The following is a 72,089-nucleotide window of genomic DNA, read 5'->3' as shown; positions in this document are numbered from 1 at the left end:
ACCACTTCCTCAATTTTAGTTGTATTAGTTTTTTATGGTGTTGGAATATAAATATTTCTTTACTAAAATGTTAAAAAACACAATTTACAATAATGTAAAGTTAGATTAATTAAAACGAGCAAAAAATTTAGCATCTAATCAAATTATTACATAAAACTATATAAGCCGCAAATTTAAGTTTTTACGATGACTCTCTCATTTGAGACAATATTTCTATAAAGACTCAAATATTTCATTGAATTCTATAAAGACCCAAAAATTTCATGTATCCCCCCCTACGAGTCCTTGAAGATAATGGTCGAGAACTAAAATAATCTCCTCTTATAGATATGCTCTTCGAAGTCAATATTTTCATAAGGAAATTGTTGTAAACCAAATTATAAAGTAGGAGAGAGGGAGGGAGAGAGAGAGAGAGAGAGAGAGAGAGAGAGAGGTTCAGATGTATAAAAATTGTATGTTCATCTTCTAGTCTTATGTTCATCTAGTGGATGGTGAATTCGACACCAAATTACGCTGCCTATTGTGTGGCTTTGACGAACTCCGCCTCTCCTGTTGTAAAAATATCAATGTACAAAAAAAAAAGCCTTTGATAATTTGATCAACAAATTCTCTTAAGATCTTGCTTTAAGTTACAAAATTACATTCTTAATTAATTAAGAAGGAAATGGACGTTAGATGGCCTTTGTTTATAATAGCTTTATGCTTTTTTCATGATATTAGTTTTCCTTTATTTTAACTTAATTTTGATCTTATAAGTTTCCAACCGAAAAAAAAAAAAAGGAAATACTTGGGTCCAATTAAATTTATTTTATTTATTTCATTTATTTTATTTTAAATTTCATTGCACGCTATTGGAGTCTATAAAGATATATACCCTTGCTCTCCTCACACGTTGACTAATATGCACCGACGACAAAAGGTGATCCTATATTTCCGGTCAAACTTGTAAAACTATAAAATAACAAAACAAACGCTTTAATTTTTTAATTTGCTGTGTATTTTATTGCAAGATGGGAATTATACTGGCAAACAAGAAAGAGACTGCGTTGATTAATGTTAAGTATTAATTAGTTAATTAAATTATTAGTTGTTAAGGAAAATAGATCGAAAAAGATCAAACTGGTACTAGAATGCATATGCATTAAACTTTCTTTATTGACTTGTTTTTGAACCTTATACAAAAAAATACACATGGTATAAACTTGAAATGATTCATCGCTAACTAGTTTTATTTTATTTTCTATTTTTGTTAAAAAGCGGTAACTAGGTGAGGCCGACGAATTGAAAGATGAAATGTATTAGAGTGAAGGATTTGGTTCCTTTCCTTTTATTTCTTTGCTTAGCAACAATCTGCACGCCAATTCGAATTCCACCCAACCAAAACCAACCGAGCCAAAGGTCAGATTGCAAGAGGCACTTTGTGCTAGTTCACGGAGCTGGTGTTGGAGCATGGTGTTGGTATAAATTGGCAACACTACTGAACTCTACAGGGCACAATGTTACAACTCTAGACATGGCAGCATCTGGGATAAATCCTAAGCAGGTACAACAAGTCAATTCCTTCTCAGACTACGTTGAGCCCTTGATTGAATTCATGGAGTCTCTCCCACCGAAGGAGAGGGTTATTCTGGTCGGCCATAGCTTTGGCGGGGCTTCCATATCTATTGCCATGGAGAGGTTCCCTCAGAAAATTGATGTCGCTGTATTTGTCACCGCTTTGATGCCTGGTCCTGATCTCAATTATTCGACAGTACTTAATGAGGTATATAATTTGTTTTTTCAGAAGTCATGTTCGATAAGATTGAACGCTTGTTAATATTCACTAATCATATCTCTTATTTCTTTTGTCAGAATTCACTAATTATACCTTTGAAAATAATAACATATAGGTTGCGGGTAAATTGAACTTTTTGGATTCTATATTTAGACAAGACAATGAGACCGGACACCCTCAAACCTCGGTACTTTTTGGGCCTAAGTTTGTGTCATCGATGTTCTACCAACTCTCGCCACCAGAAGTAAGTCTTAGTTAGTGGAGGGTTTGGGCATCGGGATAAATTTTGTATTTTCTATTATGATACACAGGTGAGAAATTATTTCAAATATATATGTTCTATGGCCATGAGGATAATACTTGCCTCCCCATATGGGAATGCACGTATTTTCCCATTTTTGAATAACTCATCTTGATCAAACAAAATTAACAATTAGAATCATTTAATCTATTAGTCTTTATTTGAAGATCAATCTTATAAAAAAATCATTCGAATTAGAGATCATTTAATCATCCAAACGTACAAATAAATAGACGATTCATCATGAATATATTATTTGATACCTACACCATCAATTTATTTTATACATTTGAATGACTAAATGATCTCCGATTGAAATAATTATCTGCACGGGTGATCTTCAAATGAAGATTAATATTAAAAAATCAAATAATTCTAATTATGAGATTTGTACGGTCAAGATATGTTATTCATAAATGGGGAAATACCTCATCCTTCCCGCAAGTATTATTCCAGCCATAATCCCATGCATTCATTTTTAAACAATGCCTACCGCTTTCCGGTTCCCTTATCATGATTTTTTTTTTAAATACCAAAAAATAGGAATAAAAGATAATTGTGATACACAATTTCAAGTACACACATGGTTATATTTTTCAATTGATTAGCTAATACTTGAACTCTTTTATCTGTTATATTTCTTATTTGGTTGGGTGTATCCACAGGATGTAACACTAGCAATATCTTTGGTGAGATTTTTTCCGATCATCAATGAGGAAATAAAGCTCACAAAGGAGAAATATGGGTCGGTTCGTAGAGTATTTATCGTGTCCAGGCAAGACAATACAATAAAGGAGGATCAGCAGATGTGGATGATCACGAAAAATCCTCCAGATGAAGTGAAAGTGATAAATGGCTCTGATCATATGGTCATGTCTTCCAAACCACTGGAGTTGGCCTTCCACCTCCAAGAGATCGCTCAGAAATAATGCCCTAGCTACCTCTAGGAGCTTAAGTGTATGCTAATGCACAAATGAAACTAATAAATCTCAACTATGTATTTTTGTTTGATTGAAAAAATAATGTTGTATAAGCTTTCATGGAGTTTCTATCTATCTAAGTCATGAATGATTCACAATAGGGTAAATTATATTTTACCCATCAGTTTTGGGTGCAATTGTAACCTTATATAACATCTTTAAAGCATTTTACCCAAATCTGAGTGGGTAAAGGGTAATTTACCCTTCACAATAGCACTAACAAAAGCGCAAAAGTTGAAGGTAAAAACTTAGGATCTCTTTCCACACTATTGAAAATGAATATCATTAGGCGAATAACAAGTTGGTCAAAACTTGTAGTAGTTGATGATGATTGTTTTCATCTCTTCAAATACATATTTCTACAAGTAAATGACTTTTTTTATATACATAATTTATGTAACATATAACTATAAAAAACTCGTAACGAAAGTAAACCTATCCAATCCCTAAGAGGAAATAGAATTCAATTGGGAGAGGAGAATTTAATTTGAAACATCCTTCTAAGAGAAAATACAACTAGATGAATAGTTAGTTGGTTAAAACCTGTAGAATTTAGAGAATTTGGACAATTATGTTGATCTCAAAGTATATTTAAGAGAAAATTTTTGAAATGTCTTATAAACTTGTACACATTTTTTATTTTTATATAAATTATGGTAAAGTTAGATGAAATTATTTATTATGGCTTTGTCTGGGACAATAAGAGATTTTGATTCTTCTACTTGTAGTCCCGTTTTGTATGTTTATTTGCTTTCTTATTTGATGGAATGACTTTTACTAAGAGATTCGAATAGTTTTTTTTATTTTTTATTTTTATTTAATTTGGTTCTTTGTTTAGCTTGAATATCTGTGTTGATGTCGACTACTTGTTTCATTTTAATGTCTTCATGTGCTTTGTTTAATGCTTTTTATGTATCGAACGTCCACCACACCCCTACCTCCAACATATTCTGATCTGGAATGTCCACCTGGACTCCGAATCGAGCTCTATTGATTGATACCGGGAAGGTGACGAAGCCATAGAGTGAAGTGATGTGGAAAATGTGGGTAAATTTAAACCTAAAAGTGCCTAATTGCAAGAGTGCCATGTGAGCGGGATTGAGCCCAATTCACACGTGATGTCAGAGCATAAGTAAAGTACAGTAGAAGTAGATTGAGAATTATACCATCGAAGGTAGTCGCCTATACCAAGATTTGCCAAGAATCGTCGTCGACACAAAAGCTCAGCTACTAAAACTTGGAGAGGCGGAAAACAAGGGTGAGTGGGCCTAAAAATAAATCTTTTTTGAAAACATAATAACCCCTCGCTGTAAAACAAGTATAGTTTACAAAACATAGCATACTACGTATAGAATGATAATACTTACTGTAAACAATAACATCTTGAAAGTGCAAAACTTCACAATATTTATAAATAAACCATAGCGTACGGCAACCACAATAACTAACATAAATGAATATCAACACGGGTGCTCATCGACATATGCTAACACACGAGTTCATGCAGAGGTATTTTAACATGAATAGGACTAAGTGTAATAATGATTTATGCTCTAGCATTACAATCACGTGAAGACTGGTGCTATGCGCATCACATACGAGTCCTAATTGCCTATAGCAATCTAGGACAGGATTGGCACCTACAATGGATCCAAAGTGAGTGTACGGTGCGATGTGAACATAACGTGAAGATTGGCCCTAACTCGAGTAAGTACTAACACTAGTGTAGCACATGATGAGCAAATAACGTAAATATGATCATGCCACAATAATTCAACAATTCTAATCAATATAATACTATTCCTAGCCGTAAATATAATTAAGGCATCCCCCATAAGCCCTTTACCTGTGCATCCCGTAGGATTATTCATAATTTTTCAACAATACTACATTTCCTTATAACTGTTAATTTAATTATGGCAATCACGTATAAAATTGATTAATAAATATATATGTGGAATATAAAAGAAGAGACCCACTCATATATGCTTGCGAGGTCGCAGCCATTCCAACGAGTAAATACGGATCGCCGATGTTAATCGTACCTAAGCTTAATAAAGACCCATTAGTAAAATTTATTTAAAACATTTGAATTTGGAGAAACAGATGGCGGATTTAGAATCAGCGCGTCGAAATACCCTAAGAAGGGTCCCAGGTAATTTTCGTAAAAAGTTAACGGTCAACCCTAAAAAGTCAACCGAGACCCCGAGCCGACCAACTATGTTAAACTTTAGAATTTCACTAAATGGATGTCAAAAATAGACTCCGGATGTCGAAATTAGCCTAAAAGGGTTTCTGAGAAAATTTCAAAAAAGTCAAAGCAAGGAATATTCCAGAGAACATTCTAGGAATATTTCAGATCCATATTGGAATTGGGCTTGGCTGGATCCTGGGTTTGAAATTGGATTCGGGTTGTGGATCTGATGTTTTATTTATCTATTTTTTCTTGGATCGGGTTGACCCGTTGGGCTCGCAGGTCGGCTGGACCAAATGAAGGAGAAAGTCGGAAACTGGGAATTTTAGCCGGGAAACTTCCTTGACTCCGTTTAGCTTCAAAATTCAACTAAAACTAGCATAGAATATATGAAATTGAAGCTTAAGAGAGGAAGAGAAATATACTAGCATGAGGTCCTGCCGTAGCCGGAGTTGGTCGAAAAATGGCTCAAAAGTTGTCGGGTTTCTTGCTGGAAACTGGGGAAGTTCTTCCCCGACGTGGTTTTACGTTCAAACATCATAAAATCCTTAAAAGACACAAGAAACGTATAGTAAAACACGATCCACGAAGATTTAGTTGGTTTTCAAAACTTACCAACGTCGGAGACGCCGTGAACTCGTTGGATTCTCATTAGCATTCATGTGTAGCGAGCACAAGGAGAAAAATAACATCAAGAGTTTAGGATCAGGAGGAAAAAGGAAAGTGCAAGGTGCAGTGATGGTGAGGTTCGCAGAAGCTCCGACGGTGTGCGATGGTGTTGGTGCACACTGAGGATAGATAGGGGACGAAAGAGTAGAGAAAGGCTAAGCGGGTTTGAGTGGGAAAGTGCTGAGAGAGAGATGAGTGTGTGGGAGAAGAGACACTTGGCAAGAGATGAGTGGAGAGTTTGGTGTGGGTGTGGGCCCCACGGGCCAGAAAATATTAAAATAATTAAAATATCCCAACAAAAAAATATTAAAATAATAATATAGTAATATAATAATTAAAAGAAATATATAAAATATAAAAGAGTAATTTTACAAAAGTATTTTCGGATTCGTAGTTCCGTAGAATCTTCATCGTAGCTTTGAATTTGATTCCGCTTGGCCTTACGTGTTCATATCGTTGAGTACTTTGAGAATACGGTAAAATAGTAGCTCGTACACGTCACGATATGAAGGTCAACGAAAGTCAACAATCTCACCTCTGGGGGCATTTTCGTCAATTCACTCTTTTAAAATTAATAAAATTGTAAAATTAGGGACGGGTTGTCACAACAAGTAACACTTGAGCACTTTGCATCCCAAAATTTAAAGCACTGAAACCTATTTTCATGTCCATGCACTTTTTTATTGATGGTTACTTTGTATCTAAGTAGAGAATGTTTATTTGATTTGTCATTTTACCCATTGCTTAAACTTTGATCACTTATCTTGTACAGATAAATCTGAGTTATTTACAATGGAAATTCACCACAGTGGTCACTTTATAGGAGCCTGTAATGGGACAATGACTTGCGTTGGTGGTCATGTTGCTTGGTTTGACAATATGAACCATGATCTAATGTCCAGGTGGGATATTGAGGATTGTGCGAAGAAGCTAGGGTATACTAAGACTGCCAAGTATTATTACACATTGCCAAACTTGTTTGACAAATGAAATTGGCCATAACTCACCAACTACTGAAAGTGGGCAAACACAAGCAATGGTGTGCTCATTGAAAACTTTGGTATTTTAATTTTTAGTCTTGTATTCATAGGCAAATGTATGTGCAACTCTTTTATTGATCATTTTGTAGCATGCCACTGGAGGAAATATGGGCAGTGAAACTTCACCAAATCAGGGACAAGAACAATTTGCATCCAATGTAAGTTGTTTTGACCTATGTCATTGTCCCTTTCTTGTGTGTGCTTTTATCCATGCCATTTGTTAAATTTTCGGTTTTTTTTTTTTTTCTTTTCCCCTCTATTGTTTGTAGGTTTCTAAAAGGGTTAGAGTGAAACAAAATGCAAGAGGCAAATTAGTGCACAATTCAAGAAAGCGACCTGAAACCCGTATAATTTGAAGGAAATCATTTGAAAATTTAGACTTTTTGTTAATGTCAATTTTTTTTTTTTTTTTTTTGGATGAAGACAATGTTGTGAGCTTTAAGCAATATTTCCTCAGTATTTGGTGTTTTTTATTTGAACATAATCAAGCAACGGAACAATATTTTGGTTTGGTAGCAATGAAATTATCATGCATTGCATTCTCGTATGGTTGTTCAAAATATGCTAAGAGACACAAGGGGGTGTGTTTAGTTAGTACGTCATGAAATCGAATTTTATATGGGCTCTGTAATATGAGAAACGGCTTAAGGTTTGGTGCCATAAATGGAGTTGTAAATGCATATACCGTTGCTCGAGCACAACGATCCGCTTGAATATCATTGAACACAAAATTTGAAGGTTTTACTAAAGAAAAGTAAAGAACTTGTAAAAAGATCTTAAAATGACATAAATAACCCTAAACACAAGTCACATGACTTATTTTGGATGTAAAACTTAATGGAGTTAGGGTGAGATGACAAATTGATGATTTTGAAAAGTTGGTATGACAAATTGGTTAAAATTTTAGTTTATATGACAAATTGAAAAATGTGTACAAGTTCATGTGACATTTCAAAAAAAAAAAAATCCTATATTTAATGGGAGATAAAAAATGCCTTGAAATGTGTATTTTACATTTTTGTTTGGTTGGAAAACTTTTCAATGGAGAAATGTAAAATATCTTGACTAAAAAATGTAAATAAAAACCTAAATTTGCAAATTTTTTACATCTATCGACCGTGGATCCCTCTAATCAAAGATTAAAAATTAGGGGCTTTTAGATCCAGGTCCAAAAACATAGATGATTTTTAGGAGTGAGTCCAATTACCTAATTATATGTATTTATTTTTTTAATGCTCATTTTATATTTTCTAAAAATATTAAAAATCAATTAAAATCTTCGAATATTATGAATTTTCAACCCCAAAAAATATAATTAATATCTTATAACAAAAAAAAAAAAAAAAAATATATATATATATATAGACATAAATCTATTTGCAAATCATTCTACCCTAACTCAACTAACAAATATATGAATGTATATTATACCTATAAGTAAGATATGAAACTTAACTAAAAGGTAGAAAAAAAAACATAATATATCTACAAGCAAGACACATGAATCTTACTTGATTATAAAAAAGAATCTATCATATAGGTAGATAAATATAATTAACCTGTGATATAGATTGATTATAAAAATAAAAAATAAAATCTATAAATGGGGTTTAAAACGGGATAAAGAACAAGAAAGAACAAAATAAATAAATAATCAAAGAGATAATTAGGAAGAAATTTGATTTTTATAATAAATCTTATCATTTAAGAGATAATTATTGATAATAAAATAATAAGATTTAAGAAATTGGACTTATTTTAATAAATTAGACTATTCCTGCTATTGGCTCAAAAAATTGAACATATATCAAATTTACCCTAAAAATTAAAAAGGATCTCAAACTCACATCTCTCATGTTACATCTCTTGAAAATAAAATGAGAAATAAATATACTGGGGCACCCCCTTTGATATAACCATGGATTTATGGCAGTGTTACCGTTTAGCCCATAAGAGCCAAGCCCAAGGCCTAATATTAACTCAAATTGGATTCCTTCTTTTATTTGGATCACCAACAGGTCATCCATGACCCGACAATTTCAGAATAAACATCGTCCTCTTCCGTTCTTGGAATCCGATGTCGAACGGAGACGATTACGATTCGGACGCGCCGGAGGAGCTCACGGCCGAGCAGGTAATCCAAAGCTCTGAAGAGAATTCAAAGTTCAATATTTTTTTTTTTTCCTGCAGTGAAGTTCTGAACTTTGTTCGTACGTTGTTGATGGTTACAGGGAGTTCAACAAGACCAAGAACTTAGCAAGCTCCAGAAAGAGCATAAATCCAGGTGGGTTTTACTTGTTTACCTTGTTCTCTTTTGTTAAACAATGTTTTATTTTTTGAGGTTTCGGTTTGTTGCTTTGTAAATGTTGGAAATTGAATTCGTTGATTGAGATGGGCTGGGCTGAGTTCTTATGAAAATGCTGATTTGAGCTGATTTCCGGAAAATTCTGTTTGGGATTCTTTATATGCGAGGGGATAGGAGAATCGGTTCGTCTAATTTTGTTTGATTTTTTATTCGCTTTGGTTGATTGCGATGTGAAATTATGTTTCTTTTTCTTATTATGCCAGAAATCCTGTTCGTGAAGGGAATAGATAAATGAATTCATGAGATCGCATTGAAGTTGTGTGGTTGAATCCATATCTGATAGTTTTCTTCTATAAGAAGTTTGATGCTTTGCCTTATCTGGTCTATTACATGACTATGCACCCAAAACAAAAATGGTTGCTTCGTTGCATTATCACATGATTACTGTGTTTATATGTGATCAGCAGTGATTGACTGGAAGTAACATGCGGAATCTGTTTGCATTGTTCGGGAATTGGTGCCAGCCTGAAAATGTTCTAACATTTATGTCAGAGTAGACAAGTTTTATGCCCGTATATTGTTGATATGAGTTCCTAAAGTTTGTTTAAGAAGTATTACTGGATTATGGATTTCTTCCTTTCCTCTTTTTTTGGGGTGAAGCACCAATTTGTGAAAAAACTTGGTGGTGTAGATTATGATATCTACATTTTGCATTTACTTGCCTAAGAAATAAATTTTAAAAGGAAAAGATATTACTTTATATAGGGTGGTTCGTGAAGCAAAAGAACGTTGTAGACAATGGGCCCAAAAGAAAACACCCAAGAAAACACAAAAGCCATTTTCTGAAGTTGAAAGTGTTCAAGATACCTCTGAACCTACAGCAAACGAAGAATCTTTGGGTAATGGAGGGATGCTTCCAAGCAACATTGTTGAGCTGCTTGCATCTCGTGAGAAGTATGATCCCTCTCTCTCTTTCTTTCTCTCTTCTCTCTTCTCTCTTCTCTCTTCTCTCTTCTCTCTTCTCTTTGTGTGTGGATGCTGATCTTTAGTTTCAAGATTGTAATCAAATGGCCACATTCCATGTGCAGGCAAAAGTTCCTCTCTGACTCTGAGGATGAGAAGACCGATTCAAAGTCCACTAAGAAAAAGAAAAAACTAAAATGCTTAGGGTGAGTGACCTCTTCTATACAGCGAAAGATACATTCAATGCCAGTCCGTTATGAATGAATGTGATCTCTAACAAGCGAAAATTGTGAATTGCAGGGTGGATGCTATTATATTGAAGGAGACACCTGCCCCTCAATGCTTACAGAATTCCTTAGTGTTCTTGGAGAAAAGGAGAATGCAGGTACCTAGATCATCTGCAGTGTTGAACAACTCCAACCAAACATTACGCCTCCTCTCTTCATCAGGCCTGTTAAGTAGAAAGTGACGAACTAAAATGTCAGCAATTTTCACCCTTGATGTATCCTATTATGTTGTATGATGCTACGCTGCCATACATTGTACTTGGCTCCCCGAGGAGGACTTGCCTACGAATGATGAACAAATGGGGAGGGATCTGTCCCGTGGCTTTTGACCTTCGAACTTATGGATTCTGCAGTTGTATTGTAACACACATTGTTCTTCATCATATTTAACAGTATTTTTCTTACAATTTTGTTATATCGATAAGAGAACGAGTTTTTCGATCTCTTGTGCCCTGGTCCTTCTTTTATCTTTTGAAAAGTTAGTCCATTAATTTCATAATATCGATAGAAGTATGAAGTTCGAATCACATCACCATTCTTGCAAAAACGTAGTTTGAGCACTATTTTTTTGACATTATGATCCTACAAGCTTTTTCGTTTTTCCTTTTGGCACTGGGAGAAGTCATTAGCATTGTAAAAAGAGATACAAGTAACTTTCTCAAAAGTGAGATTATTTATGGACGGTTTGTCACTTCATTGTTTTTTGGCACAATATTTTACAATGTTGACATGAAGATTAATGTTAAACGTTGAGGTGCCAGAGAGTCTATGGTGAGTTCCACTTCAAGATAGTCCTATTAGCATTTCTCCTTTAAAAAAGTCATTGTGCATTCACACTCTATATAAGTGCACTTTTTATTTATTTTATTTTATTTTTTATTTTATTTTCGAACAAACGATATTATTTACACTACCGAAGAGGTAGGTGGGTTGGCCTTATAATGAGCTAGTAATAATGTGGTTCAAATTCGTCTTTGTCGATAATCAAATCTAAGACATCTCACTTACAAGTGAAAAAGAATACCACTAAACCGTAGTACTAAGTGATATGTATACTTTTTGTTTTAAATATAATCCAGCCACTAGTCCAGCCAACTTCGTTAAACACGTATCGTTTATCGTAGTATTGTTTCCATTAACTGGTTGCAAAGTGAAAACATAAAGCTGTTGCCCCATTTACCAAAAATAAAATAAAATGAAAAATCTTTTGTCCCCACTTTCCTTCATCAGATTAGATCGTTTTGTTTTATGCCCTGGATTTATGCACAAAGTAAAACCATCATTCAGGTCCCATGGAGTCACTCAGTGATCTGTTTGCTTCCTCAACATCATATCAAAATATGTGTAAAGCTTTGATCAGAGAATTGAAATATTGAGATGGGTTGAAAGCATGAAATGGTACAAGCACGAGATTATGAGAAAAGCTGCTTAATACAGAAGGCTTCTCATCTAAGGGGAGGAGAAAGAGTCCTCCTGGTGCAGCCATGTTTCATGATGGATGTTAGAAGTAGAAGTCCTAGGGCTAGTAGCTGGTTCTGGAGAGCTGCTGCTGCTGCTTCCCATGAAAGCTTGAAAAGCACTTTTGACCTTGCTCAAGTGCTTATGGTGGCGAATGCGTCTGAGAACAACATCTCTGTCCAGGGAAGCTGCAGCGGGTGATTTCAGGTACACGTGGCTTGTGATGGAGCTCTGTGACTCGGGAGAAACTTCATGGCCATCTTTGATCTTCCCAGAAGCAGCTTCTGAGAAAGATGACGGTTGATGCTGTTGAGCTTTGGAAATTTTGAAAGTCATTTTCTTTGGGGGAGAGTAAAAAGGGTTTGGTGAAAGATGTAAGAATCGAGAGCTTTTGGCTTTTGGCTTCTGGCTTATGGGGCTTGGTTTTATAGGAGAATGTTATCGGTGACTTTTGGAGTTATTTATTAATGCTGTTTTGTTGTTTTGTTCTAGCTAGTAAGTGGTGTTTTGGGTTTCAAGGTTCGCTATGGCCTGCGGTTTTTCTTAAAGCATGTACGTTTGATCCAACGGCCAGCAATTTCATTTGAATTATTTTTCTTCTTTTTTTTTCTTCATTTTTGTATTAGTTTTCAAAAGGTGGAGAATACAGCATTGATCTTCTACTCCCCACAATAGAAGAAGTATAATTTAAGGGAATTGTTATTAACACTTTAAAAATCTTATTCTACACTCCAAATTTTCTATAATATGAAAGAAAAATATATTTGTGAGGAGTGTAAAATGAAACTTTTTAAGTGCCAATAACACATTTCTCTAATTTATAGAATATTTAGTTTTGGGAAAATACTCTTTACTATTAGAAGTATAATTTAAAGAAGGTATAGTGTTTTTTTTTAATTTTATTTTTTATTTTTATGCAAGTAGTCATTTACCACAATGATGGAAAGGTGTTAAGCCCTTACATAAGAACGTGAGTTCAAATCCTGTCAGTAGATAATCTAACTTCTAATCTATCTATCATTTGACCAAAAAAAAGAAAAAAAAAGTTTTGGGAAAATACTCTTTACTATTATTGTTTAAAGCAATTTTTTTTTTCTTTTCAAAAGGGAATTAGCTGATGCTTGATGGCGTCGTTAGGGCAATCCATCTTTTTGGGGGTTGGGAAGAGTCATATAAGCATTTCAGCCTACTCCTGGCTACCCTCATGCGATTCACCAGTGTCAGGAATTGAACTTAGAAAGCGCTGTGTGAAATTCGGGCTTCGAATTCGTCTCCAACCATTGGGCCACCTTGTGATGGTTTATTGTTTAAAGTGAAATGAGTATCACTTTAGCAACAACCTTATTTATGTGGTATTTTAGTTTTTTTATTTTTTATTTTTTATTTTTTGAAAAACAAGAATCAAACCTAAGATCTCTCACTTACAAGTGAAGAGAAATATCACTAAACTATAATACTAAGTGACATTTATGTGGTCTTTTATTAACTTTAAAGTTTGATGTGTAATAGTAATAGATTAGAGCATTTTTTCCGTCATGTAGAAATACATGACATCTTAAAAAAAACTTCACTTTTACTCTGTTAACTTTAACTCTAGTTGTATTTGAAATTGGTACCAGGTGGATTACCTTACACTAAAAATTTTGAAACCAACTGTACTGACTAACTAGACATACTAGTAAAGTGAGTACAGACTATTAGGTGCTCACAAGTATATAAACCAAGCAAACTAATAATGCTAAAACAATGCAGTGTGATCTTCGGTTATGTTTTAAACTTAATTCTTGAGTTATGTTTACTTGGTTAACAAAGTGTCAATACTAGCAAACCCTACAATGTTTACCTCTAATGGTTATTTGGTCATAAAAGATGCTTTGTAAAGTATTGAACACAAGGAACTTTTTGGCCGAAAAAACCCACCACTTGGTTAAAAAACCAGGGACTCTCCACTGAGTCCAATTCACTAGTGTAAACAAAGTTCATGCAAATACCACACTAGCTCAATTCCTAGATCCCTATCTACGGAGTAGCTTTACCTTTGTATAACCTTGTCTTACACAAGATGAGCTCCTTCAATCCACGAGATGGCAGATCCTCTTGAGCTCTTCACCTTGTGGCACCGAGATCAACACGATCAAAGATATGATGTTATAATATGCTTATGAATTAAGGACTCAAATGACTAGTCAGGTTCTCTCTAGTCAAACAGTTGAAGAAGAACCTAACATGAATCCAAAAGATTGGTCTATGAAGGATATGAAACTTAAGTTTAGACCAATAACTTAATACAAAACCATGAATATAATGCAACCCTAATATGCAGTGATTGGGTGTTTGTGCATGAGATGGCTTTGTGGCTAGGTTTCGGTTTGGAAGCTTAAGAGGTAGCTCTAAGCTAAATGCACTCTTTTTCTTGAAATTTGAATAACCTAGCCAACTACAAATGAAACCTAGGAACCTCTTTTAATGGAAGAGTTGCATGTTTCAGACAAGAGGAACTAGGGGACACGTGTCACAAGCCAAAGAAACCTTTTCCGATCAAGGGTGAGAAATCCACACACGGAAAAGGGTGTCAGATGACCCATGTGGGTTGTCTTAATTTGCATGCCTAGACAGTTGGACAACAGAAGGAATTTCTAACTAGACAACTACACTAAACAAAAGGAATATGGAAAATAAAGCTTGATATGCATATGCAAATGTATGGTTCAAACCATTTGCAGTGAAGAGGGCTAGTGTTTTGACAAGTTCAATACCAGAATAGCATTGTACTCTAACTCTAAATTATGAACATGTGTGGTAACATTTACAAATTTTAGCAAAGAAAACCAAACAATAAACCTAATACTCAACAATATTTATTAACCTAGTCTATTAGGCTTTAGATTTTAAAACCAACACTCGAAGCTTGTACTTTAAATTTCGAGTCTCAATCCTGTCAATAGTTAAAGTCAGGGAAATGAGTAAAAATGAAATTTTATACATAAATTGATGGCATTACGTGAGTCACAAGTTGATAAATACGTAAACCCAATTGTGGTTTACCACCAAACTAAAATTCTCCTTGATCTTCATAAAAAACAAAAAAAAAAAAAAAAAAAAAAAAAGGGAGGAAAATTTTAAAACTCCCCTTTTTGTTTGGGATATTTGTTTCTTGTTGTAAAAATAACATGGAGTTGTTTCTGCAAAGGGAGTCATGGCGGTTGATTTTGTCAGCCACCTGAAGAACGACGGACTGATACACGATTTTGGATTCTCTCCCCTCATATTTTTTTACTCTTCTATTTGAACACTCAAGATTATGTCATTTCAACATGGTTGAATCCCTCTAGTGTTTAATTATGCCGGTTAAGGCTGCAAAAAGTTGTGAATTGCAGATTGGAAACGCTTTGAGCGGCTGTGAGAAAGAAGAGGATAGGAGAGCAGAGAAATAGAAGGCAGAGAATCTGAATCCTACCTGAGATCAGGTTAATGTTGATTCTAATCAGGTTGGCACCACATTATTATACTTATCCTTATTCACTTGTCTCTTAATTTTCCGTTTAACTTATTTCAATCAAATTTCATAAATAAACGTCACTTAGTACTATGGTATATTGATATTCCTCTTCACTTGTAAGTTTTAACTGAGAGATCTTAGATTCGATTCTCGTAAAAAACGAGTTTGAACCATATTATTACTAGCCCATTGCAAGACTAAGCTCACTTCCTCTTCCTTAGTGTAGATAATATTGTTTGTTCAAAAATATTAGAAATAAACAAAAATATACACCCGAATAGAATATAAAAATATGGGAAAATCATCTCCCTTCGTTTGTGGCCAACGATATAATAGATCATCAAACCTTGTAAGTAGGTTGAGTACCGAATCTTACAAGTTGTAATTGTGAAGATTGGGTCTTTTAAGTCGACTGTTGTATTATCCTTTAAAAATTATTTCTCATCCAAGTCCCAATACAAATACTTGCACGTTGATTTGGAGCTTCCTCAAACATATCCCTCTAAATTCAAATGGTGGGCAAATAAAACAATGGGCAACTTCGGTTGTTTTGGATTATAGTCCGAGGGCCCATTTTATTATGCATTTAAAAGGCTCACTCAGATCAACTTCAATAAGATATACACAAAAATCAAAGGAATTAAAAGAGTCTAATAAAGAAAAAAAAATTGGAGATTTCATTCAACAGAATGCCGGTGACGATGCGACGAGCCACTGGGTTAGGAATACAGTGACAAAACCGACCGTCTACATATGGTACAATCCCTGACAAAACAAACTTCCCCACTCCCCATTTGAGGCCGGCGACAAACTTGGGCGGTTGGCTTGCTAGGACAACTGCAGTAGCATTGGCCTCTTTGGATTTCCATTTGAAGTTGGAGATGAAATTGCTTGCTTGCTTCCTCAGCAACCGGATGGCGAAGCTCACAAGCACGTGCTCACACAATATCAGCACCGTTGGTCCGAGCCTCCATTCCTGTTGTAAAGTTTCTCGTTAGTTACTTGTAATGGTTGACGGGTGAAATGCAGAAGGTGAAGGTATTGCATGACAGTAATCACAATAATGCATGCATATTTTCTCTTACAAAAAAACTATTGGCATCAAAGGGAAAATTCATGCAGAACACAAATGAGCAAAATAGATTTTAGTTCATATCGGGTTATTAACGCTTCTTCCATGACTAAAAAAGTCAAGGCAGGAAGTGTTTTAAAAAACGCGCCTCGGGGCACGCCTAGGCAGCTTTGGCGGCGAAGCGGTGATGGAAACGCCTCTGCCTAGTGGGAGAAGGCTTAAACTCATCTAGACATGGTTGAGCCATGCCTGAGGTGTTTGACTGGGCGTTCCCAGGACCCTTTATCGATCCGAATCTTGCTTGAAATTTCCAAGAACCCTCGAAGTTAAAGGCTGGGTGGCTCTGTATTTGCTGCGGTAAGAATAAAGTTAGGGTTTTATTTTGTTTTAAAGATTTTGGCCCAAAATAATGTCGTTTTGGCCAAAACTAATTATTATTATTTAAAAAAAAAAACCTAGCAAGCCCCCTTCTTCCCCATCCAAATACCCGATTCTCCCATTCAAATTCTTCCCTTATTCCCCAGCAGGTCCTTCCCGTGAGGCTTAGCCTCACACCTCAAAACTTTCACCTAGAAGGGTTTATCCATAAAACACCTCACTTACGCCTTCGTCTTTTAAAACACTGGAATAAATAAAACTGCAATTTCGTCAACAGATTCGGAACATCTTCTGTTTTAGGCCGAGATACTATCGTTCCACATGGATTAACTTGAACTAAAGAAGTTACATATCTCAGTATCCCTGTGGAACGATAAAAAGTACAAAAAAAAAAAAAAAAAAAAAAAGAAAAAGAAAGAAGGATTATGAGCCATTTGTGTTATGGTACAAGAAAACATGGGTAAGGTGTGAGCACAAAGTTAGTCCGTTTAATATCAAAAGCACTAATTTTCTGACTAATTACAAAAATCATATCCAAAAAATAAATGTTGTGGAGGAAGGGGTCCACTTACATTTTCACCTCAAAAACGACTTAGAGTTAGTTTGGATATGCTTTTAAAATGACTGAAAGCGTTTTTAGTAAAAATATTTTCGGAAACAATCCTTAGTAAAAATGCAAGTAAATCTTAGAAAAGCACATAAAGTGCTTCCTGGAAGAAGCACATAACTGGTGCTTCTTGTAAAAAACACTTCAAGTGCTTCTGAAACTCAAAAACATTTTCTCCAAAAGCACTTTCAGTCATTTTAAAAGTACATCCAAACGAATCCTCAATGGTCAAGATGCAAGATGTTGCTAAAGGATCTACTTTTAGCAATGCCATGCTCACAAGAAACCCCTTTACCCATTCAATAATCTCCTTTATAAGGGAATTGTTAGGGGTAGGTTTTTGAGGTAAACCTAAACACACACATAAAACTGTTACAATCTCAATCATAAGATTTTCTAGCAATGAACATGGCCTAAATTTTAAAAAAATAAAATATGTCAGATTTTCCATTAGATGCTTTCGGTTGCTAGTTGATGTGTTCATCATAATAATGGGCTTGAATCATGCTAGTTTCGAACGATTGGTTATCGACCGAATGAACTACAACCAACTTGTCGTCCCAAAATATCAAAACTTGATAGAGGGATGATGGGATGCAAATAGTGTGATGAATAAAGTCATGGCCGAGCAAGGCAATATACTCAGTCTTTGAATCGACGATGAAGAATGCCGTCATGTGAGGTCGACTAGTAATCATGACTTCCAAAGGCAGATGCCTTTGGTTTGTGACTTATCTCCCATGAAATTGCTCATAATGATGCTGGATGGTATGAGTTCGCCTTTCAAGTGTGTAAGGGCCTTCATGACCGATACTGGCATAATATTCACTATGGCCCCATAATCCACAAACACCTTGGAAATTGGGAAACCTTTAATATGTGCGGTGACGTATAGGGGCTTTAAATGGTGCAAGTTGGTGGCCAAGCTTCGAGGCAAAATTTCAGATAGAGCATCTTTGAGTTTCTCTTCTGGATTAATTTTCTCAAGTTCTGCAACCGGACATAGACCATATTAATCTCCATATTGTCCAAGACTAAGGGCCTCGTCATGGTACTTTGTTCTTCGTCGATGAATCGTCTTCAGTACCGGATCCCTTATCTTCATCGGATTCACCATTGCCAATAGAGATGGTTGTAGTATCTGTGATTTTAGGTATGGCCGAACTCTCTGAGAATCATCTTTGAGTGTTGCATCAACCTTAGGCTCAACACCTGTATTGTTGGTGGGCAAATCAAGGATGACCTGTTTTCCTGTCAAATTATGGGCAGGTTTGACCGTTGCAGAATGAGCTTCCTTATAGGCTTGGCCCAGGAAAGCGATCTGATCATTTTGAATGCTTGTTGAGCTCAAGGTTCTAAAAAATGCTAAGCGCTAGTCAAGCGGTGGGTTGGAGTATAGCACCTAGGCAACTAGATGGGGCTAGGTGGGCGCTTAGGCGGTCTAGGCGAATTTAAGTTAATTTATTATATATTTTATAAATAAGTGTCTATTTGCACTTAAAAAAATATACTTGTATTGAGAAAAAAATAATAATAAATTACAAAATAAAAGTAAAAGAATACATATATTAGAATATATAAATTACAAGTATCCAACAAGTTTACAGTTTAAAAACACATTAACTATAATCATATATTATTTTAGGCCCAAAAAATCAACATATTATTATTATAATCACAAACGGCTGGAGCCCAATACGCTCCCTAGCCCCACCAAAACCTTATTTACTTTTGCATTCTCCATTTCTCCTTTTTCCTTCATCAGTCGCCGCTTCTGGAAAACTCGAAGAATCAGAAATGGTCAGATGCATCAAGAACCCAAAGAAAGCCAAAAGAAGGGCCAAGGTTAGCTCCAAATTCCACTACCTTCTCTGTTGATTGTTTAATTATTTTAATAAAGTTAGGGTTTTGTCTTAAATTTTTGTTTAGGGCTCAAAGAAAAGAGGTGGATCTCCTTCCTCTTCGGGACCATTGATGCCAGTGAAGGTATGGTAGCCACTTAGTGGGCCGCATAACACTACCTAGGCCCCTAGACTTCTGAACGGCCGCCTAGGCGCTCGCCTAAGCCATCACCGATTTTCCCTAACATTTCGTTCCAAATCGCCTTGGAAGCCCAACACCTAGTGCGTAGATGACCGCCTATGCCGTTTTTCAGAACACTGGTTACGCCAAACCTTGATTAATGGGTCCTATAGTGTAAGTGGAGGAAAAGCTTGTTCGGCCTCTTTAGCAAAATGCTCTATTCGAGGCTTCATTTCTCCAAGCCGAAGTAACAACTTGATCTTTTTTTCAAATTCTTCTATTTTAGTTTTGGATGTTGGCACTTCCGGCTTCTCCCCTTTGGTGATCTCAGCTAGGATTACAGTGACTTGTTCTACCAAGTTTTCTTATATCTACTCTTTAGGCTGCCAAGTTTAAACTTTCTAAAGAGCTTTAGCAGCTTGAGCGCGATGCAGAACGTTACATTCATTGCATTGTTGCCTATGCTTTTGAGATTTTAAGTCAACCATATAAGCATCAACATGCAAGTTATACCCATGTCATTGACTATTCTTTGGCTTTGGTGGCAAGTCCTTGTTGCTGATGATGCACTAAAACTACCAGAATTATGAGTAAAATACTCCTCATTGTAAAACGGCTCATCGAAATTAAGCCGCCCTCAAACTAGAAACTGTTGGTCTGCTGACTTGGAGCCCAATTTGTCGAATACTCATTCTAGCCTTGTTCTGGGGCTTAGCTAGCTGAATGTGGACCAGAGAACGAGCTTGTCCTTATTGCTTCTTGCGGTGCGGCCAAATGTCGGGTTTTTCGACCGAGTGATTCAGCTTCAGCTCTGTGATAGTGATCTTAGATTTGCATTGGCTACACAATATAATTGTTTCTCAGAGTCGCTAGAAATTGACTCTTGTTGGTGCAATGAGTTGGGTAGGGGAGAGACGAGGTTTTAAAGTGGTCATATTTTCATATATTATTATCATATATTTCCTTTGGATTTTGTATATATATATATATATGAATGGGTTAAATGCACTAAATTTTATTGTTTTATTTTATAGGCATCAATACCGGAGTTATGCAAAAAAATAGTGGAAAACAAGGTTTTTGGGTGTCTAAAGTAATTTTAATGGAGTAAGCGTCAACTTCTGTATCAAGACAAATGCATTACAACTAGAAGATAAGAGACATCCGTTTTAGAAATCAAACAAACACAGGGATGCTATTCACTGGCCTTAGGAGAGAACTTAATTACTAGTTTTATTATTTCCGTTATTTTTTCTTTTATTTAATAAGAACTTAAAGTCCATTAGTTAGAATGTTAGTGGGTTGTTAATTAGAATTTTGCAGGATTTATGATTATTGAGTGTTATATTAAGGAGATTCATTCTCCATTTGATTAGGAGCAAACCACCAAAAACCACAAAGCAAAATTCACATAGGCTACGGCAAGGAAGGACAAGAGGAAGATCTACTTTGGAGTTTTTCTTTGTTAGGGTTATGATGTAGCCTGATCATGAATATTTAATTGCCTTGTGGTATTGTTATTATCAAGTTTTTATTCCATATTGAGTATCTTTTGCTATTCGTAATGCACTTGATTTTTAATTTAGATGCTTGATCACCATCTAGGTTTTATTTGAGTTGATTTGATACAAGTTAGAGTAGATTCCATACCTAACTTGAGTTTAGCTTCTTGCATTTGATACCATAAACACCTATTTGTAGATGCCATGCAATTAGGGTTTATGTGATTTTCCAACGGTTTCCATAGAGCTTAATGGGTGCTTAATTGTTTAAATTCATCTAAATGTGAGGGTTAACATGTAAGGATACTTTTGATGCAACTAGATGCCATGGCCGTTGAATAATTTAGGGAAAATCGATCATCAATATTAGAGAACTACTTGAGCATAACATATTAAGGAAATTAAGTAGAATTGGTTAGGGTGAATTCAGAGGCCCTAGGTCTTATTTTCTTATGTTTCAATTTATAATTTACATGCATTTTATTTTCAAGCTTTATTTTATTTCAGTTTAATTCAAAATTCATGTATTTTCCATAAAGCTACACATTACAATTTGTTTCAATTTAGTTTTTAAGAATTTTTAGAATTAATTCGACCTCTGTGGGATGATATCCGTGCTTCAATGTTATACTATCATTCGATTTGTATACTTGTGAGCACTATAATTATGGATATGGTTCGCCCGTCAGAATGCAAACTCTGAAATGCACTTGAGAATATCCAATCATAAAATGGATTCGGTTTTTAATGTATCAAACACTGTAATCTAGTGACATCCCAACTCACTGAGAGCCTAATGAGATGATCTTTTCCAATGACTGAAATACACCTTATTGATAGAGACTTGGATAAATAACCAACCGAATTTGAAGCAGTGCTATTACTCCAAACTGAAGTGCTCCTTAGGGGTGGGTAAACGGGTCTTGGTCCCATGGGTCGGGACGGGTACGGCTGGTTCGGGACGGGTAAAGGGCAGGTCCAAAAATTTTAAAGCCAAAACAGGGCGGGTTCACAAAATTAACGGGGCAGGGCGAGTCCAAAAGTTTGAGGAAACAGGCCCCCGCCCGAACCGTGGTTTGGAACAAGTCTGCAAATCTCTCGGATCATACTTGACCCAACCAAATCTATCTCTCTCTTGTCAGTTATAAACATAAACCCACCATTTCTCTCCCAAAGCCCAAACCCCTAAAATCCACTTTCAAAATTTAATAAAGGTTGAAGCTTTCACTCTCACAGACACTAAGAAGGAAATGCATTGAAAACCCACATGGATTTAGATCTGGAAAGCTTTTTATTGGTAGAATTTAATGGAAGACCTCGGAGAAAAAGCTTATGAGTACTTCAACAACTATGACGACATTTTACAGACGGTGGTCATGAGGGATAAGGTCTCAGGCTGCCCCAGAGGTTTAGAGTTTGTGGTTTTGGTAAATCTTGTTGATCTTGATATGGTTCTTCAGTGTAAGAACCCTATTGATGGTAGAACGGTGAGATTCAAATTCTTAGTTTTTTTTTTATTTTTTCTATGGTAGAACGGTTTGTGGTTTCGGAACAAGGAGAAGATGGTTGGAGACTTGAAATAGCAACTCGAGACTTTGCAGAAGTTGGGCACAGTAGAAGAAGAGTTTGCTGCACATAAGGAGGATTTCTCTGTAACAGAACTTGTGGACCCGTAGGAATAGACCTGTTTCATACTAGTTGGGTTAGGTCTAGTTCCACCTTTAAAATTTTATTACCTGATTCGGCCCGCTTTGTGTTATTTTCAAGCGGGTTGAGTCCGGTTCTTGCAATTTTGGGCCCGGCCCGTGCCCACCTCTCGTGCTCATCGGTTGCCTAATTTTACAAATCTAGTGTTGTTAATCTAAACTGAAGACCTTGCCGGTTGTCAACACAGTGTTGTTGATCCAACTTGAAGATGCATTGACAAAGTTAACAAGGTTAGTTTTTTCTCAAAAGGTTTGAAAGGGTTTCGCATAGAGTGAGAATTTGCGCAAGGTAATTTTCTTTGTTGGGTTGAAAGTCCTTGGAATGTTGCAAAATCTCTTCTATATATAAGAGTGATTTTCGTATTGATCAGTTTATACTGAAGTAGAGTCCCTTTTGGATTATACTTTTCTTGGCATTCCCTGATCCAAACTCTTATCAAGCCATCCTAATATGCGCATAGAGCCAGGCCACTACTACTGGATCTAGGACTCTGAACTCAATTCCTTTTATGTATTCAATTCACTCTTGGTCTTGATCAATTATGAACCTTGATACTGGAATATTACGAATCATATCAATGTTTACTCTGATCCTTTAACAATTTTACTCATATTATGACTCAGTCAAATCATTTCAACTTGACTCCTCGAGAGTTCTTCACCCATTAGGATTTAGCCATCCTATATTGGGTTGGACTTCAAGTTTCAGAAACATAAGACATGGGCTGAAAATCTTCACTCTTTGTCAAGCCTATAGTTACATTCGACTCAAAGCAAGTATTTTTGGTCCAAACAAAAGCATCTACCACGTAACAACATAAGATAATATTGGTTAGAGAATTGTTATTGGGACTCCAAAAATCTTATTTCGCATTCCAAACTTTTTATAATTAGAAAGAAAAATATACTTATGAGAAGTGTAGAATTAGATTTTTAGAGTGCTAAATCAGTTCCTATTGGTTATTCAATTGTTTCAGTGAATAATGTAAATGTTTCTATTCATCTGTACTACACATCTTGAAGCTAGTGTAATACAATTTTTTTTTTTTTAAACAATATATAAAAATTAACTCTTTGAGTTAGATCTGTTAATTTCTTATGTGAGTTTGATTTGGGTACGTCAGACTAATCAATTTCTTTTTATTTTTTTAATCTCTTCAAATTCTTTTAAACTTAATATTATCTTGTTATTGAACGTTAAAGCATAATAAAAATTTATAATCAAATTTATTGCACATGTGACATAGTCTTATTGGGTGTTGGATCCCACATATGTTTCTAAAGGCCACCTATAAGTTTTAGGGAGAAGAAAGAGTCCACTAGTCAAAGTGAAATAAATTTTGAGTTTCAGAAGTGAAATGTTGATTTTGAGTTACAGTGAGCAAAATGAGATCAAAATAAAGTTTCAAGGGAAAACCTAAAAATAAGTTTTTACTATATATAGGGGCAGATGCATGACATCATTTTTTAACACAACTTTTAATGCACATTTTTGTGGAATTCACTCTGTAATGTATTTTAATGATTTAAATCGTCTATCATTTAAAACATCATTTATATATTATCATTGCAAAAAAAATTAGACAAACTTTAAACCCTTATCCAATGATCATATGGTTTCTAATTTGAATTTTGGTGGACATGATCTTCTAGGAAAGACTTAAAAGATTGATTGTTCGAATCGTTAAAATACATTATGAAGTGAGCCGCACAAAAACGTGTGCTAAAATTGTGTAAAAAAAATGATGCCACGAATCCAATCCATAAAGTTACAGTGATGGCACGAATCCGATCCATAGGTTCACTACTTGATCTATTGAAATACAACCTACTTTTTATGAGTTCAAACTTTTAGTTAAAATTTAACGTCTGAATCAACTTATTTACCTCTGAAACAAATCGTTTTACTTCCTACTTGCAACATATGCTCTCCTATTTGTATCCACACATCCTTACCACGATCATCATCCAACCACCAAGGACCAATTTTGGTCCAATTGACTAAGTCATAATCCAACTTATAGCTTTCACCTTTTTCATCGTAACCGCACTCTTTTCCGTAATAAATCCATTTATATTGGCGGGTAAATCTACCGTGACGTCACATGATTGGCCAGCCCATCATCCACAATGGCTGCCAAAGAAAATCTAATTTTATTGTATTTTTTACTAAAAAGTTAAAAAAGGTAAAATCCCAGCCTGTTACTGCTTTTCAAAGCTTTCGGCTTCCTTCACACCTGGTTTTTCCTCTTTTATTCCATTTATTTGTTCACCATTATATGTAAACCATGAAAGGCTCGACAAGAGGCAACCGCATATTCTCCGAAGAGAACAGCACTCGTGGCCAAAAGTTTGACAGGTTAAAGAACTCCCCGGAACACGAAGAATCGGGTTTTACGACCCCCCAGAGCTACGAGCCAGACCCGATGGTGGCGGAGGACGCCGCTTTGTCTCCTTTCAATAAGTCTCCATGGTCTGCCCATATGAACAACAACGACAATAATAATAATGCTTCAGAAACAGCCAACGACAACTTCTCCCCCAACGTTCTCATGGGTGCGTTGGTTCGTGAAGAAGGACACATATACTCGTTGGCCGCCTCTGGAGACTTGTTGTACACGGGTTCGGATAGCAAGAACATTCGGATTTGGAAGAAGCACAACGAGTATTCAGGGTTCAAATCGAATAGCGGATTGGTTAAAGCGATAATCATAGCGAAGGAGAAGATCTTCACCGGTCATCAAGACGGGAAAATTAGGGTGTGGAAGGTGTCCACCAAGAACGCAACTCACAAGCGAATAGGAACTTTACCTACGTTGAAGAATTACATAAAGTGTTCCATGAAGCCGAGTAATTACGTTGAAGTGAGAGGCAAGAGCAAAGTCCTATGGATCAAACACTTTGATTCCATCTCATGCTTGAGCTTGAGCGAAGATCATACGTTACTATACTCCGCGTCGTGGGACAAAACGTTTAAGGTTTGGAGGGTTTCCGATTTCAAGTGCTTGGAGTCGATTAACGCTCACGATGACGCCGTCAATGCGTTGGTTGTTGGATTTGATGGGTTGGTCTTCACCGGTTCTGCCGACGGAACTGTTAAAATTTGGCGGAAAGAGTTACAAGGAAAAGGTACTAAGCACTTCTTCTCACAAACGCTTTTAAAGCAGGAATGCGCGGTCACAGCCTTAGCTGTGAACCCGGATGCCACAATCATATATTGTGGCTCGTCCGATGGACTAGTCAACTTTTGGGAACGGGAGAAGAACCTCCAACACGGCGGTGTTTTGAGAGGCCACAAGCTGGCGGTTCTGTGCTTGGCCACGGCTGGGTGCTTAGTATTCAGTGGCTCCGCCGACATGGGGATTTGCGTGTGGAGATTAGGCCCTGACGGGGAGCACATTTGCTTGTCGGTGCTGACAGGGCACACGGGGCCGGTGAAGTGCTTGGCTGTGGAGAGAGATCACGATCAGTCGACGTCTGGAGAGACGAGGTGGATCGTGTATAGTGGGAGTTTGGATAAGTCGGTGAAGATGTGGAGGATTTCGGAGCAAGCGCAGCCTATGGTGCCGAACCAGAAGCACCAGCACTACACCTCCGATGGGTATTGTGTGCCAATGTTGAGCTCGGCGCCTAGCTTTGCTTCTCGTGGAGGGAAAATGGGTTCAAGAAGATTCTAGGTTTTGATATGATTATAATCAATGTGTGATTAATAGTTGTGAATTTATGCATGCATGCATGCATGTTTATATCAGTTTTTCTTGATCCAAATATTGTTCATGCATAAGATTGAACCCAGTGGATTTTGAATCATGTCATTGGTAAAGCTAAAGTTTTCGACATGTGGATTGTGGAATACCAAATATTCACCACAAATTACATACATATGCTTGGGAAATGTTTATTTGCATAGTTCAGTATTTGTTCTTCAACTTTTATCATCTTTTAATTTTTACGAACGACATTAAGAGAAAATCAATCAAACTTATTAGGACCTGCATCTGCATGAATACTTTTAGATAACTAACTGAATTACAAACAGTTTTTTAATCTCTATCATATTTATTGTCATAAGAGGATAAACGTACTTATGAAAAGTAGCAAGAAATATTAAGCTCTATCAAGTATAAATCTCAAATTTTCCTGCATCCAAATCAACAAATTATTACACCAGGAAGAGTTTAAAGCTCGAATTTTACTTGTCCCACACATATAAGCCTCGTCAAGTTTTTGCCAACAAGGTTGAGCATAACTAATATAGCTCAAGCTTAGTAAATTCAAGTCAAGCTTGAACATTCTTTTACTCTACTTGACTCAATTGACAGGCGGAGTTATTTTACATTAATCCTTATTGAAAATTTTTGTGCTTTCACATATATGATTCAACTTTCGTGTTTTACACGCTAATACATCTTGTAAAATAGAATCGCGACAAAATTATTAAAGTCAACGAATTAGGAAGTGAAATCTTACCAAATTATGAAGATACCTTTGTTGTGTTAAATATTATATAAATGGAAAACATGGAAGAACCAAGAAAGAGAGTTTCGATGGCTCGAAGAAACTTAACCAACCTAATTATTTTCTGCCTACTTTATAATGATGATTGAGACTTCACACCTTCTTTGATATGGGAATGCTAACTGAGTTCACATTTTTTTGCACCTAAAAATAGTTGTGGCCTCTCTAAAAACACGACATATGTCCACTCACTTACACATTTTAACTGCATTAACTCCTCTATTAACTCATAAATTTGGAAAAAGAAAACCCAAGAAACCAAGCATTGTGGTCTCTCTTCTGATAAATCAACTTCTTTATCTTGGACTTTCTACCCAGCCTCCATGTCCAAGCATTGAACCATGGAATCAAACTGAGGCTTAAAAGATGACCCCTTTTTCAGCACCACTTTCTTCTTTCGAACAAGTTGCCATTTGTGATTGGAGCGGGTTGAGGCTTGTTCAGAAAGGGAGGCGGCGGAGGAGTAAATCAGGTTAAGTTTCGGAGATAAAATTGTCTTTGGAAAATGGAAGGTGTGAGTTGGGAGTAAGCCAGAGCAAGAAGGGGAGTCAGTGAGACGAGTAGGGTTTAGTAGAGAAGAATGCCAGAGACGCTTTCTTGGTTTTTCAAACTTGGGAAATAACAAAGGAGTTAACACAGTTAAGGTGTGTAAGTTAGTGGACGTGCGTTACATTTTACGGAAGCCACAAAGAAGTCACAACCATTTTTAAATGCAGAAGATTTGAACTCATGCTAACTACATTATCCTATGCACCAGCACTTGAAACTAAGAATTTAACATTTCTAAAATTGACTATATTCCCATACATACCCCTTTCTTTTTACTTCCTAATCCAAGATGAAAATACCAACCCTTCCCCTTCCAATTGATCACTCTGAGGCCTTACACTCCAAATACCACAACACCCCCCTTCCTCTCTCCTCCGGGTCATAAAGAAAGTCCCAATATGCTCCTCCCTACTCGGCTCTCTAAACACTTTTTGGCGCGGACAAGTGAGTAGAATAAAATGATTGAACCATGGAAATTAAGAATAAAAAGATTAAGGATAAAAAAGAGTTAAAAATCTAATTATGAGAGGTATGTATGAAAAAAGAGTAGTCAATTTTTAGACACTTCAAATTCTTAACTTCAGGTGACGTTGGATGCTATGTCACACAATGAATAAAGAAGTATGAAAAGACAAATGACAATGAATAGAGAACTAAGAAAAGATAAATGAAAAAGGCAGCTAGTATTCGTCTTTGATATATGCTTCTCTTTGTATGAAAAACGGATCAAATGTGTTAAACTGTGCATCATCACCAAAAGACTTCTCATTAAGAGTGAAAATATATAATTAGCAAATCTTTGAATATCTTACTTAAAATATTTAGTAATATTCAATAAGGTCTTCCATAGTAAGTCAGAAAAAATGAATGTATACTAATATATTAGACTCACGTATGAATCATATTTTTATATTGAACCGCAAAATTTAAGTTTGATATAAATTTATTGAAATCATGAATTTAATATATTAGACTCACGAGTTGAACATATCAAACTCATGATTCCGGTATCAATATGTTGACTCTTGCATGCAATTAATTTTAGGTGTGAGGAAGCTCCCTTTCTCTCTGTCTATTGGCTCTTGCATGCAATTTATTTTAGGTCGTTTTGGGGACTATCAGATCTAGAGAGTCAAAGATGAAAACAAGTGGATGGATATATACTAATTACTGTATATTCGACTTTTGTGAATATATGAATTAAACTCAAAGTGCCCTATTTATATAGACAGGAACCAAATTCACGTGAATTGTTTTGATTACAGTCATCTTACCCACATTCTTCTTAATTTTTTGTCGTTGAATCGAATAAATTAAAAAATATCAATGACCGAAAATTAAAAAGAATGTATCAGAAGTAAAAATTGATGTGTGAATACCACTTTCCAAAAATAATAACTCAACATGAGTCAAACTTTGTGATAATCTCGTGTTTGATTTCCTAATTTGGTTACAATCTAATATATATAGTATAAAGATTTGATGATCAAAAATAGGGAATTCTTATTGACATCTGGTAAAGTTATTTAGGACTCTCTAGTAGTATTATTTCTTTCTTAATTTCTAGAGGTATTTCTTTCTTAATTTTATTTATGCAAAGAGTGTAAGTTGATTATTTTGGAGTGTCAATAATACCATATAAAACAAGGGTTGAACTTAAGTTTACCATGCTTGACTCCCGCAGACATTTTTATTTTGCAAGCAGAAGTTAGAGAACAAAAGCATTTGGTATTATTCCATTACACTGTACGGTCCATATATATAGAGTTAGAAATTGGGTATTAGTTGCGCTCATGCGCACGATGATGTTATTATAAGTTTTTTCAATTCAAACACTTACGAAGAAAGAATGACATTCATTAAAAAATTAATTTGAATACCACAATAACGACATATACGGAATACAAATTTCAACATTACTGCAAAAATAACAAACTCAAAGAATTAAACTAAAGTGGACAAGCTTTTCAAAAGCGACTAGAAAAACCTACAACACCACGTAGCGTAAACAACCAAAACTTGAAATAAATTCATAAGCAGCACCACGAATTGAAGCCAGACCAGAATTGATCTAATCCCATTTAACCAAGAATCTGTAAAACAATAGGTGGATCATGAAATAGAAAACCGGTATACATTTCCTAAGAAACCAGTAACATACGTCTAATCATACATAATTAATCAAACTTTTTTATTGGTGTAATAGAAGATTATGCATATGTTTTGGTGAAAAGGTAGGGTGGTTGGTTGAACTACAAAGGTTGAAGTTGAACATGATAGGAAGGTTATTAATTATATATATAAGATAACTTAAGGTTACCCAATTTCGTACTTTTTTAATTATTTGTTTCAAAATTTCAACAATATATTGTTATAATTTGACTAATTAGATACTTTGAGTATTGGTTATTGGAGATGCAGTCCCTATCATATTCAAAGAAGAACAATCAAATTAAACAACGGCTGCATGACTTATTGAGGACATAATTGATCTCTATCTATGACCTCTAAAGAAAAGAAGCAACCACAACGACATCACTTACTCGAGACACAATCTCAAATTCTCAATAATCTCTAACAAGGAATCAACTATTAATTCCCTCGTCAAGGGAAAGAACATAACACTTTCCCTGCGACAAGAAGTAACTGAAGAGTTGAGCTATAAGAGAGATCAATTATATTGTTAATAAGAGTAACACTAACCGAATATATAAAACTAACAAATTTGTTGACATACAATAAATATTTGTGCAACTAAAACATTTGTGTGAAATTGTGACACCACGTGATGCTGTTCAAGATACACCGTAAATTTACTCGTGTTTAGGATACACCATAAAATTGCTCGCTAACACGAGGCAAATTATTAGTGTTAAAGAGTGGTATGCCATTGGATAAGATGTCGGATAATTATTAGTAAGCACTATATTCAATTGGTGATTTTTATGAGATGAAATAAGAATTTCAACTATCAACCAATCGACGGGAGAGACAAGGACGAATCTTTCTCTCTCTCTCTCTCTCTCTCTCGTTGCTCTCTCACCTAGGCCCTTTCCCTCCCCTAACAAACCTTAACTCGTAGTCGTCATAGCCGCTGGCCCTTTACTATGGCTTGGGGCCAGTGGTAGCCCATCCATATCTCCTCCTAACTTTCATTTCATTCCTTTTTTCCCTTATCCTTCTCCTCACATCCTCTCTGCCGCCCTTTTTTTTCCTCACCTCTCAGCTTTTTCTACACTTTTTCTCTTCTCTTGCCCCATTTTCCCTTTTTGTCTTGGCTATCTCATGGTTTCGTGTCTCTTACCCAGATTCAGGTTATGCCTTTCTTAAGGTCCCTTCCTTGATTTGGGGATTGATTTGTGTTTTGGTTTTGGATTGGGGCTGTTGGTGGGTCAGAGCCACTTCTGTCAAACTGATTCGGTTTAATGATACTCTCTTCGACTTCTTTTGCTGTAGCGGTGCCTTTTGTGCTCGAATCTATTGCAACGACGCCTTCTATGCTCATATCTATTGTAGCACTGATTTGGAATCTTGTTGTTGCAAAGCCTTAGGCGAGCACATCTGGGGGTTACATGGCCTAGGCCGCTTTATTTTGGTGGTCACGACGCTTGCGTTCTTCAGATCTGGAAACTTCAATGCCTGTGTTTCCAACGTTTGTAGCCCTCAGTTTGACCTGTGCGTGTTGCATACCCAATTTGTGCAGAGTCACGGCTGGTAGTCTTTGCCTGAGTATCTTATCCTTCCATTGTTTTGTGTCGTGTTGTGGTCTTCTTTCTCAGAGTTGTTAATTAAATTTAGTTTAGTTTAGTTCAGTTTAGTTTAGTCTTGTCTAATTAAGTCTATTATCTCGTCTATCGAGTGTTGTGGCCACGATGTAACGTTGGCTGTATTAATTTTTTCTTTGAGTAATGAGTTATGTGATCTCGTCTACTAACGATGACTTTATGTGGTCTCGCTTCTGTGAAGACTTTATGTGGCCTCACTATTCGGCGATGACCGTTTGTAATCACCAATACAAATCTGTTATATCTATCGTTTTGTGACAGGTTTGTATGGGTGGTGTGTGAAGTTCTCGTACATATGGTAGCCGTTTAGGGATTTACTATTGTTGTTTTGTTAGTGCAAATTCACCTCCATATCATTTTCTTGGTCACTAGAATATTGTACCCAATTGGCACCTTTGTATTGTTTGGGATGATCACTGTTCTAAAAATCCCCGTCTAGCGCCACCTAGGCGCTAGGCAGCAGGCCACTGCCCTGATTAAGGCCTAGGATTTTGAAAACTAAGAAATGACGCCTAGACCTGCTGAATCGTCCGCAGAGACTGCCTAGGCACCCGCCCAGACCTACCTAGGCACCCGCTTAGGTTGCAACTCATGTAGACAAAAAATAGATAACTTTCATTTTGCATTTTATTTTTTTCATAAATTGTAAGAGACTTCTTGCATACTTAAATGAACACACATCATGTCCTTATTCCCCATGTTTTCATTATGTTCCAATACTTCATAATACATATGTCATTCTATTTTGTAGTTTATGATGAAATTATATATATTTAAAGTATAAACAGACACTTATTTACACGAAATATAATAGATTTACTTAAATCCGCTTAGTCCGCCTAAGCACTAGGCCACAGCCCGCCGCCCGACTAGCGCCTAGTGTCTTTTAGAACCTTGGGGATGATTAATGAAATATCAAATATCGTTGCTTGTCAAAAAAACTATCAACCACCTGACAATCAAAAGTGAAACAAACATGCTACACCTTATCACATGTTGTATATCACATCTGTACCATTTTTTAAATAGAGATCGGACCTACTTGGATTGATGGATATCAGTTCTATTAAAAATAGGTGATTCAAATATAGTATACAAAATGTGATATGTGTAGAATTACTAAAAAAAAAAAAAAAAAAAAAAAAAAAAATGAAAACACCACAATGCAAATTGTGATACATCTCCAATGAAATGTCAAAATATTTTGTAATCCGGAACACACTGGTTGAAGGAAAAAAAAAGTCCTAAGAAGAAATGAGAATCCCCACCTCCTATCTTGCAATTTTGTTCCTATATATCTAATAGGTTTTCAACTTTTTATTAAACTTTCATAAAATCCTTACTTATAACTTTAAAAACTCAAATATTTACAAAAACCAATAGTGAAATAAAATTCCCGAGCACCACACAAACCCATCACCGCCGGTCGCTCCTCCTTACTTCCGGCGAAGCTTCCTTTCGCTCTTTCTCTTCAAGTTCCGCACTAGATCGTGATCAGTTCAACACGTCAAGGAACATATATTTTATCAAAATTTGGTATTTGGGATGCAAAATAGGATATCTAATCAATGCTTCGTCGGAGGATATCCGTAGAGAAGAAGATAGAGATAAAAGGAGAAAAAAATGAGCTTCGCCGGCGGTGAGCAATTGCAGCCGACTTGAATGGTGGAAAAAATTGGTTTTGGTTGCTGCGGGGCTAGGGTTGTTGCGGAGGTTGCTGTTGTTTTTTGTTGTTTGTTAAAATTTCTGTTTTATTGCATTATTTAATTATATAAAAACTTAATAGTGTTAGATTCAAAGTTAAGTCGAATAATATGTGTCAAAAAACTAAAAAAGAGTCACGAAGGAGCCATGAAATTAGGGACAACATAACTGCCGCCAATGTCCTAGTGGGTTGGTACATCCTCAGATTAGGATCACAAGACATACCAAATGTATGGCACGTAATAAGTAAAATATCTTACTTATTTTAAAAGTAATGGTCTTCAAATAGCAATTTTTAAAAGCAGTGTGTAAGTTGCTTTTAAAAGTTGTTTTAATGAAAAACTGAGTTGAGCCTTTAATAAATATTTTCAATGTTGTAATACCTTCATTAATTGTTTCAAATGACATATTTATACCCTTCTACACACATTTTATCTCTTAGATAATAAAGTGACCACTACCACCTCCAACCACCACTGTTGCCACCGCCGTCACCATAACCACAGCCTCCACTACTGTGACCACAACAACCGTCACTACCACCATTGTCACCACTACGCCGCCACCACCATCATAACCATAACTGCCACCACTGTCACCACAACCACATCCCGCCACTACCACCATTGTCACCACCATCATGACCGCCACCTCCACCACTAATACCATCACCACAACCGCAACTGTAACTGCCACCATTGCCACCACAACCGCAACCACCACCATTACCACTGTCCCCACCCTTGTTGTCGTAACCTGCACTCATACTACTATGTCCATTTTGTCATTGTATATAATTATGTCACTTGTACCACCTAGTACTACGGTCTAGTGGTATTCCTCTTCACTTGTAAGTGAGAGGTCTTTGATTCGATTCTCACCAAATGCGAATTTCAACCACATTATTGCTAGCCAATTGTGAGGCTAAGCCCACCCCTCCCCCTTAGTGTAGATAATACTATTTGTTCAAAAACAAAATTATATCACTTGTACATTAAAATTTACCAAACGCTTTTACACTGCTTTTCAAACGCACAATACTTTTATAGTATAGTTAATCAAACACTCATCTGCTTTACTTTACAGTTGATTATTCTTAAAGCACAACAGAACTAATTTTTTTTTCTTTTCAAAAGCGAAGCAATCCCAAACTGGCCCTAAATGGTGTAACATCCACATTATTGCTAGCTTGTTGTAAAACTTAGCTCATTCCCCCATCATTATTGTAAATAATATCATTTGTTAAAAAAAATTGATGTAACATTTATCTGCTAGATTTTAAAAATTATGAAATATTAATATAAGAACTAATCCATTAAATATAATGATAATTTGTGTAATTTTATATGAGAAATACTAAGGGAACTATTCTTAAAATTAGGACTCATCATGGACACTACTCTATCCCTAACATTGTTCTAAAAATTCCCGTCTAGGCGGCTGGCCACTACCCTGATAGTCTTTATGCGTTTGAAAATTAAGAAAGTGCGCCTAGACCTGCTTAGGCGTCCACCTAGCCCGCCTAGGTTGCGACTCTCACTTATACTAAAAATCGATAACTTTCATTTTGGGTTTTAATTTTTCAATAAAATGTAAGACTTAATAAATACTTAGATGAATACTCATTATTTGCTTGTTCCTTATGTTTTTAATATGTTCTAATACTTTATAAGTAATATGTCGTTTTATTTTGTAATTTAGATATCTCAATAAAATTGTGTGTGTGTTTTTTCTAAGTATAACTAGATTTATTTCTACAATATATAATAAATTTACTTAAATTTGTCTAACCGTTAGACTCGGACTCACTGCATAACTATCACCTAATATCTTTTATAACCTTGATCCATAATCGTAAAAATGGTTGCACCCAGAAAAAAAGGAACTATGATTCTCTTCCCTCCTCTTTTCATCCTCTTCCATTCTCTCCTCTCACATTATCTCATTTTGTTTTTTTCTTGTTATAAAAAATTAATATAAAATATTAATGTCACTTAAACATGACTTAAACGTGATCGTTCAAATAGACAAAGAAGGAAGAGAAGGAGGAAAAAGAGAGAAGATAATCTAACTCCGAAAAAAAGCCAGCCCATTATTGCGAGTACGAGATTTCGTTCCAGGCGAGTTCATTAATTTCAACTGGAACTCCCAGAATCCAAAATCCAGTTCCACGCCCCCAAATCTGACTGGCTGCAACTCCGCCAAAGCAGTAAAAACTAAAAAGTCCATAATACCCTCCGTGGTCCTCTCCGATGCCAACACCACGTCACAAAAAGACAAAAGCACCCCAAAACTGGACCCCACAACGCCTCCCCGCCAACCCAAAAAAGCACCAAAAAGAAGAAAAGGGTCACAAAAAAGATTCCAATCCGAAAAACCCAGCTCGCTGTAATTTTTTTCACTTCTCCGCCCAGTCACTTTCCCTCACTTTCCCATCACATTTTCCTTCTCCCCAAACGCTACCCACATCCCCTCCAATTTCCACTCTTTCCACTCCACCTCCATTTTTCTCCGATCCATTTCCGAGCTCGATTCTGCCGTCAAAATGCCTTCCGGCGCCGACGACGGCGCCCAGTACTCGTTTGCGATAGAGTACAAGGGTCCTGCGGTCAGTTACGATCTTCCTCGGGCGGTTCCGATCAACGTCGACAGAATTCCAGTGGCGGCGGTGGTCGGAGGGGTTGCGCTGCCCGAGAAGCTCACCTTGCCGGTGGTCCAGCCGGTGCTTGCGCCCGCAACGTTCTCTAAAGAGCTCAAGACGTCGAACTCGACGGTGTCTCCGACTTCCGTTTTTGATCGGGGCAGCGAGGATTACACGAAGGAGCTGGAAGGTTCTGAATCGACTGTTTCACCGACGTCGATGATTGGATTTGAGGAGACTAGTGTGGAGAGTGTTGCTGGGTGTGCGTTGTCCCGTGAATTGAGCAGCTCCCGCCCGTCGGAGTTTTCAAACGGGTTGAATAACAGGTCGGGTGAGTTTTCCGATGTGATTGGTGACGGGAAGGAGAGTGTGGGCTTCAACAGTGATTCGAATCGGCCAGAACCTGAGCTGGACTGGGTCTCCACGGAGTCGGTTTTGAGCTTGGACTATCCGTCGTCTCGTGTTTCATCCAGTAAGGCTTTGGATTATGATGCACGGCGGCCGCCGGTGGTGACTTTTCGGGACATTGAGTCGGATGATGGGGCTGATGAAGACGAGGCTGAGGTTGTGCAGGCGAAGCGGGAGCCTCAGAGCAAAGGGAAGAAGAAGGCGTGCTACCGATGTTTGAAGGGGACGAGGTTTACTGAGAAGGAGGTTTGCATTGTTTGTGATGCTAAGTATTGTAGTAGTTGTGTGCTTAGAGCAATGGGATCAATGCCCGAAGGTCGAAAATGTGTGACTTGTATTGGGTTTCCAATTGATGAGTCGAAAAGAGGGAGCTTGGGGAAGTGCTCTAGAATGCTCAAGCGGCTGTTGAATGATTTGGAGGTTCGACAGGTGATGAAATCCGAAAAGTTTTGTGAGGCAAATCAGCTACCCCCGGATTATATTTGTGTTAATGGACAGCCTCTTTGTCATGAGGAGCTGGTTCTATTACAAACCTGTCCTAATCCGCCGAAGAAATTAAAACCAGGAAACTATTGGTATGATAAAGTTTCTGGTCTTTGGGGAAAGGTGAATATGGTTTACTTAGATTTATTTTGTTGTTTCTTGTTGTTTCCTCAGTGTGCTAACACGCTTGTGAAATTTCGCGGTGTTGTCGAATTTTAACAGGAAGGGCAGAAGCCTTCCAAGATCATTAGTCCCCATCTCAGTGTTGGGGGTCCCATCAAGGCAAATGCTAGCAATGGGAACACACAGGTTTACATAAATGGCCGGGAAATTACCAAAGTCGAGCTTCGGATGTTGCAGGTTGGATGGAATTGCTAGGCATATGAAATTGTTGCTGCAGGTTGCAGCTGGTTAATATGCAGGGTTCATTAACACCTTTTGTTGAACATTGCAGTTGGCTGGGGTTCAATGTGCTGGTAACCCACATTTTTGGGTGAACGAGGATGGGTCATACCAAGAGGAGGGCCAGAAAAATACTAAAGGATACATATGGGGCAAGGTATGGATTACGAGAATACTTGCATTCTTATGTTTCGTTTACTTGTTTAAGTTTTCATGTATATTAAACTACTATTAATCACTTTTTCAGGCTGGAACAAAGCTTGTCTGTGCTGCCTTGTCACTACCAGTCCCTTCTAAATCTTCAACTCCTTGTGGAAAATCCTTCAACTATGTGGGTAGTAGAGTTGTCCCTGATTACATTGAGCGGAGAATTCTTCAGAAGATTCTTTTAGTTGGATGTAATGGTTCCGGAACAAGTACTATATTTAAACAGGTGATTGATTTTATCTGAAATTATTTTTCCTTCGTATCATTTCTATTCTGTTTATGCAAAGATGACTGATCTATTGTAAATTCCGAAGCTGAATGAACAATTGATGTTTCAAGTTTCGAGTTTCATGAGATAGATCATATCTCCGCATCAACCTATGTGTATCACATGTATGTAGGAACTAGAGGTCTGGTTCCTAATCATAATGATTTGTGGATGCTGTAATAGCAAAAACCTTCTTGGTGTATAATTAATTACATTTCTTGCTTGATTCTTAAAGATCTAGTTTTTGTATTGACCTCAAATGAGAAAACAAGTTCTAGTTCAAGCTTTCTGCCTTACAAGTTATATGCAGTTGATATTGTTGAAGTGTACTTGCTAAAAATTGTATTGTTAATCTAAATGGGATTTTGAATTGATTTATTGCATGCATTAAGCACACTTACTAGAAAAGAATAGTCAATGAGTCTTTGAATTAAGATGGCTTGACTGGGATGGACTTCTTAGCCAACAAGTTTGTACCGAGTTTTCAGTTCTAAGTTGTATCTGGTATTTCAGAACATAATTCTTATTCTCTGCCAAATATAAACCCTAACCATTCACATATGAATGTTTGTTCCAGGCCAAGATTCTATATAAAGCTGTCCCTTTCTTGGAGGATGAGCGTGAAAACATCAAATGTAAAATACAGAGTAATGTGTATGGTTATCTTGGTATACTTCTTGAGGGCCGTGAGCGTTTTGAAGAGGAATGTTTGGATGGGATGAGGAAGAAATGTTCTTCCAGTCAAACAGATGCCAATGGTATGAGTCTATAAATGTATAACTTTTTCCATATCTTCTTTGACTTGATACATGTGTGCTTGTGCATAACCTCTGTTTATGTTGTTCAGAATGGGAAATTGAATTATATACAGGAATGGCAATAGATATCAATTTGTACAAGATATTTATATCAAACAAGTTACAAAAGTTATGTAGGACTTGGTATTTGACAGAAGATTATTAATTAATGTAACTTCTTACGCTTCAGCTCTCCTTTTGCATTGATTGATTAGCTATGCATATTATAATTACACTAGTCAGGTTGGTTAGTCTGCATCGCACTTGGAGAGGGTTTCATTGAGAAGAACCATGTTGAAATTGATATGTTGCTTAGAGAAATTGTGTGCTGGTTAACAACAGGGAACAATGACAAAACTCTGTACTCCGTTGGTCCGAGGCTGAAAGCGTTCTCTGATTGGCTTCTCAAGACTATGGTGTCAGGCAATCTGGAAGCCATTTTTCCAGCTGCTACTCGTGAATATGCACCATTAGTCGAGGAATTGTGGAATGATTCAGCCATTCAGGCCACATACACGCGGAGAAGGGAATTGGAAATGCTACCTAGTGTTGCTACTTATTTCCTAGAGAGGGTAAGTTCTGTGTCCTCTGTTTAACTCTTGTAAATTGTTTGCATGGTACTCAATACTGGTCGATAGTAATCATAGTACCATCTTTTGCTTAATCTAATGGACCCGGTCTTCATTCACTTTTCAGGCTGTTGACATATTAAGAATAGACTACGAGCCCACAGATCTAGACATCCTATATGCTGAAGGTGTCACTTCATCTAATGGGCTTGCTTGTGTGGACTTCTCATTTCCCAACTCAGAATCTGAAGATACCATCAATACTAGTGATCAGCATGACTCTTTGCTTAGGTACGTTCTCCTGTATATTGCACAGTCAAGTGGATCTGAGCTGCTTAGTAATATTAATCATAATCGCTAAAGCTCACGTGCGGATAAGTGTGGTAAAAGTTATGCAAGCAAATAGATTAGATGCTTGGAAAACTGAAGTTATGAAAGCTAACAGTGTAACATAGATATATGCTGTTTGTTTCCCTGGTACTGTCGAACTTGAGTTGACGGCTAATTCTCAGTTTTACGGGTCACTGAGACATACTCCTTTCTTGCTTTCAGGGGTTTGACTGGTGATTAACCTTTCTTTTATTTCGTTGCTTTATAGGTACGAACTTATTAGAGTAAATGCAAGAGGACTTGGAGAAAACTGTAAATGGTTAGAGATGTTTGAAGATGTTGGAATGGTCATATTCTGCATGTCCTTGAGCGACTACGATCAGTTCTCTGCTGATGGGAATGGGTATTTCAATAACAAGATGTTGCTGGCCAGGACTTTCTTTGAAAGCATCGTTGCTCATCCAACCTTTGAACAGATGGACTTCCTCTTGATTCTAAACAAGTTTGATTTATTTGAGGATAAGGTAGAACGGGTACCGTTAAATCAGTGTGAGTGGTTTGAAGATTTTCGTCCAGTGATGAGTCGTCATCGCTCGAGTAGCAACACGAACAGCAACAACATTAACAGCAGTCCCTCATTGGGTCATTTAGGAGCTCACTACATTGCAGCAAAGTTCAAGAGGCTCTATTCTTCTCTAACCGGGAAGAAATTGTACGTTTCCGTGGTGAAAGGATTGCAGCCGGATAGTGTCGATGCAGCTCTTAAATATTCGAGGGAGATTTTAAAATGGGACGAAGAGAGGGCCAATTTTGGCTTTGATTATTCGGTCTATAGCACCGAAGCAAGCTCCTTTTCAAATTGATGTCAAAACCGAAAAGGCTTGTAAATCCAGTTATACATTTGTGTGACACTGATCAATTCCACTGTAAATATAATGGTTTGTATATGAGCAATAGAAAGATCGTTGCCTTTCACCTGCCTTGCAGCTTCAAGATTTTCAAGTGAGAAGAAAAAGAACTGATAAATAACCAATACAGATGCGAGTTTGTTCTACTTTTCGTTCATCCCCCGCCCTACATCTAATGCACAAATCGAAGTAAAACAATCCGTTACAAAATAGTTACAATTGAGTTTCCGTGTAATCCCCAAAATTCTCCATACACGAAGGAGAAACCACCGAAGGCCAAGATACGGAAAAAACAAGGATCTATGATATACGGAATCTTCGGTCATCTACACAACTGTACCGAACTTGTTCTTGCGTGCTCAATAATATATTTTTAGCAGCCCAAAGCTGGAAAAGGCAGCTTCAAAAAATCAGCTTATTTCCACAAAACACGAGTGAACAGTAACAAGTTAATGAACTTTTCAATTTTCCAATCCTACCCTCCCCTTTCTCACCCTGTCTTCCCCATTTTTCCCAGAACCCACCTTCGGCTTCCTTCTGAGATTTCTCTCTCACTCTCACTTCCCTTTTCTGTTTCAGAAAAATCCTTCAGGTGTGAAGCCATCTCTTCAAAAATAAAATAAAATAAAAAAACATTCCTTTATATTTTAAGCAAGTCTTTCCTTTTTCCTTGTTCTATGAATTGTTTTCTACTATTATACAGATCCTAAAACTTGACGGACAGATTGGAGCTTTCAGCTTGCTACACCAGATCTGAAAGAAGCCGTCCTTTCTCCCAGAGATCTCTCTCGTTCTCCAGGTCACGTTCTCTGGCTCGGCGTCCTTCCTATGGTAAGCTTCTCTTGTCTAAAATTTCGTTGTTTATTTGTTTGGATTTTTAAATTTGGGGATGGGAGAGTGAGTGAAAGAGGGGTGGGAAGAGCAAAGGTTTGTGGAAAAAATTAATTGGGGAACAAATTAGGGTTTGTGGAGGAAACAAGAAAAATTGATGGATTCTATCTTGTTCATTATCTCAATTGCTCTGAATTGGGTGTGATGTATATCTTGTGCAACCCACATGTCCTCCTGCAAATGCAAATTTTATGGAGCTTCTTGTCATGAGTGGTGCTTGTCGGCTGATTGTGGGTCGGAGGATCCATGAGTATATGTTGAAGGTGGGATTAACGGGGAATTCGCAGGTTACGAATGCACAACTGAGCTTGAAGCATGGTGGTGTTGCTAGTGCCATAGCAAGTAAAGCATTGGTGCTTGAGAGTTTGCGAAGCGGGGTGAATCAGCAACAAAACAGTAGGGTGAATTACAGGCAATCAAGGCTTTGTTCTTTTATGGAGTTCTCTGCAAAAGAAATTGCTTTTGATCAGCATTTTCAACATGCACTAGAAGGTGGAATTGACAAGCTTGCGGGTGTTATTGGCCTTACTTTTGGTCCTAGGGGAAGGAATGTTGTGAATGAGGGAGTCAAATTTGGCATAGCTATTGAGTTACTGCACGACGTTGGAACTACCATTGAATGTTTTTGATGTTGAACAGAGGGCAATGGTTGCAGTTGAATTGAAAACATGCCTGCCTTTTCACAAGGTTTAAAGTCTATAAAAGGAGCTGAACTCCCTGAATTGTAGCAGATGAGAATTTACAAACAGAAATACAAAACCCACCTGCTCCTTTCTAGCCTTCTCCATTTGCCATTTCTATTGCTGCTTGCAGGTTGAATAGGGTCCTGAGATTTGTGATCCTATCATGTGAACTCTGCTTCTGATTTATCTTAGGGTTTAGGTATATATTCTGTAGTGAAAAGGCGTGACCTTGAACCTCCCCTTGCATCCAAGAGTTTGACCTTTTTAGGTTATTACAAATATTGCTCCAACTCTGTTATAACCTTTTTTGTGTTGTCACAAAACAATTTGATTATTTCAGCAACAAAATTGGGATTGCTTGAATCTTACAACTCTTGTAGTTGAGTAAACTGGTAGTCCAACGTACCCTGTACAAAAAAAATATTGAAAACCCAGTACATATCACGTATAGCTTTATAGCAAGGGTTTGTACATGGTTAATAACATTCACTCATACACCAAGGTCCTGTATTTGAATATCCCTCTTCTTGACGTCCCCGTATCGAAAATAGAGAAACAAAAGGCTTAATACCAGTGTGCGTAATTACCCTAACCAAAAGAACGAGAATAAAGAGTTAATTACCTCATGAAACATGGATTGGATTAAAATATTTCAATTGAAGTAGTTTGTCATACAAATTAATATTTAAGATAAAGTTTATAAATAATTTTCTTTGAAAAAAAAAGAAAGTATATTTAGTAATTCACTAAGAAAATTAAATTAATGGCACATATAATATTATATATTTTTTGGTTATTTTACATAGTTACAACTGTTTTACATAAAAGTTTACCAAATACTATAATATTGCTTTCTTTTTTATTATTATTATTATTATTATTTTTATCCAAAAACACTTTTGCAAAAAAATTTGCCATTACTGCTTTATTTCACAACTGCTTAATGCATCTCTAGCATCAACCACGGTCTCCCAATTATACTTATTTATAAGAAGGGCTTTGCGGATATAGCATGCCTACACAGCAAATGATCATACAAATGACAAAACATGAGGACCCAGAAGATATTTAATGGTGCTAGCAACACACCAAGTTAATAATGATTCATAATCCAAGAAAATTCATTTTACCTGCAACAAACCCATGATAACGTCAGCAGTTCCAACTCCTTCCTCTGTACTTACTTGTGCAGGTGCGGGAACATAACCTAACTCGATCCAATTATTTAGTAGAATTTCGAGTCTATCCTGATTCCTCAACACAAGAAGCGCGCAAAAATGAGACAGTGATAGTACACTATCTTTCAGGACATTTCACTTCCTTAGACCTAGTTTGGTACTGAGGTGATTCTGAAAAAAACTGCTATAAAAAAAAGTTGGGAGCTGTTTTTGTGTTTGGTAAACACTCAGCTTCAGCTTTTTTTCACAGTTTTGGATGAAAAAAAGCCAAAAACAAGAAGCTGCAAAACCCAGCTTTGAAAAATCGACTTTTTTTCACATCTGTTTTACATAAAAGTTTACCAAACACTCTAATACTGTTTTTTTTTTTCAAAAGCACTTTTACAAAAAAGTTTACCAAACACTCTAATACTGCTTTTTTTTTTCAAAAGCACTTTTACAAAAAAGTTTACCAAACATTCTGCTGCTTTATTTCACAGCTGCTTATTCTCACAGCACAGCAGAAGCAGTTTTTTTTCAAAGTATAGCAATACCAAACCAGCCCTTAATCCTCTGAAAAAGCAGATGCTAGACTAGCAGTGTAGATACACCTACTCAACCGTCCAAGTCCATCCTTCAAGACCCAATTAAGGGCAGCAGCTGCTGGAAGCGAACGAGAGGACCCAATCCCAATAGCCCGAAACATTGCCTAACATCAGTTCATCCCCACATATAACTAACCACATAAACGAAAATTCATTCATAAAATCCTTGATTCTATCTTCTGAGAATTACAATGCTCAAGTATTTCACTCATCCTTTTGGAGCTTAACAGAACCGGTTAAATGCTGACGAATGAGAGAACGGTGAGGAGTTGTACCTCCAAACAAATTAAAAAAAATAAAAAAAAAATACAAAAGCAACTCAGATAATCTAAAGAAAAAAGATACAAACCTGCGACTTCACAGGAGTTGAAGTCCAACGTGGTGTTGGAAGATGAACGTGGTGTTGTTTGAAACTGCGATTTCAGTTTTTTCCTTGGAAGATGAACCTGTTGTTGTTTGAAACTGCTATGAGCAATTGCCTTTGGTTTATCTCTTTCTTCCGTCAGGCAAAAATTGAATCGTTCAGTTTCTCAGGTATTTTTCTTCACTTTCTTTCTCCTCTCTTTGGTATTTTTGGTGTTTAATTCTTTTTCCTATCATGCGCTTTAATTTCAGCTCCCAAGGAACTCGGTGGCCGAGAAAGCCAATGGAGTGGTGGAGCAGAAACCGAACCAGCAACCGGTGATGAAGCCCTATTCTTTCCACGAAATCAACCTCAGATGGCAGCGTCACTGGGAGGAAATCGGATTTTTTCGAACCCCCGATGAAATTGACACCTCCAAGCCCAAATACTATCTTCTTGATATGTTCTCATATCCCAGTTCTCTCGAATTTTCACAAACTCTATCCTTTTTTGTTTATTTATTTTAAATTGCAAATGCAAGTGATTGTTTATGTAGAAAATATGAAGACACAGTTTAATTAAAGGAAAATGAGAATCCCCTACCCTTTTTATATATCATTTAGATTAAACATTTGTGTTTTTCTAAAATTTGATTAAAGTGCTTTGATCAATAGTCATCTCTAGTTTTTAATATTAAAATAAATTTTGAATTTATCCTTTTATTTGGATGATGCACTTTTCCTTATTTAATGGAGATATTAGTAATTAAATTATATTTTCTCTTCTTCCAAATATGTTTTTTTGATCACAATATATATATATTTTTTTTGTGGGTATGCAAACATTTAATATTTTTTTTTTCAAATGGTTTTTTTTTTTTTTTTTTTTTTTCAAATAGTTAATGATCAACATAAAAGCTCCGAGTAATTTTTTCATTTTTTTTTGTGAAATTCTTTATTTATTTTTTTTGCTGTTTTTTTTAAGTATAGTTGTTGACGAATTATTATTAGGTACAATACATTACGTATATATTATCTGTGGGTACGTTTGAATTTACAAAAATCATTAATTGGTATGTTTATTTACAATTTTGGTACATTTGATTTGATACATATTGTTAATATTGGTACATTATTTTTATTTTGGTATGTTTTATTTTGTACACATTGTGTATTGGCGTTTATATTATTCTCAATCCTATTTTCTCTTAACATACTAAAAGAAAAACTCATTTCGATACGTTTGATTTTGGGGAATTTAAAAATATTTTAAACTATTTTGGAAAGAAAATATCTTAAATCGTAGATTGGAGCTAACTTTTCCAAAGCTTAACTAATTAATTAACTCGGGCCTGGTAAGCTGAAGCTATCGTAGCTTTTTGAAGAGCTCAACTAAAAAAGGTAAATTTGAGGCAGATCCACACCTTATTGGGCTCCGGAATGGTAGGGTTTAGGGTAATGTTTTTTGCTTTAGTAGTTTTAGTAATCCTTTTAATACTTTTTGTTTAAATTTAAAGCTGTAATACTCTGTTTGATTTCTTCTTCGCATAGGGAAGAAGGATCAATGAAATTGCAGATGCAGTGTTCCAATTAATCCAACCAGTTCTCTTAAGTTTTGCTTTTTTCATTGTTTATACAAATAGATGGTTATGAATTTTAGGTTGTAAATCTCTTTCAGAACAAATTCTTTTTCAAAAATCGAAATTTTTATTTGGGTAGTAATTCATGTCTTCAATTTTCATTCTCTCTCAATTTTAATTTTGATCACATATTTGCATTCAATTATTTTTTTTTTAATAATTTTGATGGACTTCTTGCACAGCAAATTAACTTCCTCTGGAATTTTTTTGAACATTTCGTTGAATTGTCGGTCATGTTTCAAATGTGAGCGTGTTGCCTCATTTCATTTTATGGTTTTAGTTCATAATCAACTAATTCACTAATTTAATTTCCTCTTCAATAAAGGAAGCATTTCCAAGCTTCCACCAACGAAACTCCAGAAAAAAGCAACTACATATTAAATGACCTTGAAGACAATTCGAGTGGAGGACCAGACAGTAACAATGGACATTGTAATTTTTGTCTCAACTTTTAAATGACCTTAAAGACAATTTGTGATGTAAAAAAAGCTTTTTGCATGCGCATAACTCTACGTACTTTAATTGTTTCCTTTGGGTTGTGCTTTAATTTTGTTTGGCTTGGCTTCAGATTGTTGTATTGCATAATTTCAGTTTACTATCTATAATTAGAGTTAGTGAGATTACTCTCTGCGGTTCATCTTCTATTGATATTTATGCCAGTAAACACCATGCCTTCAAACTTTCGGACTTTTGATACAACAACTTATTTTCAAAGATGAATATGATAATGATCCCAAGTAGTGGAGAGTTGATTGGGATTTCCCTCTTTTCAATATCTAATTGGGTTTTTTTCAGTAACCAATTTTTCAGGGCTTCATTCTTTCCTCTATCTAATTGGGTTTCTTTACTTTTTCTTTTAATGACTTTTCTGATCTTAATTCTTTACAGGTATGTTTTTTCTTTCAACAACTCCTCTGCAAATTGTTGAGTTCTTGAATGACTTCCATTATTGCTTTACAGGTACTCATTGTGTCTTTGCAGATATATGATCATTTCAAGCTTTGCAAATTTTGTGGTGATACTATTCGGTAGGTTGTTAAAATTTTTCTTTTTGTTCTTCATTTTTCTTTCCCCGAAAGGTGATTCAATTACAGAAGCTGTGCATATAACTGTCAAAGTGGCTTTCGAAGAGAAAAAGACTATTCGGCAGCATATATAGAACAAAGGGTTAGTTCTGTCTGTTTATCACATATTGAAATGCAACTGGGAAGTTATGACAAAAGGTTATGGGCGTTTGAAACTGAACGGAACTGCTATGCAGTTTGAAAATTGAACGGGGTTATTCTTTCTCCACGTAATTTTTCTTGTCTCACCTTTTCTTTCCAATTCCTCTTTTTCTGAAAGTGGTGTTTTTAATTATTTGTAATGTTTTTTTTTAATAGATTTTTTATTATTAAGAGAGAAATGCATCCGGAATTATAGGCCTAACAAGTGCAACGTGGGAATGGAGTGGAGTTTAACTGTTTGTATTTATCATTTGTTTTTTCTTCTTTGTTTTCTCACCAACTCTAATTGTAGATAGTAATTTGAAATTATGCAATATAAATATAATAATAACATGTAATTTAGCTTGAGGTGGTTATTGGTCAAAGCACTTTAATCAAATTTTAAAAAGGCACAGATGTTTAATCTAAATGATATAGAAAAACGGTAGGAAATTCTAAGTTTCCTAAAAATAAATTGAGAAATAATATTCCAATTTCACAAAAGGTAGCCCGACTCACTTTTTATTTTAATTTTTAATTAAAAACAGAAAACCAGAAAAACCAAAAAAAGTATTTTGAAATGCTATGAAAACTTGCTAGGAGATGGGTCCAATGAGAAAATAATTGAAATAATTGATATTTAATATCTCTTTCAACTTTATTACCCAAACTATCCTCACAAATCTAATTCAATATGTAAATTTATCTTTACACCTAGAGGTGGGCAGCCTTCAGGTTAGGGTCAAGTTTTTGGTTTACTTAGTATTTGTTGGTCTTTTGTTGTCTAGCATGTTTTGTAATTTTATTTGCTGCAGATTAGCTGCAGGTATTTACTACCCTTGAGTAATATTATCAGAATGAGAAGGCATTTGCTGTCTTACTGGGGTGTGATGTCCTTTTCAAGCTTGAATATGCACATTGACCTTGCATCCAGGAAATTTTTGAAATGGTTTGAAATTGAACTGAAACCGTTCAAAATCGCACTGAACCGAACCGTAAAAAATTTCGGTTTCAATTTTGGTTTCACTCAAAACCGCACCGAACCAAACCCCCACCCCTAGTTGAATTTGGCTTCTTTCTTGTTGGATTCGTGGCAACTTTTTCTCTTGCAGAGTAACCAAATCAATATTTCAAGCAATTTGAATTATCTTCAATTTTCTCCTTCTTTTTTCTTTTTCGATATGCCTTTATCAAACTGACTCGAAATACTGAAATTATTTCAGTTTACCAAATTTTGGGAAATGAAAAATTACAATTCGATTTCGATAGAAATTTTCAATTTCCAAACTTGTTGGTTCAATTTTCGATTTGGGATTTTCAGTTCGGTTACCGAATCGTAACCAACCCTACAAAAAAACCTGACCGGTGTTATTTATTTTGCAGGTTTTCTAGTCAATTCCTCTTTGGTGAAAAATTTTCATTCACATGTTTTGTTTCAAAATTTACCAATTCATTATGAATCATTACAAAGGACGCATGAATGTTATCTTAGTGCAGATGATATATTAATGACAACCCATAATAATGTTGACGACTCACAAAGAAGTTGCTCGGGGCAATCCAGACGAGCCCAGCTCTTCTCGAAACCGCCATCTCTGTCATCCAAGGCTTCGTCCCCGTGAACAGGAAAACCTATGCGTCGTACACTTCTGCTTGATACGGACCTGCACTTTGCTCTACTCAAATGTATGGCTGAAGATGTAGTTCTTATTACAATTCTCAACAATTACAACAACCCTTCCTTCTTACAAATCTTCCCTTTTATAGTAGTTACAAGGCTTCTCCTCTAAGTCACTCTTCTAACCACTTTAACAGCTAACTATTTGTAACTAATTCTTGTTTGTCCTAGTCAGCAATTGCCAACTCATCACTATAATTCCCGTCCAATTGTCACAATACACAATCACCTATCAATACCCCCCTCAAAACAGGGCTTGTCCACAAGACTGAAACGCACAACAGTACACAACTCAATATGAATGCTAGACATCATAACTGGGATACCATAGGAAATCGGGACTTCAAGTCGGCATAATCCTCCCTAGTTGCATCGGCTGGAGCATGATTCTTTCACTAAACTAATACCTCGGTTGATGCAATAGTCCCCATCTTGACTATCCTCCGCTCTAATATTGCTACTGGAACTTCTTGCAATATGCCGACATCGGTGATAAATGGTAACTGGAGAGTAAGTTGAATGTGAGGACCCAGGTGCTTCTTAAGGCAGGAAACATGAAAGACGGGGTGTAATTTCGAATTCTCTGGTAATCGGAATTTATAAGCAACTGGTCCAACCTTTGCCAACACTTCATATGGTCCATAGAATCGAGGCTGAAGCTTGTGAAATGGATGTGAAGCCAAGGATGAATGTTGATATGGAACCAGTCTCAAATACACCAAATCACCCACTTGGAAGACCCGCTCGGTTCTATGTTTGTTAGCTTGAACAGTCATTCTATCCTGCAAACACCTATTAACTAGATCCAGTTTTGTAGTACCAGCCTCATAAACTGGTATTGCAGGAGGTGGTTGCCCATAAACCACCTCGTAAGGACATAGGTTGGTGGTAGAGTGGAAGGCCGTGTTGTAACTATACTCTGCCCACAGTAACCAAGTCAACCATTTATTGGGTTGTAGGCTGCAAAAACACCTCAAATACGTTTCCAAACACCTGTTAACCACCTCTGTTTGCCCATCTGTCTATGGATGATAACCAGAGCTAAAACACAGGTTTGAACCTTGCAGTGCAAAAAATTCCTTCCAAAATTTGCTCATAAAGATGGGATCTCTATCGGACACTATTGAAGTAGGCATACCATGGAGTTTAAAGATGTGTTCAACAAATAGATTCGCCACCGAGACAGCCGTGTAAAGATGGGAAAGGGCAAGAAAGTGAGCATACTTGGACAGCCTATCTACAACTACCCATATTATAGATTTACCTTTGCAAGGTGGTAATCCCACGATAAAGTCCATTGAAATGTCGGTCCACACTTGAGAAGGGATCGGCAATGGTTGGAGTAATCCCGAGGAGGAGGTAAAGTGGTTGGAGTACTAAAAACCTCGTCAAATTCCTGTAATAATTGATGCAACTCTTGAGATTGTTGAACCGTGAGTGAGTCATGATGCTGCACAATATCCACAATTTGGATTTGAAACAGAAAAGAGCCCATCGATGATTCTTGTTGCAAAGGTTTCTCTATTTGGAAGATAGAGACATCTTGAATGTGTTCACTAGAAGTTTCAGGATTAGAGAGATAATAGGTAGAATAACCTTGCTTGAACTTCATATACATTTTATCGAAGTCCCACAGTACGAGTCCGAGTGTTCGTAATCACTGAATTCCCAACACAATATCACAACCCTAATCGTCATAGCATACAAATCAGTGACACAGTGGTAATCCTGAATTTTCAGAGAGACTGCACCTAAAGATCCAATAGTGTTTACTTTCCCCCTGTCCGCAATCTTAACACTAAAAGAGTGAGATGTGTCCATATGCCCTTTAATCCTTTTCACCAAGGTAGAATCAATAAAGTTGTGTGAACTTCCAGAATCTATGAGAATTACCACCGGGCAATTTTTAATGGAGCCTAACACTTTCATAGTCTTGATGGACTTAGGTGCACACAAAGGTTGCACATTAATGAGCAATAATTGTTTCTCTCACAAGTATGCCCTCTATAATATTTCTCCTTACAGTGAAAACATAATCCATTTTTCCTACAGTATTCCACTTTTTCAGGAATTATTTTCCTAACATTCTCATATTTCAATTTGTTATCCCCTATATGCACATTACCCACATTCTACAAAGGAGATCGAATTGCAGAAGTACCAAAAGAATGAGCTTGTTAAGGAATGCTAGACAGTACACAACTCAATATGAATGCTAGACATCATAACTGGGATACCATAGGAAATCGGGACTTCAAGTCGGCATAATCCTCCCTAGTTGCATCGGCTGGAGCATGATTTTTTCACTGAACTAATACCTCGGTTGATGCAATAGTCCCCATCTTGACTATCCTCCACTCCAATATTGCTACTAAAACTTCTTGCAATATGCCGGCATCTGTGATAACTGGTAACTGGAGAGTAGGTTGAATGTGAGGACCCAGGTGCTTCTTAAGGCAGGAAACATGAAAGACGGGGTGTAATTTTGAATTCTCTAGTAATCGGAATTTATAAGCAACTGGTCCAACCTTTGCCAACACTTCATATGGTCTATAGAATCGAGGCTGAAGCTTGTGAAATGGATGTGAAGCCAAGGATGAATGTTGATATGGAACCAGTCTCAAATACACCAAATCACCCACTTGGAAGACCCGCTCGGTTCTATGTTTGTTAGCTTGAACAGTCATTCTATTCTGAGCAACCATCAAATTTGCCTTTAAAAGAGATAAGATTGTGTTTCGCTCCTGCAAAAACCTATTAACTAGATCCAGTTTTGTAGTACCAGCCTCATAAATTGGTATTGCAGGAGGTGGTTGCCCATAAACCACCTCGTAAGGACATAGGTTGGTGGTAGAGTGGAAGGCTGTGTTGTAACTATACTCTGCCCACAGTAACCAAGTCAACCATTTATTGGGCTGTAGGCTGCAAAAACACCTCAAATACGTTTCCAAACACCTGTTAACCACCTCTGTTTGCCCATCTGTCTATGGATGATAACCCGAGCTAAAACACAGGTTTGAACCTTGCAGTGCAAAAAATTCCTTCCAAAATTTGCTCATAAAGATGGGATCTCTATCGGACACTATTGAAGTAGGCATACCATGGAGTTTTAAAGATGTGTTCAACAAATAGATTCGCCACCGAGACAGCCGTGTAAAGATGGGAAAGGGCAAGAAAGTGAGTATACTTGGACAACCTATCTACAACTACCCATATTACAGATTTACCTTTGCAAGGTGGTAATCCCACGATAAAGTCCATTGAAATGTCGGTCCACACTCGAGAAGGAATCGACAATGGTTGGAGTAATCCTGTAGGAGCCAATGTCTCATATTTTTGTTGTTGACAAGTTGCACAATTGGATACAAATTCCTTGATATCCTTTTTCATGCCAACCCAATAAAAAGACCGAGATAGTCTTTTATAGGTTTTAAGGAATTCAGCATGTCCATCAATAGCACTACAATGATGTTCTTCAAATACCTTATGCCGTCATGCACAAGTGGGACTCAAAACTATTCTTTGTATCTCAAGAATCCATTGTCAAACTTGTACTTAAAGGTTAATTAAAGTTGAATCAGTGCACTGCAATACTTCTTGAACTTTGGTTTGAATCCAAGTATCCTGTTCCAAATTTCTCCGTAAGTCGTCCATCTAACTAAGATAAGGATAAGAAATAGCATTCAGTTCCATTGCATATGTTTAGGTGTGATTTTCAATAGGTAAGCGGGAAAGGGCATCAGCCACTTGATTATCACAACCCTGTTTGTATTGGATTTCATAATCGAAACCCAATAACTTGGACACCCATTTTTGTTGAACTGGAGTGTGAGCATGATTCTGCAAAAAAATATTTGAGGCTGTGATGGTCTGTTTTGAACACAAAGTGGCTGCCCACCAAATAAAACTGCCACTTCTTCATTGCATGAATAATTGCCATCATTTTTCTCTCATATGCAGAGAGAGACTGATTTCGTGGACTAAGGGCCTTACTAGTAAAATCAATAGGTCGTCCATTCTGTTGAAGTACAGCGCCAATCCCAAATCCAGAAGCATCACTCTCAATAACAAATGGTTAAGTAAAATCTGGAAATGCTAGGACCTGTGGAGAAAACATGGCTGTTTTTAATTCATTGAATGCCGTGGTAGCTGCTGGTGTCTAATGAAATTTATCTTTCTTTGTTAAAACTATTAGGGGACTGATAATCTTCCCAAACCCCGGAATAAACTTCCTATAGTATCCAGTTAATCCAAGAAATCCTTGAAGTGCCTTCATTGATGTAAGGACTAGCCAATTTGCAATAGCTTCCAACTTACAAGGATCAGTTGCTACTCCATTTTTTGAAACAATGTGACTGAGAAACTCGATTGTAGATTGACCAAAAGTACACTTGAATTTCTTCACAAACAAGGTGTGATCTTTTAGCAACTGGAACACCACTCAAAGATGAGCCAAGTGAGATTCCCAAGAGCTTCTATACACTAGAATATCGTCGAATAAGACTAAAATAAACTGACAAATGTGTGTCGAAAAATCTCATTCATGAGACATTGAAATGTTGCCGGGGCATTGGTTAAGCCAAAAGGCATCACCAAGAACTCATAATGCCTATCATGTATTCGGAAAGCTGTCTTCTCGATGTCAGTTGGATGCATTCGGATTTGGTGATATCCAGATCGCAAATCAAGTTTGGAAAATAACTGAGCCCCAAATAATTCATCAAGTAACTCATCAATTAATGGAATATGGAACTTATCTTTTATGGTAATCAAGTTAAGTCCCCTATAATCCATACACATGCGTTATGTACCCTCATTCTTCTTGTCTAAAATGACTGAGGAAGAATACGAGCTGTTACTAACTGTGATAAATCCAGCATCCAACAGTTCCTGCACATATTTTTCAATTTCTGTCTTATGTAAGGGTCCATATATGTAAGGCTTCATGCTCGGTGGCTTACTACCTTCTAACAATGGAATTCGATGATCATGGGACCGAGGAGGAGGTAAAGTGGTTGGAGTACTAAAAACCTCATCAAATTCCTATAATAATTGATGCAACTCTTGAGATTGTTGAACCGTGAGTGAGTCATGATGCTGCACAATATCCACAGTTTGGATTTGAAACAGAAAAGAGCCCATCGATGATTCTTGTTGCAAAAGTTTCTCTATTTGGAAGATAGAGACATCTTGAATGTGTTCACTAGAAGTTTCAGGATTAGAGAGATAATAGGTAGAATGACCTTGCTTGAACTTCATATACATTTTATCAAAGTCCTACAGTACGAGTTCGAGTGTTTGTAATCACTGAATTCCCAACACAATATCACAACCCCAATCGCCATAGCATACAAATCAGTGACACAGTGGTAATCCTGAATTTTCAGAGAGACTGCACCTAAAGATCCAATAGTGTTTACTTTCCCCCTGTCCGCAATCTTAACACTAAAAGAATGAGATGTGTCCATATGCCCTTTAATCCTTTTCACCAAGGTAGAATCAATAAAGTTGTGTGAACTTCCAGAATCTATGAGAATTACCACCGGGCAATTTTTAAGCGAGCCTAACACTTTCATAGTCTTGATGGACTTAGGTGCACACAAAGGTTGCACATTAATGAGCAATAATTGTTTCTCTCACAAGTATGCCCTCTAGAATATTTCTCCTTACAGTGAAAACATAATCCATTTTTCCTACAGTATTCCACTTTTTCAAGAGTTATTTTCCTAACATTCTCATATTTCAATTTGTTATCCCCTATATGCACATTACCCACATTCTACAAAGGAAACCGAATTGCAGAAGTACCAAAAGAATGAGAGAATGGTTTAACCTTTAAATTCGAAAGCTTGGCATCAATCTGCTGCGCATAGGCCGTGGCTTCAAGAACATTTCTTGGCTTCAAGATCTTGACATCATGGCGTAATTAAGCTTTAAGACCACCAATGAAACAAAATTTCATAAGGAATGAGAGATATCGGATGTGCAATTTTCCAAATGTCTGAATTCCAGAATATAGTCCCACAATGTCCCTGATTGCCTCAATTTGACCAAACGTTTTGCTAAATCTTCGAATTCTGATGGTTCGAACTTTTGACATAAAGCCATTATGAATTCTGCCCAGGTAGGGTAATTGACTACACAATTCGCCTATTGGAACCACTGAAGGGGTTCGCCGTCCAAATGGAAAGAAGCCATCTTAACTTTCGTAGAATCATCGATGTGGAAAAAATCAAAATAGTGGTCGGCCTTGTAGATCCACGACAAGGGTTCATCACCATCACCAAAACGGGGAAAATCCATTTTGATAAATGGGAGACGTTGATGGAAAGATGGCGAATGTAGATCGGGCCGATCGAAATTAGGTGGAAAATTAGGGTTCATACCCGGTGGAAAATTGGGATCAGAACGTGTTACTTCAGAGGATTCGTCATTCGAGCCACTACCTTTCACTGATAAGGATCAGATTTGCTGCAGTAGCAACTTATTTGTTGCTCGAGCTTCCGATCGTAATTCATGGACTTCCTACTTGAATTCGTCGAACAAAGTTTCTAGCTTGGAGACGCGCGACTCCATCGGTCGTTTGGAAGCAGCACGAGGCATACACGAGAACCAGGACCCGCGGGTCGGGGCGAGTACCCATAGTTTAGGGTAGGTAAAGGGCGGGTCCAAAATTTCAGAACACAAAACGGGGCGGGGCGGGATGGGTATACGAATTTAGCGGGGATGGGCGGTTCTTAAAATAAGAGTGAACGGGCCCCCGGCTTGGCCCGTTTCTAGCATGTGTTAATCTGAGTCATTCAAAATCATCTATCCATTTATTTAGTTTCCCTTTCCCTCAATCTCTCATCATGGCTCATCTCTTCTCACTCGAGCATCGATCTCTCATTCGTTCGCCACCATTATCATCAGACGTAGATCTTTCCTCCTGACTCACTCCCACTATTCTAGTTTTGTTCACTGCCATCATCATCAACTCCGTCTTCTGCCATCATCATCAGCTCCGTCTACCGCCATCATCATCATCAAATCTCAATCCATGGTCACTAAAATCCTCTCTCGTCTTTTTTCTTGTCAATTTATAACTAATTCCTTTGTTTTTATTTTTTTATTTTTTTATTTTTTTTATGGCTTTAATTTCTGAATGCGTGTAAGAAATCGAGAATGGGAATGCAATCTTCACCACATGCAACCCTAACCCTAATTAATTCCCCAAATCAAATCCAGCAAGTGATCCAATTTAATAACCCTCTTCATTCCCAATCCCTCCACCCTCTCCATCTCTTTAGAACGTTGATCTTTGTTCCAGGATTTGGGGTTTTTCCAATTCGATCCAATTGCTCTATTTGGGTGATGTGTGAGTTTAGAGATCATCCATGAATTGAAAGCTCAATTGATCATTTCAAGCTTCCAAGGTGTGTAGCTTAATTGGAGTTTTTATACGGAGTCTCAAACAACAAAATTTGAAGAAATAAAGCGTAGAAAATGGAAAAGTATGAGCTTGTTAAGGATATTGGATCTGGGAATTTTGGGGTGGCCAGGATTATGAGGAACAAAGAGACCAAAGAGCTCGTCGCCATGAAATACATCGAACGGGCCACAAGGTCCTTACTTACTTTTCCCAATTTTTTTTTTTTTCAATGTAATTTCATATCACCTTTTACTTATTTTTTTGCCTTAAAGTTTAATTCTTTTAGAATTATAAACCTTATATAGCTAGAATCTTTCCATTTCGGAGTTGGTACTCAGAAAAAGCTAGAATTTTTCCATTTCGTTCAATGAATCCATAAGAAACAGATTATTTTGTTATTTTCATATGATTATATGTGTATGTGGTTAACTGTTTGTTTCATTGCATGGTTGCAGATTGATGAGAATGTGGCAAGGGAAATCATAAACCATAGATTGCTTCGCTACCCAAACATCATTCTGTTATTGTTATTGGATCCGAAACCCAACCTAAACCGGCCCGTTTCAAACGGGTCAGGTTAGGTTCGGTTTCAGATTCTAAAATTTCATTATGCGACCCGGCCCGGCCTGTTTCTTTTAAACCTGGGTGCGGTCAGATCCCTTCAAAATTGGGCCCGACTCGGCCCATGCCCAACCTTAAATTTGGTAACTTGTAATTAGTTATTTCTCAAGTATGTTTTCCACTAATGGGTGTCTTCCTGCTCATATATTTTGCATATAACTCAGAGTCGTGTAACTCCGGCAATGAATTATCTCTTATTGGCAGACTATTCTGATTTCGAGATCAATGAGGTGTTAATTCACATAGATCCACACACTGCTCCAAGGCCGGACGGAATGCCCCCAATATTTTTTTTCAGAAGTTCTAGCCAATTGTTGGTAATGATGTAATATGTGTGGCCAAGTCATTTATCTCATCTGGGCATATTCTGAAGGAGCTCAATTATACTCTCATCTCTATAATTATGAAGGTAGTTGAAGTTTAGAACATGACGCAGCTTAGACCGATTGCATTGTGTAACGTTCTATATAAAATTGGTGCCAAGGTGTTAGTGAACCGTTTAAAGAGCATATTGGATTAGATTATTTCCAAGCAGTAAGGTGCCTTTGTCCCTGGTAGAATGATTTCTGATTACTCTGTTATTGCTTCTGAGGTTGGGCATTATCTTCACAATCTTTGTTGAGGCCGGAATGGTTATCTAGCTTTAAACCTAGATATAAGTAAGGAATACGATCGAGTGGAATGAGGATTCTTGCATTCTATATTGTTGAAGCTTGGATTTGCTGCGAGTTGGGTTGAAACTGTCATGAATTGTGCATCCTCTGTCTCATACTTTTTCCTAGTTAATGGTGAGATTACAGGTTACATTTCCCCCATTCGTGGTCTCCATCAATGTGATCCATTTTCCCCATATTTGTTTCTGATTTGTTTAGAGGGGCTCACAAGGCTGTTTGAATTTTTTTAGAGGTTTAGGCTTATTGATGGGGTCTTAATTTGTCGTGGGGCGCCCACTATAACTCACTTATTATTTGCTGATGATAGTTTCCTCTTTCTCCGAGCATTTTTTCAGGAATGTTGGCATCTTAAAAATATTAAGAATATTTATGAACGTGCATCCAAGCAACGTATCAATCTGCAAAAGAGTGTCCTGTCTTTTAGCCCCAATATTTGTCGAGCCATTCAAGATCAGCTTGCTGCCTATATGGGGGTGCCTTGGGTGGATGTTCTGGACAAGTATTTAGGGCTTCTGATTGTTATTGGTCAGAGTCGTTTCACAAGATTTGCATACATTAAAGATAGGTTGTGGAAAAAACTTAAAGATTGGAAAGCCAAGCTATTGAGTAATGCGGGGAAGAAGATTTTTATTAAGGTGGTGGGTTTAACTCTCCCCATATATATGATGAATTGCTTTCTCTTGCCTAAAACGTTTTGTGAAGATCTTCAACGCATTCTCTGTCGATTTTGGTGGGGGAACCCTGGTGATTCAAAGAGTATTCATTGGCTTTCATGGGAAAACATGTGCAAACCAACGTCTAAGGGTAGTTTGGGATTTTGATCTCTGTATGATTTCAATCTCGACCTTTTGGCTAAATAGGGCTGGAGACTGCTTCACAACTCGGATTCACTTACCTCTCAGTTACTCAAAGTCAAATATTTTCCTCACAATTCGTTTTGAGATGCTACTTTGGGTTCCAGTCCGTCTATTTGCTGGCGAGGGATTATGAAGGCTCGCATCGTTCTAGAGCGAGGGTCTCGTTGGAAGGTGGGCAATGGGTGTTCTATTTGTATTTGGAAAGACAGGTGGCTGGATCGTCTGCACTTGTTTCGGCCTTTATCATCTCCCCAATCCAATGGTGAATCAGAATTGGTCTATTCCTTAATCTTGCTATCGCTGGCTTCCTAAAATGAGCAGTTACTATTGAATATTTTCCTTCTTAATGAAGCTTTGATAATTTTCTCCATCCCGCTAAGTTTGAGATTGCCCCAGGACCGTTTGATATGGCACTACGATGCTAATGGAGTTTTCTCTGTTAAAAGTGCGTACAAGGTTACTCGTGGTTTGGTGAGTGAACCTTCATCTTTTCACGATGGGGCTTTGAACTCTCTATGGAATATTATCTGGAAAGCAAAGGTTCTGAATAAAGTAAAATTATGTGTTTGGCAAGCTGCTTAGAACATTCTACCTACTCGTGCCTGTTTAGTTAACAAAGGCATTGCGGTGGATGACATTTGTGTGTTATGTAGTTCCTCTTCGGAGTCAGCGCTACACGTGTTTTACTGAATGTCCATTTGCAAGAGTCGTTTGTTTGTCCGCCAACATTGAGCTTGGACCACACTGCTCTTCTTTCTTTTGCTTCTTAGAGTGGCTTAGTTATCGTGCTGCTGTCCTCAAGCATGGTTAATTTGATATTCTTCTTGTCTTTATCCATTTTATTTGGCATTCTAGGAATTCCCTTCTTTGGGATGATAAACAGGAGAACCCCATTGTGGTGAGTAGGTTGGTGGGCCTTTTCCTATCGCTTTTGTGTCTGCATAACCCCAAACTGCTTATTGCCCCCTTCTTTCTCTTTCTCGGTGGCCTCCGCCACCGCCAAACTCGATTAAGATTAATGTCGATGCTTCATTTTGCAATATAGGAAATAACTTAGCTTACTTCTAGGTCCATGTAAGGTTCATTCTTCCATCAATATGAGATTCATTCTCAACATTTCAAAGCTTCAAACTTTTCATACGCAAAATGAGTGATGGTGAGACCCACTTTCAACCTGTTACCATCTACTATTTCCTTATCACGTTACCATTTTAATGAAAAAGCACTTGTATCATTGGATGATAAGAGTAGTGAAGACATATCATATTATTTCACATATTTTATTTTAATGTGCAAATGTGGTTTGGTCTCTTTAACTTTTTATTATTTTTTCTTTCTCTACCAAATTGCTATTCTCTATGAGATTTGAAATACTGAACACTTCTTGTAATTAGATATAAATTAAGTGCTACTAACATGGTTCTAAAAAATGTTAGACGCTAGTCGAGCGGCAAGCTGGGGTCTAGTACCTAGGCGGACTAGGCAGATTTCGATTTATAATATAACTATATAATTACTTATTTTATGTATATAATATGATAGTCTAAGGAAAAAAGCCATTATTTAAATAATTCATATAACATTTATATGTAACATATATAGATATATAGATATATATATATATATATCCCCAACTTTTTAAAAGATAGCAAGACCATGCAGTGGGTGGTTTCAAAATTAAAAATCGGGTTCCACTCCACCTGTGATATCCCGTCCCTAAAATTATTATTTTATTTTATTCTTGACGTATTTCGAAGATTTGATTGGAACTAGTTCTTTATTTCTCCAAATTTGAGAAAAACGAAGTGAGGGTTACTTTAGTCATTTCTAATTTTCTCGACCTTTTCGGTCAACTCTTGAATTGGTTAGGTAGAGTTCGATTCCATGAGCGCGTAGGCGTAAACAGATCTTATTTCCGAGTCCGAACGGAGAAGTTAGAGTCATTTGAAGTTGGTGGCATTTTGGTAATATTACCAAATTGCTATACATTAAATGGGAGGGAAACCTCCAGAAAAAAAAGAGGAGAGTTTTTCGGAAAAATGGGGGGAAGAGCTGCCTAACCCGTTTTTAGGGAGAAATTGACCCATAAACCCACCAAACTTGACCCGCTTGTATCTTTTTCATCCGAACTCCGTTTTGGATGATCTTGGTGTCCATGGAAAGCTCTTGGCGAGCCCTACATTTGTGTGATTTTAGATTTCCCCATTTCCTTTCCATCTTTGCAGCTCGAGGTCGCAAAGTCCACGACTTTTCCGGCGGTTTTATCATTTTTCCGGCGATTCCGGCAATGATTTCCTTCGAGTGAGGTATGAAACTTCATCTACTCTTCATAATCTTCGAGTAGGTATGCTTAGTTTGTGCTTTCGTATTCGTTTTAGAGTTGGGTGTTTAGAACACCTAGAAATCCGGTTTTCTCCGGTGAAATTGGACGGTTTCCGGTTAGAATTTATCGTCGGCCTAGTTGTGAAAAGTGTTTCCCTTGTTGAGCTCTAGCTACCACGTAAATTTGAGCTCCTCTAGTTAATGTTGAAATTCGGGGTTTGTAAACCCTCCACCTTGACTTCCACCGCGTGTGGAGGTGCGTGGGATCGTTCACGAGTGTTTTCTAGGTTTTAAATACCTTCTAGTGATCATGTGAACCTATGTCTAGCTTGGTTGCCAAAGATTCAATTGTTGGGTGTGGTGATCAATTTGGACCGCCACTTGTTTGTGTGATTGATGACAATTCGACCATTGGATCATAATGAAATTTTAGTATGTTATCCTCGAAGCATAATGTGGACTTTGGAAAGTTATGGATAATAAATCGGATTTGCGGATTGTTGTGGACCTCATCGTTGACCGAGAGTTGATTTTTGGTCAACATGTATCGGAATGTTCTAAATAATAAAATTAGTACCATGGGAGACTTAAGTGAAGTCTAGTGGGCCTACATTGGTTAGAGAGTGACTTGAACATGCGTGATATGGTTATTACCTTGATTTCTTATATTGGTATCATCTGTGAATTTGACTTGGTCTTATAATGTGATTCTATTGAAATGTGATTATATATATATATATATTTAGCCATAGACCTATGTTTATCAAACATGATTTGGCTTGTGTACTGATGATGATCGTGGTATGTGAATTGACGTGCATATTCGAAAGGTGTTTGAATTACATAGATGGTATGTTATGATGAAATGTGAGTGACTTTAATATGTGTGAATATGAAATGGCTTTATAATCATTTTTCCTATAAATTGTTAATTTTCATATTTAGCCAATGATATAGTTATATGAAGTGGGATTTGACGTGCATATTGGAAACATGGTTTGTTTTGTATGAATGGCTTGATTTGATGAGGTGAGGGCTAGTGGTGGACCGTTAACCCATTGTCATGGGGTTTGTTGCTTTGAAACGTGTCAATGCTCGTTTCATTATTTCATTTCTTGTTTCGTTGAGCCTTTATAACTTGAGTAACTTGATTCATGTGTTGTTTCATCGATTGGTGGTTATGCAATGTACTCCGCGATTCCGTTGAGTGATGGTCCGGAATCCTTCCTACTCCACTCTGCGATTCTGTTGAGTGATGGTCAGGAATCGTATCTTGGTTTGGGTTCCGTTGAGTGATGGTCCGGAATCCCTCTTACTCCGTGATCCCGTCGAGCGATGGTCCGGGATTGTATCCACCTTAGTTCATTGAGTTTAGTTTGCGATGGTTGCAAAGGTGTAGGCTTTGGATGAACTATGTCGCCCTACTTCTACTTTCATTTTGTGTATGTGAATATGGATGTGAGATGCTATGGTTGTTTGGAATGAACTTTTGGATGTTTGGGTGACTCCCTCGGTGTTTTCAAAAGTTTGGTATTGATTTCTTATTCAAGATTTATATTCAAGGTTTATAAATTATGATTGACGACTGGTTTTATTATTGTATCACATGCTTATTTTATTGTCCCTCACTCGAGCCTCTCAGCTTATCTGAGTGCCTGAGTTGCCAGTGCACCAATTCCATAATATTGGCATTGACTTTACATATGACAGGTATGGGTAGATTATGAGAAACCGCTTGATATTTTGGTTCCGTTGAGTGGTTCGGAACCCAATGTTGTTGGATTCCGTTGAGTGGTCCGGAATCCTTATTCTAGTTCATTCCGTAAGGTGATTTAGAATCCTAAATTCGAGTAGATGGGAATTACCCACAATAGATATTGTGAAAATAAATTAGATTACCATGTTATTATTCTTAACCCAAATTGGGAATTATGTAGAGTTCTTAAATTAAATTCGTGAAATGATAGGTTATCTCACTGATTGCTTAACGTAATTAAATGTTAATATTGTACTTCGTGATTCCTTGACATGTTACAAGCTATGTATTGAAATATAATGTTGGAAGTATAGTGATTAGTATGATGAAGTGAAATGTGATTTGACTTGTGTATTGGAAATGGTTGTGACATGTGATTGAAACGCATATTGAATTGCTTGGGAGATGGGAGGTCTAGTAATTGGCCGATAACCCATTGTGATGTGGATTTTGCTCAATATTGCTTCGTTCGTTGAGTTTCGTGAATTGGGTAACTTGAATCATGTCTTGTTCCTTCGAGCCGTTGTTATGTTTCTTGGACTTCCGTTCAATTCGGTTGGGTGGATTGGAACTGAGTTCTGTTTGGATTCCGTTGAGTGATGGTCCGGAATCCCCTTTGGAGCCTTGGTCCGTTGGGTGGTCCAAAATCCCCTTTTCCAAAGATGTAGTCTTCAACTGAATTGTGTTGCTCTAGCCTTGCGTTTCGACTTGTTGTATGTGTTATTGATGATGTGATGGTTGACATTATTGATTGAGGTGATTATGGAATGACGTTGGATATGAGTGAGGTCATCATGAGTATTTTAGTTGATTAATACTTCTAGAGATTAATGTGTGCTTTGTTAATTCTTAACTATGTTACACACTATGAAATGCGATTGTATGTGGAAAACGTGATGAATTATGTGATGGTTGAAGTGGAAAAAGTAAATCGTCATGTGGGATTGATATGTTGGATACCATGGTTATGGTTACGACTAGGCTCGTTGATAAATGTGGCTAGAGAATGGTATTGTACATCGTTGGTTCTTGAAAATGATATATGTTGTGAATTGCGGTATCATGTTGTGACATAATTGCCTATATATTGTTGGAGGGGAAATCATGATTTTCATATGGGTTGTTATGTAACCCAGAGTCAAGTAATTTCATGCTTGTCGAGTTCTATTGATTGATTGAGAAACGTTATACCTTTCGACTTAATTGGAGTGTGTTATATGTCAATTATTGTGCATGACGAACTACGAATGGCTTGATCCCGGTTTAGGGTACGTAGGCAGTCTAACGAGGAGGTTAGATGCAGCCATAAAGCATACGAAAATAACTATGTGATTCGATGATTGTGTTGTGCTTGCCCATATCTCGGAGGTGAGATATGATAGATACAGATTTTTGGTGACGTCACGTGTCAATTCTGGACGTATGTCGGGATTGGGGCGTGACACCACCTCTCTCACATTCCCCAAGGTGCAGCCCAGATCAATACCACATTTTGACCCATTGGAAAGTGAAAATAACATTTCCATTAAACCCTTTCGTTTCTTCTTCTTCATTAGCCCTTTCAGCAACTCAAACTAAATCTGCAAGACTGCAACTCGCGTCGCCAAGGCTCTCTCTCTATTCGTACTCTCTCTTCCCTCATTTGCTCATAGATGACAAGCTTCAAAAACTCGCCGAGACTTTGCTTCTAAGTACGACATCAAAAGTTGCAGATTTGTTGCGAGAGTTGCAACGAGTTTGGGATTTGTAACTGCCTTGACTGCCGCCTAGCACCGCCTAGAACGCCTAACAAGCACCTAGGAGGCCTCCTCGCCTTAAATGAATGTTTTGGCCAAAATCGAGTTGGGGATCCACCGTCCAGCACCTAGGTTGCCACCTAGACCGATTTTTAGAACATTGGTTACTAGACTAAACGGTCTAATAAGTACTCTTCTTGATTTTGTGGACACGGAAACAAACTTAACAAATGAAATTTACTAATTAAGATTCATGAACTCATTAGCAGTAGTTTATATTAATTAATTAAGGGTCATTTTGGTTCCGATAAGCACAACTCTTAGATTAAAACCTTATTGTTTTTTCAGTTTTTTATCAGTCCTTTGACTTTGTACATCTCAACTTTTTTTCTTCTGGATATGCGATATTATCTACACTAATGGGCTAGCAATAATGTAATTCAAATTCATCTTTGACGAGAACCGAACCTAAGACCTCTCGCTTATAAGTGAAGAAAAATACCACTAGATCGTAGTACTAAGTGGATGTACACCTCAACTTTTTAGTATACTATATTTCCATGTCATATTTTTCATTTCAAAATTTCTCTAATTAACAACATTTAAGGGATTGAAATCCAACAATTTATGTAATTCAAATCACAATAATTATTTTGTTAAAAAAAAAATCACACTAACTATGAAATCAAGCAATTAAATCTATAGAAAACTTCATCCTAATCCTTGGTTGTCACATCCCGACCCGGGGTGGATCACTTCCCAGGCCCGTTCCACCACCGTAGCACGATATTGTCCGCTTTGAGCTTACCATTCCCTCACGGTTTTGTTTTTGGAAACTCACGAGCAACTTCCCAGTGGGTCACCCATCATGGGATTGCTCTAGCCCCATTCTCACTTAACTTCGGAGTTCCCATGGAACAAGAAGCCAGTGAGAAGGCCTCGTACTAGGTAGGGATGAGAATATACATATAAGAATCACTCCCCTGGGCGATGTGGGATGTCACAATCCACCCCCCTTAAGGGCCCGACGTCTTTGTCGGCACACCACGATCAGGGTTAGGCTCTGACACCAAATTGTCACATTCCGCCCTGGGTCGGGATGTGACATTGGTAAAGATGACTTTTAGACTAAAACCATGAGTAAGATCAAAATATAATTTTAGTCTCTTGATACATTAATAATCTCATTTATTAATTACATTTTGATTTTTTAATTATTTCTTTTTTGTTTTCTCCCTAATTTTAATGTATTAAATTTATTTCATTTCATTTATCGTAATATATTTTGTTCTAAACATTTAGATAAAATAATTTTTGTTATACATTAAATTCATTATAATACATTTCGGTGTATACATTTAGGTACACACATTTCGATACAAACATTTAGGTACATTAATTCAATATAATACATTTTGATACTAACATTCCGGTGCATATATTTCGGTATACACATTTAGGTACATTAGTTTAATATAATACATTTTGGTGCGTATATTTCAGTATATATATTTTGGTACTAACATTTAAATATATTTTTCAATATAATACATTTTGGTACTAACATTTAGGTACATTAATTGAGTCTTTCAAATTTGAAGAATGTTAAATAAAATTAATAAATTAAAAAAAAACTATTTTTGGTAAAAAAATAAATTAAAATTTGTATGTTAATAAATTTAAATATTTAATGAGAGACATTAAATAAAATGCACATTAATTATTTTAAATTAAGGACACATCAAATGAGTATAATCAATATGTAATCTGACACCAGATTTATTTTAAATTCAACATTCTTAAATGATTAAAGTTAAAAAACCCCTTAAATCTAAAACAAATTGTGAAATTTTAAAAATCCCAACGGTTATGTGATTATGATTTGCAATAAAGATTCGTGCAAATTTATTTGTGCAGTGATGAGGGAAATAATGTATCCCATTAAATGTATTATGGACACATGCAAAAGCAATGTACTCATGAACTTGACAAGTAAAAAAAGAGCAAATGGCATAAAAAACAAGAATTAGGATTCTCTCCCCTCATTTTTCTATCATCTTTCCTTCCCCCCTCTTACATTCTGTATTTTATATTTATCTTTCTATGCTAAATTAATCTAATACATTGACGTGATTTAACCGTGACTATTCAAATAGGAGAGGAGAGAAGGGGAGGGAAAAAAATAGGGAAATAATCCTCCTCCAAAAAACCATGTACGTATAAACAACACATAATACCAAATGGATACACATTGAATTTACAAGAAATTATAGCTAATTCAGTGTACCCAAATAAAAAGTATAAGAGAAAAAACCTCATGGGTAAGTGGGTAACGCAAGGAAAAGAATCTACAATTGTAGGCACGCATATGGATACATAAAACGTAAACAATTTTACCAAATTTTCTCCAAAAACATTGTACCCATATAAATATGTAAAACAAAACTTATTTTTTGAGAAATTTTGGTAAACGAAAAAAGTCAAAGTAACTTGATCTTAAATACTAAATAATACAAGCACATTTACAATTGTTAACTTGCGATTTCTTAAATACTAAAATAATGACGCTAACAAAAGTTAAAGTAATATGAAAATGAGGATGGGAACTTAATTTTTCTATTAATTAGTTAATTGAATAATGGGCGGATTTAGTAACATATATACTGTACATCTTACCCAAGATCCCAATTCAATGAATATGTGAAGAGATTTTTGCATATAAATATAAACAAGAACACCTCTTCTCATATGCGTCTTATTCAAAATCAACAGACATAAAAACATGAAGAGCCTCAGCGTCTTTTCCATCCTTCTGGTTGTTCTCATCTTCAGTACTATTGGTAAATGCTTCTTCATCCGTTTGGTTTTATATTCTTTTCCCACTGTACACGTTAAACGGTTACGTTATATTCTCTTGTTAGACTGTTTAACAATATAATTAAAAATCGCTTTGACAGCATAAAGATGCATAGGGCCATGCAGTTGTATTAACGAAACATATATAATTTATATTAATGTGCACGTGTGGCTTGCACTTGCAGGAGATGAGGTTGTGGTGAGGCCGTATACAGGTCATGCTTGAGGAAGAGTAGAGACAGGGCCGGTAGTGAGTTTTTTGAGGTCCTGAGCGACATTGAAAATTATGCTCTAACATAACTTCATAATAAATAATTATTTATCTTAGTAGTCGTATGTTGTACATAAAATATTAAAGAAAATAGACCTTTTGCACATTATGATTTTTTTGACAAATAATAGGATAATTTACACTAAACTCACCAGAAATACGGTGAGGGAATTCGAAAACGAGTCCTTGAGTAACAAGCTGGACACTTTTAACTAACTGATCTACAAGCTACTTGCACATTATGAAACCTTTGAAATTAATTTTTCATATTTAAGATCTCTAATTTCTATATGTAAGCAACAAATGAAAACAACAAATTGCTACTACCAAAGGGCACATAGTAATTCAACTATGTTTTTGTTTTTCGAGCGCTCATGAAAAGTTGCAGTTCATTCCAAATATGTAAAATCATAAGGGAAAAATTATACAAAGAAGTGTATGATGATATTTTTAGATTGTCAATAATAATACTTCGTTTAATAAAAAGATAATGACAACAGTTTATTACTTAACCATGAAAAGATTATCAACAGACACAAAAAAAAAACCCAAATTTATATTTAGACAAACTTGAACATGATTTTGCAAGTAAATTCAAACTGAAAACAACATTTAATAACCTAATTAATGTTTGTTTGCTATTTAAAGTAGACATGGAAAAAAATGAAAAAAAGGGAAACTACCCTTTTGTGTTGAGAGAGGGAATTGAACTTGCGTGGGCATGGAAACATAAACCAAATAAAACCATCCTCTCATCGAAAACATATTGCTATTTGGTATGAGCGTTTATTATATATGAAGAATAAAACAAAACCTTATACATATATGAACCAGCTTAATTTTTTTTGGTGCCCCTCGTTTTTTTGGGCTCCGAATGGTCGCCCTGGTGTCAGTGGGCCAGGACCGGCCCTGAGTAGAGCCGATGCCGAATAATTGCCAAGATAAGATCTGCAAAAAATTGTGTGAGGACAAATACGCCAGGGAAGTTGGTACTTACGCTAATGGCTTTTGCAGCGGCGCAGATAAAAGTGCTTGTATTTTCCCCTGTTAGAAATCTGGTGATTAACCATCATGAACTATGTGTAATAAGGTTTATTCAATTCAAAAACCACCTTGAGTTGGTTTAATATTATTAAGGAAGTACTTTTTCCGAATATTAATAGAAAGAAAAGAGCCACCAAATTTGCCTATATATCTTCAAATTTGTTCTTTCTTATTGTACTTGTAAGAATTGTCTTGAGATGTCAATTAATTTGAGAACCAAATTACTTGAAAGTCAAGTAACTTGATCTTCAAGTTATTTAACTCACATAGTGAGTTATGTTGATTGACAACATTCGTGGATCCGAGTTACTTAGTTGACTAGTTGGTACCCTAATTAAGTAGGATATTGTTCTATTATCTGCTAAATCCTATTCATAGCAAGAACATATTTTGAAAAGTAGAAGGCTCTTATACATCTTATGCATATGCTGATTCCTCTTATTTAAATAAGTTAATTGTAATTTGGTTTATTAACGACCTTAGCTACTAGGCCTTACACCTCCACATGCTGGTCCATCCAAATGGACCGACCCGAGCCTCAGATAAGAGGGTTGATTCAAGCATCAGACTGAGAGGGTAGACCTGAGACTCATACCAGAAGGGTGCCCCACCAAACATAATGGTTGGCCCAAACCTGCTGGGCTGAGCCGGTCGACAAGCTGCTATATGTGCAAAATACATTTCCAGCTTCTTGAGGAGTCTCAAAATTTCTAAATATCTTCAGCATGCTAAATCTTTATACTCTACCTAATGTTTTTGCAGCTATTAACCAACTCGTGATGAAAAATAAAACCGAAACATTGTTAATGATGATGCAAAATCTTTTTGAGTATTAAAATGCGCAAGAATTGAAGGTTTCGTTTCCATTTCTGAATATATTGAAACAAAGGTAAAAGGAGATTAAAAAACATCTCCAAGACTCAATCCATACAAAACTACCCATCATACCGAAACACAACTCAAACTACTACATCTAAAAATGGAAACTTAAAACATAACATTATCTGTCTTAATCAGCTCAAAGGCACAAACATCTCCCACCTTCAAAGTATGATGCTTTACAAACTGAACCCAACATTATCTGTCTCTCAATCCATACAAAGCCACCACATTTGCCTATATATTACGAATTCGGAAACTTACTAGGCAGCTCAATTTCAGGATGCTCGCTATGTTGCTCCTCTTGAGCTGCAGGCTCGTGAACATTCATCGATGTTTCAGATTCAATATCGATTACTTGAGTTTTTATGTCACAAGTGACTTGACTAGTTATAGTTCCACTCGCTGAGCCTAAGTGATGGCCATCTACATTCTGCTTTCCTTGAATTGCATTACAATGTACCTTTTCGAGGGGATAGTTATGTTTATAAAATGACGTAGTACCATTATAAACTCCTTATTGCAGCAATTTCTTCCATATATGTCAACATAGACTTTTGAATTTCCAGCACATTGAAAAACTAGAAATTCACAAAGTTATAAACCATTGTATACAAATTCCTTTCAACCCTTTCGGAAAAAGAACCCACCAACACTCCAAGTTCCAGCCAGGGTCCGAAGAAGGGACTGCAGAGGTTCCTTTCCATCAAAATGCATGCAAAACCCTGGCGGGATTTTGTGTAACGTAAGAAAAAACTACACAAAGAGCTACCGTAAATATTGATTCATGTACAGATTTAAATAATTCAATACCTTAACCACGCAGACCTGGGTTTAACCACCATCCTTTGCACTCTAAGTTTGAATCCCTTTCTCTTGTGGTTTAAATGAATTTAGTGTAATTATCCTATCGTTGTCAAAAAAGAAAAAAAAAAAAAAAAAAAAAAAAAGCCTTAAGCACTCTACAGATTTTTGGGATTAAGAACCAATTAGATTACAATAAACAGAAAACATGAAATTCAGGAAGACTAGATTGGACAAGTTAAATAGAATTTGTTAGTGTTTGATATTTTGGTATTTTGATTTATGGAAGAATTTGAAAAAGAGTGGAGGAATGTTCTTTATTAGATTTCGTGGAAGAATGTAAGTGAATGACACAGAATTTCAGTAGTTGTTCATTCCACTCCAATGAGCATGTGAGCTCAGTAACAATACAAAAGGAAAGAGGGTTCTCTCTCTTACACACACCAATCTCAGCCTTAAAATTCATCATCCTATAAAACTAAGATAAGTGGCAGAGCTATGACTCTTGGACCACAAATACAAAATGTGAACCTCATTCATCCGAACTCAGATCCTCTCTAGATTTAATGATCTTAAACCTAAGGATCAAATGATCCAGGCCGTTGAAATTTGATCCAACGACTACAATTATTATAACTTTTAGGGGGCCACCTATTTGTAGCTGTTGGATCAAATTTTAACAGTCCGGATCATTTGATCCCAAGACTCAGGATCATTAGATCTAGAGAGCATGCGAGTTCCATTCATCCACATGTCTTACAAGATTACGTGACAAAATAACAACAACAAAAACATACATACCATTCAAATTCCTTGAACACTAAAAAATTAGCAGAATCATTTACACTTCAACAGAATTACTCAGGTAATAATAAAACCATTGTCATATATATATATAACAAAGGTCGAACCGAGAGGCCTTGGCCTATGTGAAGGATCGGATAATGGCAAAAATTCAAGGATGAAAGCAATCTTTCCTCTCCTAAGCGGGCTAAAATAGTAGCATAGGCTATCCTAGCATACCTAATAAATGTGTTTTGTTTTCCTAAAACTCTTGATTTTCCGTGACATTGACGCAACCCTTGCTAGATTCTAGTAGGGCCAAAAGGAGGGTGAACACCTAATCCATTTGGTGAGTTGGGAGACGCTGGGTATTTCTAAAACAGAGAGCGAAATAAGTTTTCGATACTTAAGCGAGTTCAACTTAGCACTGTTGGCAAAGCAGTGTTGGAGGCTTATTCATGAGCCCACCTTTCATTGGGCCCAAGTGATGAAGGCACGCTATTTCCCAAAGACTTCTTTCTTCGATGCCAAGCGTGGTGCTACAACCTCATGGGCCTGGTCCATTCTCTTGGCTCGAAGGGATTTGATCACCAACGGGGCCCATTGGCAAATCATGAATGGGGAGAACACACATTTGTGGGTGGACCGTTGGATTCCTTCCTTGGAACGGGGGCACCCTATCCTTTTGAATGGGGGTATTGCTAATCCAAGTCAGACTGTTTCCTCAATAATCAACCACCCTTCTTACAGCTAGAGCATGGCGGATCGGTTAGTTTGGACGAATGATCGAAGGGGGAAATATTTGGTCAAAGCGGGTTAGCACTGGCTGCATTCGGGGTTGCGTAAAGGAAAAACCAAACGACCTTCTTAGTCATCAGTGATTGATTCCTTGATTTGGAGCCATATCTGGAAAATGGATGCCCCTTTAAGATTAAACACTTTATGTGGCGGGTGATACGCCAAGCGCTAGCCACGAAGGTGGACCTTTTCAAACAAAGGTGTTCTTCGTCTCCGTTATGCACTATTTGTAGTAACCAGGAGGAATCTATTAAGCATGTTCTCCTTTTTTGCCGCTGGGTTATCGGGTTGACAAAGGTACCATTACTACTTTCTATGAATGGATTGATAGGTTTTTGAAGGTGGATAATGGATCCTCCCAAGATAGGTCTTGAGCTTTAACTCTTTTTACCTTCACTTGTTGGCACATATAGAAGGCTCAGTGCAATGTGATCTTCAACAACACAAAGTCATCAGCCGTCTAGTCTCTCCATGTCATATCATATGCCACAAACTCCTATTTTGAGGCCACTGCTTGAAGGGCTGATGTGGTTGACCCAGTCCAACAGGTGAGCAAAGCTGATCCTAGGTAGTCTCCACCGGCCCCTCACGTGGTGAAGATTAATATGGATGCAAGCTGGATGGTTGGTCACCCAGCAACTTACATTGGTATTATGGCCCGTGATTGTATAGGGAGGTGCTTGGCTGTGCGGAGGCAAGAGATTCGAGATCCGAATGCTATTACAACCGAGGCACTGGGAGTTTTGGAGG

At 36.8% G+C, this 72,089-nt stretch overlaps 3 protein-coding genes, 3 long non-coding RNA genes and 2 pseudogenes across 7 annotated transcripts; 7 read left to right on the top strand and 1 right to left on the bottom strand.

Moving 5' to 3' along the window:
* The first annotated feature begins 1,278 nt into the window (after positions 1 to 1,278).
* Positions 1,279 to 3,266, top strand: LOC137729162 (methyl jasmonate esterase 1-like). Its single transcript, XM_068468013.2, has 3 exons — positions 1,279 to 1,762; positions 1,890 to 2,018; positions 2,741 to 3,266. The coding sequence occupies exons 1-3, from the start codon at positions 1,289 to 1,291 to the stop codon at positions 3,002 to 3,004; spliced, it is 867 nt and encodes a 288-aa protein (XP_068324114.2). The 5' UTR covers positions 1,279 to 1,288; the 3' UTR covers positions 3,005 to 3,266.
* Positions 3,267 to 8,953: 5,687 nt separating this feature from the next.
* Positions 8,954 to 10,954, top strand: LOC137717136 (uncharacterized). Its single transcript, XM_068456442.2, has 5 exons — positions 8,954 to 9,092; positions 9,190 to 9,242; positions 10,029 to 10,217; positions 10,352 to 10,432; positions 10,527 to 10,954. Exons 1-5 carry the CDS (start codon positions 9,036 to 9,038, stop codon positions 10,693 to 10,695), a joined length of 549 nt encoding a protein of 182 aa, XP_068312543.2. The 5' UTR covers positions 8,954 to 9,035; the 3' UTR covers positions 10,696 to 10,954.
* An 8,260-nt stretch (positions 10,955 to 19,214) lies between these two features.
* On the top strand, positions 19,215 to 21,090 carry LOC148690764 (uncharacterized). The gene is made up of 3 exons (XR_015956559.1): positions 19,215 to 19,372; positions 19,457 to 19,796; positions 20,584 to 21,090. It is a non-coding gene; the product is annotated as an uncharacterized LOC148690764 (long non-coding RNA).
* A 3,952-nt stretch (positions 21,091 to 25,042) lies between these two features.
* On the top strand, positions 25,043 to 26,666 carry LOC137722332 (protein JINGUBANG pseudogene; annotated as a pseudogene). The gene has a single exon (XR_015957049.1). The product of XR_015957049.1 is annotated as a protein JINGUBANG pseudogene (transcript).
* An 8,999-nt stretch (positions 26,667 to 35,665) lies between these two features.
* Positions 35,666 to 40,393, top strand: LOC137734996 (extra-large guanine nucleotide-binding protein 1). Its single transcript, XM_068474349.2, has 8 exons — positions 35,666 to 36,968; positions 37,068 to 37,205; positions 37,300 to 37,404; positions 37,495 to 37,680; positions 38,300 to 38,480; positions 38,862 to 39,091; positions 39,216 to 39,379; positions 39,687 to 40,393. The coding sequence occupies exons 1-8, from the start codon at positions 35,859 to 35,861 to the stop codon at positions 40,279 to 40,281; spliced, it is 2,709 nt and encodes a 902-aa protein (XP_068330450.2). The 5' UTR covers positions 35,666 to 35,858; the 3' UTR covers positions 40,282 to 40,393.
* Positions 40,394 to 40,592: 199 nt separating this feature from the next.
* On the top strand, positions 40,593 to 41,994 carry LOC148690763 (uncharacterized). The gene is made up of 2 exons (XR_015956772.1): positions 40,593 to 40,918; positions 41,030 to 41,994. It is a non-coding gene; the product is annotated as an uncharacterized LOC148690763 (long non-coding RNA).
* Positions 41,995 to 55,594: 13,600 nt separating this feature from the next.
* LOC148690762 (uncharacterized) lies at positions 55,595 to 59,324 on the top strand. Its single transcript, XR_015956384.1, has 2 exons — positions 55,595 to 56,131; positions 56,394 to 59,324. It is a non-coding gene; the product is annotated as an uncharacterized LOC148690762 (long non-coding RNA).
* Positions 59,325 to 69,198: 9,874 nt separating this feature from the next.
* On the bottom strand, positions 69,199 to 70,511 carry LOC148690761 (B3 domain-containing protein Os01g0723500-like; annotated as a pseudogene).
* Positions 70,512 to 72,089: the final 1,578 nt, after the last annotated feature.

Source organism: Pyrus communis, chromosome 15 (assembly GCF_041283825.1).
Source record: "Pyrus communis isolate YQ-2024b chromosome 15, ASM4128382v1, whole genome shotgun sequence".
Taxonomy (NCBI): domain Eukaryota; kingdom Viridiplantae; phylum Streptophyta; class Magnoliopsida; order Rosales; family Rosaceae; genus Pyrus; species Pyrus communis.
Note: the sequence above shows the minus strand (reverse complement) of the source record. Positions and strands in the feature narration are given on the sequence as shown.

What these genes read in the sequence shown, in the direction of transcription:
- LOC137729162 (XM_068468013.2), top strand. Translation starts at nt 1,289, where the DNA reads ATGAAATGTATTAGAGTGAAGGATTTGGTTCCTTTCCTTTTATTTCTT. An exon ending in ATTCGACAGTACTTAATGAG is followed by an intron (nt 1,763 to 1,889) that starts GTATATAATTTG and finishes AATAACATATAG; the next exon opens with GTTGCGGGTAAATTGAACTT. An exon ending in ACCAACTCTCGCCACCAGAA is followed by an intron (nt 2,019 to 2,740) that starts GTAAGTCTTAGT and finishes GTGTATCCACAG; the next exon opens with GATGTAACACTAGCAATATC.
- LOC137717136 (XM_068456442.2), top strand. Translation starts at nt 9,036, where the DNA reads ATGTCGAACGGAGACGATTACGATTCGGACGCGCCGGAGGAGCTCACG. An exon ending in CAGAAAGAGCATAAATCCAG is followed by an intron (nt 9,243 to 10,028) that starts GTGGGTTTTACT and finishes TACTTTATATAG; the next exon opens with GGTGGTTCGTGAAGCAAAAG. An exon ending in AAAAAACTAAAATGCTTAGG is followed by an intron (nt 10,433 to 10,526) that starts GTGAGTGACCTC and finishes TGTGAATTGCAG; the next exon opens with GGTGGATGCTATTATATTGA.
- LOC137734996 (XM_068474349.2), top strand. Translation starts at nt 35,859, where the DNA reads ATGCCTTCCGGCGCCGACGACGGCGCCCAGTACTCGTTTGCGATAGAG. An exon ending in TCGAGCTTCGGATGTTGCAG is followed by an intron (nt 37,206 to 37,299) that starts GTTGGATGGAAT and finishes TGAACATTGCAG; the next exon opens with TTGGCTGGGGTTCAATGTGC. An exon ending in CAAGTACTATATTTAAACAG is followed by an intron (nt 37,681 to 38,299) that starts GTGATTGATTTT and finishes TGTTTGTTCCAG; the next exon opens with GCCAAGATTCTATATAAAGC.